Below are 69,442 nucleotides of genomic sequence, written 5' to 3' on the forward strand. Positions count from 1 at the left end.
TGGACCAGAGAGAGGAAGCTCTATGGGGTAGTGCTTACGTAGCTGGGCTGGAATTACACTGCAAAGATGCAGATCCTGGTTCTACCATTTACTAACTGCATGACTTTGGGCAATTTACTTAACCCTTATGATCTTCAGTCTTCTCATCTATAAAATGAGGATACTGGTAATATCTACCTCCTAGGCCCACTGTGAAGATTTATAAAAATAAGCACTGCCTGATACATTGTACTTGCTCCATAAATACTGGCTACATGTCTTTATTCATATCGCTACCATCTACTGGAATGACCCTCTTCCTCCTCCCATCTATTCAAATTCTATGCAGGCTCAAAGGCCAAGTTATTCTTCCATAAAATCTCCACCAGTTACTCCCTTCATTATCTCCCTCTTCTACAGTACACTAGTTCTCAACCTTGTAGGGGAGGGGTAGAGAGTCACAGAGGTCTTAGAGAATCTAATCGTGAAAAAAGAAGATCTTCTTAAGAGTTTTTCACAAACGCGTGTTTGAATAACTTATCTCCCACTCATAGAACTCTAAAACTGAGAAATAATGTTAGCCCATTTTTCAGATGAGATGATGATCCCTTGGGGAATCTGTCCCCAGGTAATCAGGCCAGAAATCACCAAGACTCATTCTCAGAATGATAATTACTAGACATGCCAGCAATGTTATTATATTTTATTCTATAGGAATACCTTGTTTTATTGTGTTTTGCTCTATCGTGCTTTGCAGATTCTGTTTTTCACCAATTGAAAGGTTTGCAGCAAACCTGAGTTATCAGATGATGGCTAGCATTTTTTAGCAAGAAAGTGTTTTTAATTAAGGTATGCACACTGTTTTTTAGACATAATGCTATTGCACATTTAATAGACTAAAGTATTATCTAAACATAACTTTTATATGCATTGGGAAGCCAAAAAAATTCATGTGACTTGATTTATTGCAGTATTCACTTTATTGCAGTGGTCTAGAACCAAACCCGCAGTCTCTCCGAGGTATGCCTGTACTTTACCTTCCTTGTATTGAAATTTTCTGACTAGTTTTCTCTGAAGCAACACCAAACTATGAAACACAAAATTGCCCCAATTTTATTATTTGAGGGAGTTAACTTTGAAGCTTTCTTTAAAACTTTTCTGTAATTATAATAAACAAAGAACATCATCAGTTCTAGGTCTCAGGCCAGAAAAGATACAAATAAAGCCAATCCACCATAATCTTTCATTCCCAGACATGACTTCATAAATATTTTAAAATATAGCTTCTATTGGGGCTTCCCTGGTGGCACAGTGGTTGAGAGTCTGCCTGATGATGCAGGGGACACGGGTTCGTGCCCCGGTCCGGGAGGATCCCACATGCCGCGGAGCGGCTAGGCCCGTGAGCCATGGCCGCTGAGCCTACGCGTCTGGAGCCTGTGCTCCGCAACGGGAGAGGCCACAACAGTGAGAGGCCCGCGTACCGCAAAAAAAAAAAAAAAAAAAAGCTTCTATCTTCTTACCTACAAGAATTTTTCCACAACAACTAACAAATAGTAAAATAATCTATACTCTGCTCATTCTCTACCCTTTCTTCCAATTCTCAAAGAAGTTTAATGGTAAGCAAGAAAAAAAGAAAAAGGAAAAGCATCATGAATAACCTACAAAACACAATAATCAACCTCCACGTTATTAAAAACTGATTAGCACATCTGTAGTCACAGTCTCCTTGTGCACACAGGAAGCTGTTTCACTATGTGGAGTCATACAACCAGCCTAGGAAATGAGATAAATGACTCAGGAAGAGGGGGAGGTCTGTACATGGATACATCAGTCAAAAGCTTTAATCAAAAACCAGGAGAGAAATCACTTTATAAGAAAGTAATATTGGAGTATCTGAAGAGCATAACTTTTTAACAAAAGAAAAGGATCATACAGATGAATCGTAAAGGCCACCTAGTCAAAATCCTTCATTTTCCAGATGAAAAAACTGAAGCCTGAGACCTGAACCATGGATTCCTTTGAAATCCACAGGCCTTCCAGAGAAGGGAATCTAGGAACCACCATAAGAAGAAAGCTTCCTCCCCAGCTGAAATTCACACTATCTTGTATAATGAGGCAATTGAAATAAATACTGGAAAATGCCAGGAACATTATTTATACATTCTAAATAATAACTCCTACTTAGGCCTTAGGGGAGAGTACACACACCACAAGCAACTGGATCTTCTGGATTACCAAATGCCCAGGGAGCTGGCTTAGACGGCAGTGCACTCTTGGGATGCTGACAAGGATGCAGTCACACACCTACCTGCCACTCAGAGATCGTTTCCTTTGCTCTCTTCCTTTGGCAAGTAAAAAGACCTAGAAAAAGAAAAGTGTATGCTACAGAATTTACCATATATAGGGTCATGCTTTTTAGGTTTTCCACCTGTTGTTTTCATTTTTCACAGACATGTTCTAAAAAAGAATGGGTTAATGTTTAGAAACAATTTTTGGTTAAGAGGGCCAAGAATTAATGTTTATTTGGCATAGGGGTAACTTCCCTGCACATTCTTTTCTTAAAAATAAATTTATTTATTTATGGCTGCGTTGGGTCTTCGCGGCTTTCTCTAGTTGCAGAGAGCGGGGGCTACCCTACATTGCGGTGCGCCGGCTTCTCATTGCCGTGGCTTCTCTTGTTACAGAGCATGGGCTCTAGGCATGCGGGCTTCAGTAGCGCGCAGGCTCAGTAGTTGTGGCGCACAGGCTTAGCTGCTCTGTGGCATGTAAGATCTTCCCGGACCAGGGCTCGAACCTGTGTCCCCTGCCTTGGCAGGCAGATTCTCAACCACTGAGCCACCAGGAGAGCCCCCTGCTCATTCCTGATATTGCTCATGTGGGAAATTTAGAAGAACATTTTTTTTTTTTAGAAGAACATTTTGATTGGCAGATCGGTATATGTTCACACATGGTCTATAACTGCGAAGACAAATTGAAGGCCGTGTGGTGATGCAGTTGCTTTCTTTAGGGGAAAGGCATTCAGGACTCGGTTGCCTAATTGGGAGTAAATCTACTTTCAAGCCATTTACAAAAACTGTTCAGATTTTATCGACTTAAGAAAAACACAAAAAAAGATTTCTTACTCATTGCAATTTTACTTTTGTAAGTTAAAACAGAATAGAAAATGATCATTTAATAAATGGATCTAAATTTTTCTGTTATTGGACTCTAAGTACAAATATCCGTAAAATTCTGGACCTTCGGCTCTCCTTTGTATATCACTCTTTCATTTTTATATTGAACTCTAAATCTAAAGCCAATTTCATTCCCTTGGGATTTGGTGATGAAGTCTCAGGAATGAAAACCATCAGCCAGTGCCGCTTGCTCAACTCACAGGTGATTAAGATTTTGGCAAGGGCTTCCCTGGTGGCACAATGGTTGAGAGTCTGCCTGCCAATGCAGGGGACACGGGTTCGTGCCCTGGTCCGGGAAGATCTCACATGCTGCAGAGCGGAGTGCTCCGCAACGGGAGAGGCCACCGCAGGGAGAGGCCCGTGTACCGCAAAAAAAAAAAAAAAAAAAAGATTTTGGCAAACGCCATTTTCTGAAGTGCAACCATTGTGTGTTTTACAGAGAACAAAACAACTTACGTCAGTTCTAAAATGCTACCATCATTTTTTTTGCCCTCAAATCCAAAGCTCCTTCTAGGCAAATGTACAATGTTCAATCTGCTTCTCCACTAACCGCACAAAACCTTAGCGCTGCATCTTTTTCCTTTTTAAAACGAAATAATAGATTTTGTGTATGGGTTTCTGACTAAAACTGAAGCACATGAATACACAGATTTTTATCTATGATTAAGAAATTTTCAAAATTAAATTTTCACTTCAAGTACTTCCAAGTTAAATTATAAATCAGTTAAAAATGAACCATGTGGAAATAATGTAAGTGTTTTAAGGGTCCTTTTCTATTATTTTATCAAATTACTGGAACATTGGATTTCCTAGACAAAAATACTCTATGTTCACAGCAGGATTAAAGAATGGTCGAATCAACCCTAATGATTTCCTTTACCAAAAAGGGGCAACTGAGAAATGTTTAGAAAGTAAATCTAAGTTAATCAAAAGAATGAAGAAAGAAAGTGCTTACAAAAATGTTTAACTGACCAAACTAGTTGTGTTTTGAGGGAACCTGAAAGGTAGTACTTTCACATGTTTAACCTTCTTGCCCACAGTTGGGGGGAGGGGAATCTCCCTATAGGTTACATTGCTACAAAAACATAAGTGTTGCTTCTTCTGTCCTGTCCCTCATTTTTACCTTTCTTGAGAAAAGTTCCTAAGGCTCTAGAAAATAGCTAAGATGGAAAATAGGAGTGGGTAAGAAATATCTGGAAAAGAAGCATAAGGAGAAGTGTCATCCCACGTGAGTAGTTTGGGGCCAGATCGCAAATGTCCAAGCCCAAGAACAAGGTAGAGAAGGGAGTTCTTGAGGAGAAGAGTGATTTGGCCAGATCTGTGGAAGATAAATCCTCTAGACTAGCTCAAAGAGAGAACGAAGTAAGGAAACTCTTAGGATGCTCCAGGGATAGGTCCCCAGGTATCAGTCAAGGTCCTGGCAGAAAACAGGTAGCAGTCAGGCTGGGTAATTTAAGATCAACAAAGGCAATACTACAAGGATGTAGACATGGCTTAAGGAAATTCACAAAGGATAGGACTACCATGGCAAAAGCCATAACCACTCCGAGGCCTGCAAGAACCAGGGGAATAATTAGAGTAGCTGGGAGAGGGTGGCTGCATGGAGAGAGCTGCCTGATTGGAGCTATGGCCTTTCAGAGGAACCAGCCAACCCACAGTAATAACCACAGAGGGCTAGGGACAAACATGCCCTCACCTCTCCCTCTTCACATCCTCTGATCTTCTGTCACTGCCTCCTCTGGCTGCACGAGGCTGGAAGCCAGGGGCAGGAGCAGAGTGGAGAGAGTACCGGGAGAAGTAGACAGAAGAGTCCCAGTCTAGGGGTGAGGTCACAGTAGTGGGAATGAGAAAGGAACAATACAGAGACAAATTTAATAGGACTTTTAGACCAACTGAATTTAGAGATGGGAAGAGAAAAGCCAAGGATGACATCATAGGTTCAAGCCTTGCTAGACTAGAATGGATGATTACATCAACTGAGAACCGTTGTATTCCCAACGCCCAGCACAGTGCCTTGGCCATGAAAAACCGTCTATAAACATTTGTTGGAGGGGAAAAAAGGTGGATGGATGATGGAAGAAGCAAATTTTCAGGAAGATGATGTGTTATGTAGTCTTAGACACATTGAGTTTAGAGTATGGTAGAAGAGCCCAGCAGGTGGTTGGAGATTTGAGTCCAGTGCTCTGAAAAGGAAAGGGAGAAAGATGTACCTCTAAGAATCATCTGCACAGAAGTGGCAGCTGACACAATGAGAGTGGATGAAATGGCATAGAGAGCAGGTATAAAGAGAAAAGAAGTGGGGTCTGATGACCAAACTGGGGATCTATCTGCAATATGGGACAAAGGAAGAAACACAAAGGGAAAAACCAACGAAAGGAAACGACAATATTTACAACCCTTTGCCGTACTGTTATAGTATATTCACATATATCTGCACATCCCTGGTAAGCTCTCTTTTTCTTAACACTGCACAATCTTGCCCAGCATAAAGATGATACAAATGCAAGCTGGAGACTACCACATACCTATCTGCCTCAGTAAGGTATTTTTTAAAGCCCCAATCCTGGTCTTACTAGTTTTGCTCACCTTGAATCTAACAGCCAACATTAATCCCTTTTTAATTTAGAAATTAGGCTTATTCTTTCAAGTAATCATGTACTGAATACCTATTATGTATCCAGCACTATACTCAGCAAAGTGGAAGTAAAAATCAGTCTCTGGTCATCAAGGAAATTAAAATCGACTTGGATTATAAAGAAACACTTGAGCATAAAACAATTAAAGTTCGGTTAAGAGCTGACCTATATGATTTGAACCAAATAGTATTTCATCCAGTGAGAATACCATTCAACGCCTATCGACATCTGCTCTTTCTTTTCCCTACCTCAAAAGATTGAGAAAGGAGCTAAATTCTACACAGCTGTACTTCCTATTTAAGGCCCAACCATGCCATATTGTAAATTTCTCTTAACCTTTCTTTCTTCCCCACTGTTCCATAAGGTCTGGTTAATCTTTGTATCTAGTGTCTCAAACACGGTAGTCATTCAAATGTTTGTTAAATGAATGAATGGATCAGAAGCTCAGCCAAGCCCAGAACAGCCATATCAGTGTCCTTAACACTCTCCTATGGCAAATCCCAAACGCTTTAAGGGTCAAGGAAGTTACCTAACATGACCTTTGACCTGGCCTTGGCCCCATGGTATTAAAAACTTGGTGTTGAGCATTAAGACAAAGGCTCAGAAAAACCCCAGCAAATCTTAAAATGCTTTTAGAAAAGAGGAAGAAAGAATATTAGAGCCCGATTCCTGAGGCATAAAATGTGCTCACTAAATGTTTGATGAGTGAATGAACAAAGGAGAGCTGAGGAAAGCCAATGAGCTCAAGAAGAGACCAAACTCAGGGGGGCAGGTGTGATAGGTGGGGCTGTATCTAAAGCCCTCTCTAGCTGACACTCAACTGAATGTACTTCCTAACTAACGGCTATTATATCCATTTCTATGGATTAATTCTCCAGCTAACCCCTTCTTCACTAATCCCAACTTCCCATTAAAGGTAAAACAAATCCTATAAACCACACAATCATCAGTGCCTCCTACACTGGACTGTACATATTCATCACCTTGATATTTTGTTAAAATGAAGGTTTTGAATCATTACATCTGAGGCCAGATGTAATGAGGCCAGAGATTCTGCATCTCTAACGAGTTCCCAGGTGATGCTATACTGCTGGTCAACAGACCACACTTTTCCAGCATGAAGAGCCTAGAAGACATTGCAGATAATATGTACGTAGTCTTAAAATCACAGTTAAGATAACTCCTGCTCCCACACTTCCTAGTTGTAAAATCTTAGACAAGTCATTTTACTGAGCCTGCCTTTGGAATATGGTGCTTACTAGGTACCAGGAACTAAGGCTTCAAATTTATCAACTTATGAATAGGACTTAAGTTAAACAACCTGTCCAATGTGGATACAATAAACCCAGATCTTATTCTAGGAGTTTGATTCAAGAACCTGGTGCTTAATCACTGTATAAGACTGCCTTTTCAGCACAGCTCCCAGAGCCATTATGAAGATTAAATAATAATTGGTACTTAGCTCACATTTACTGAGCACTCATAGGCTCCAGACCTCTGTGTAAGCTCCCTTGGGAGCATATTAACTCATTTATCTTCATGCCAGCCCTAAGAGGCAGGTACTATTAGTATCTCCATCGTACAGGTTTTAAAATAGGCCCAAAGAAGTTAAACAGCTTAAGGTCAAACACTAGTGCAGTCAAGGTCGGAATCCAGGCAGTCTCGCGGCAGAGCCCGGCGCTCTTTTGCCACAAGCCAGCAGAGGATGCGGCCCAGGGTTCCGGGGACCAGATATCAGCTCACCCACTCAGGGCGGTCTAACTGCCAGGTCCGCTCACTCCCAAAACAAACCAAGCCCTCGTCTACGCGTAGCTTTACGTACATCTGTGGGAAGTGTCTTTCTCGGCCCACAACCCGGACCCCCATGAACAAGTCAGGGCTCTAGAGAAAAATAATTTGTCAGGTCCTAAGAAGAGCTGATTGGCTAAACATCTTGAGAACTGACTTACACTTAAACTGTAACACAGTTGCTCCGGGACCCCCTTAATCTGCGGCCCCCAAAACATGCACCGCAGGCTGGGCTCCGCGCGCCTACTCCGCCTACATCCGGTCTCGAGCCCGAGGGCCGCCTCTAATCCCATTTGCTCTCCAACACCGCCCTCTGCCGGCCTTCCCTTGGGTCGCCGGCATTGTGAGTCCCTTCCGGGTGTCCCGGAAGCGGAGTTTTCTCTTCCGGGACGAGCGTCTGGGCGACCGCACGTGGTAGTAGCGCCGGGGCTTGAACCTAGCTGGCAGAGAAGTGATTGCAGCTGTCTCCTAGAGAGAGGGAGCCGCGCCGGAGCCATGGAGGGTCAGAGCGTGGAGGAGCTGCTGGCAAAGGCGGAGCGGGACGAGGCAGAGAAGCTGCAGCGCATCACGGTGCACAAGGAACTGGAGCTGGAGTTCGACCTGGGTAACCTGCTGGCCTCGGACCGGAACCCTCCGACCGGGCTGCGGCACGCGGGACCCACGCAGGAGGCCGAGCTGCGGGCCCTGGCGCGGGACAACACGCAGCTGCTCATCAACCAGCTGTGGCAGCTGCCCACCGATCGTGTGGAGGAGGCGCTGGTGGCGCGGCTGCCGGAGCCCACCACTCGTCTGCCGCGCGAGAAGCCTGTGCCCCGGCCGCGGCCGCTTACACGCTGGCAGCAGTTTGCGCGCCTCAAGGGCATCCGTCCCAAGAAGAAGACCAATCTGGTGTGGGACGAGGGGAGCGGCCAGTGGCGCCGCCGCTGGGGCTACCAGCGGGCCCGCGACGACACCAAGGAATGGTTGATCGAGGTGCCCGGGAATGCCGACCCCATGGAGGACCAGTTCGCCAAGCGGATTCAGGCTAAGAAGGAACGGGTGGCCAAGAACGAGCTGAACCGGCTGCGTAACCTGGCCCGCGCGCACAAGTTGCGGCTGCCTAGCGCGGCCGGCATGCACCCTACCGGACACCAGAGTAAGGAGGAGCTTGGCCGCGCCGTGCAGGTGGCCAGGGTCTCCACCGCCTCTGTGGGGCGCTTCCAGGAGCGCCTGCCCAAGGAGAAGGCGCCCCGGGGCTCTGGAAAGAAGAGGAAGTTTCAGCCTCTTTTCGGGGACTTTGCAGCCGAGAAAAACAGCCAGTTGGAGATGCTGCGAATAATGAACAGCAAGAAGCCTCAGTTGGACGTTACGAGGGCCACCAATAAGCAGATGAGGGAGGAGGACCAGGAAGAGGCGGCTAAGAGGAGGAAAATGAGTCAGAAGGGCAAGAGAAAGGGGGGCCGACAGGGTCCCGGGGGTAAGAGGAAAGGGGGCCCGCCCAGCCGAGGAGGGAAGAGGAAAGGGGGCTTGGGAGGCAAGATGAATTCCGGGCGGCCTGGCTTGAGTGGCAAGAGAAAAGGAGGGCAACACCAAGGAGGAAAGAGGAGGAAGTAAATTTCACCCTCGGACCTGCTTGTAAACCAAGAACTGTACTTAATGTTAAGTTCTAGGTACAGTAGGGGGATACAGAAGATGGGGCCGCTGCCTGCATCGAGCTTCAGGTTAAAGGGCTAGGCTTGCCCTCCTCTGAAGATGGTTGTAAATGTTTGATTCGACAAATTAATGCATTTCCCACAGCCAAAACTTTTGCTGGAGATTAAAGGATGTATTTAAGGACATACGAATTGTAAAGAATTTGTGGAAACTAGGAGTGAGTTCTGTTTTTAAACAGCCATTTTTTTTCTCTCTCTCTTTAAACTTTGGATGGGGTGTAAGGGAGAGAGCTGGTCATATTTCAGAGACTTTTAATAGATTGGTATCTGCATTATTTTGATAACAAGCTTGTGTATTTATCAAAGGAGAGGGACAGAAAGGTTACATTTTCAGAATGGTTGTAAAGGTTATTTAATAAAAGTGTCTTATGTAATGTTGCTTTTAACTTTTTGGCTACTGGTACAAATCTTAAGTAAAGCTTGTGACCTGGATACCTGGCACAGATTACTTTCATTTACTTTCTAGAAAACATAGCTAAATTATGATTTCAGTGAGACCACTTTTATTAGAAAAGCTCATACTTCTTTTGGTATCAGATATAATATTGAAAGTGTAGTACAACTGGTGCCTCTTTCAACACTGAAAACATTAATTTGCTGTAAATGATAAATTGGGGCTTCACTAAATAATAGTAATAATCCTCATTAATCCTAATTTTATACTTAAATCTTTATCAACGTTTATGTCCCCAGTTTTTTTAAAGCTTCAAGTAGGTCTGTTTGGGGAAGAGAGAAAGAAACTCACAAAGTCCTTACTTGGAACATTATCTTTTGATTCATTTGTCAAATTTAACCTGAGCTGGTTTGATTAGGAGGTGAAATGTTTACAGCTATTCTGGGTCTCTTTCCCTAATTGATATCAGTAACTCATCTTCGTAAAAATACATATCTCCTGAAAAGGATTCATAGTACATCTAGAATGGGGGGGGTGGTGCTTTTTTGCTGCTGTTATAGGTCTGAGGAGCCACTCTACTCTTGCTTTTTGGTCTGACAATTGATAGGAAATTAAAATTGAGATCGTTTGTCTCTCATTTTTTCACTGTTGTCTCATCTTTGTTACTTTTAGAAATTGCCATGAAAGAAAAGATTAATTCAGATTTCATAATAGGTTACTAAAACACAGATGTTCAGTTGTTACTGTCTTAAAATACTTTGTGATAAAGTTAACTCTGCCATCATTGATCATTGTTTCCACTGGGACCTGGAAACTTGGAGCTGCTAAACCCTGGCCCTCCCTTCCCACATAACCGTGGAAACTTAACTACTGATAAAACCATTTAATGGTATCCCGAACAACTTCATCAAAAGCCAAACCATTCATAGACCATTTAACACCTTTTAAATTCTTCTCAACTGTCCGGGATTTTTTGTTTTTGTTACTGTTTTGTTTGGGAATTTTTCTGGCTTTTGTTTTGTGACTTGATCTAGCAGTTGGACACAATACTGGCCTTGTAAAAAAAAAAAAAAGACCCTAGGGCTTTTTGCAAAGTTCTTGTTTACCGTTAAATTTAAATGCAGTGTCTTAATTTATTCTGAAAATACTCTGAGAAGCCAAAATAGCAGTCAGAGTGGAAAAAGAATGCCCTTGTTTCTCCCTTTCCCCTCGTCCCCAACTTGTGACATAGTTTACATAGAGACATAGGAAAGTACCCCAAATCCCTACGGAGCAGTTACCTGTGTGGCAATTTCAAAGGTGGATGGTGAGACTTTGCAGCTGGGGCAGTCGTAGTTCCGACTGGTGGGAAAATGGTCCTCTGCCAAGGGCTGTCGCTGGGGCCGGAGACCGCGGCGCGGGTGGGCGGAGGAGAGGCGGCGGCCGGGATTGGCCGGCGGAGGAGGGGGCGGGGCCGCGGAGAGAAGCACTCCGCACAGCCATGGCCGCTCCTCGCGACAGGGTAGCGCACTTGCTGAGGCAACTGCAACGCGCAGCGTGAGTGCGGGCGGCGCGGGCTGGCGGGCAGGGGATCGGAGGGTGCGGCCGAGCCCACGCAGCCCCCGGGGAGCAACTCGCCCGGGCCGGCACGTTCTTCCTCGTGTCACTTTCGAGAATTTGGGGACCGGGTACCGCAGTGCGCGGCGGCCTGGACGGCGCTGTCTGCCAAGCAGCTAAGCAGCCAGACGGCCAAGCGCGGCGCGATAGGCTGCTTTTCCTCTGCCTGATCTGCGGTTTAGGAAAGTAAGGCCCAGAGAGGAGAGCGCCTGGTCCCAGATCTGCGCAGGCAGCGGAGAGCTTGGAACAGTGACCCAGAGAAATGCATGTATCCAATCAACACATATGTATCGGGTGTATGTAATGTGCCCAAAACTATTCTAGGTGCCGGGGATACAAAGACGAAAGACTGCAGCAAAGTCTAGCAGGGAATTGCATGAGCGGACAGGAGTGAAACGGGCCTCTGCAGAATGCAGCGGACAGAGGGCGTAGAAGAGAGAGGGATGAGAGAAATCACCAGGAGCTTAACTCCCTGGCATGTACAGGGCAGTCAGGGTATTAAACGTTATGACACGTCTGACTCGCCCTCCAGAAATGCCGGGTACATAGTAGCTGCCTGATAAATACTTGTTGAATGTGCAGGTGCACAAGTCCGCCTGGGAACACAGGGGGAAAAAATGAGCTAACAGGTGGAGATAAATAGGGGGAAAGGAGGGGACTAGAGAGGAATTTCAGGCAAAGGGAAGAACAACACCAGAGACAAAAGCCGTAGTTCCAGGATCTAAAAGTAGCTAAAGACTGGACCTACCATGATAGGAGGACGTGAGGAAAGAAAAAACAGATGGCGAAAGACCATGAATTAGAAAATAGCCAAATTTACTGGGCGCTTACCAAGCACAGGGCGCTGTCCTACACACTTTACATGCACTACTACTAATAACTCTAATCCTTACAACAACGCTATGCCAAGCTGTATTATTATCCTTCTATTACAGATAAAGAAATAAAGGCATGGAGAAAAATAATTTGCCCAGTGTCATACACTAAGCAAGTGGCACAACCATAATCTGGACCCAGGTGTTCTGGCTTCACTATCCTTGTTCTCAGTCCTATGCTAAGGAATTTTAATTGTGTCCTGTAGATAACAGAAAGCTGTTGAAGCAATAGTCCTCACTGTGAAACATACTCTTTGAGATGCCCCATGAAAAAAGAATCCCATGGCCAGATAAGTTTGCAAAACTAACCAACTGCTGCATCACCCTAGGGAGAGTCAGGATATATGTCAGCACACGAAGGACACTGAGAGCTCCTGCAGGGAAGAAAAGAAACAAAAAGTTTAGCTGTATTTAAACTCTTTGTTCTAAACCTGTGTCATCACAGAACTCTTTATCAAGCAACCCCATTCATATCCCTTGGAACCAGTGTCACGCAGAACGTGTTTTTGGAATAGCTGCATGCAAAGGAGGGTGGCATGATTAGAATTAAGCTGAAGCTTTCTGGCGGCAGTGGAGAGGAAAGACTGGAGGTAATTGTCAGGCTCCAGCTAAAAGGCACCAAGGAGCGGCAGTTGGTACAAGAGGGTAGATGTAAGAGATATGGAGATATAAGAAAAATTGGTTAGAATCAGCAGGATTTTGTGTCTGATTAGTGAGACAAGAGAAGCGGAGGTTTCTGGCTGGGGCATCGGTCAACAGTGGGGCCATTTACCAACGTAGGGACTGTAAACTTTAGGAGGAAGATGATAATCATTTTGAGTTGGACATGCCTCACGTACATCCAGGTGAAGACCCCGAGCAGGTAATTGAATACATTGTTCTGGAGCTCGGGAGCGAGTTGGAAACACACCCATATAGAGAGCAGTTGACACCATGGATGTAGAAGCAAAGGCCTTGACAAACTGTATTCCTAGAAGAAAAGGGCTGAGGATGAAGTCCTGCGGAGCAGCACTGTGTGGTGCTTTGTTCTTTGCATTTTTTTTTTTAATCCCATGTAGAGAGTGAGAGATTGCAGGTAAAAATCTTGGAAAATTGGGAAATGGTATCATTGGGCCCACGTTTTGCCCGGGGAAAGTCTGCCAGAGCTGAGGTGAAGCTGTGCCCACCGGCTTCGGACAGGGCAGCACTCCAGCTTCCTGAGAGACAAGTCCCTCCACCCCAGGGCAGCCCACCACTCAGTCCACACACACAGCAGCTGTGCTGACAGCCAGCTGCTCTGGCCTCATTTCCATTACCTGCTGGCCTCTTTAGGCACTTGGATTTGCACATGCTTTGCACTCTGACTGCTGGAAAAGGAACCAGCATTAAAGGATAGGAGGGGTGACCAAAGAGGTGAGAGGAAGGAAGGGAAGGAGGGAAGGACAGTTTGCAGTGCTCTCATCCCCAGGGTACCACAGGGAACCAAGCAGCCTAACATCCATGGGACTTAAGTGTGTGTGTGGTGGTGGGGGGGGGGGTCGGTGGGGTCAGGCAGGGCAGATAATAAACAATAAACTAGTAAGTAAAACTTAGAGTATATTTGATGCAGCTAGGTACTAAAAAGAAAGAGAAAGCAAAGGGGGATGGGGTGTTGGAGGAGAGGATGCAATTTTAAAGACAGAGAAAACCTCAACTACTTACAGTTTCCTGTGGCTGCTGTAACCAATTACCATGAACTTAGTGGCTTAAAACAACACACATTTATTATCTTACAGTTCTCAAGTTCAGAAGTCCAAAATCAGTTTTCCTGGGCCCAAATCAAGGTGTCGGCAGGGCCACATTCCCTTCAGAGGCTCTAGGGCAGAGTCCATTACCTTGCTTTTAACAACTTCTAGAGCTACAACGCCTGCATTCCTTTGCTGGTGGCCCCTTCCTCCATCTTCATAGCCAGCAACGTAGCATCTCGCTTCAGCGGTCACATTGCCGCCTTCTGTGTCAAATCTCCCTCTGCCTCTTTCTTAGAAGGACACTGTGATTACCTTTAGGGCCCACTCAGATGATCCAGGATAATCTCTCCATCTCAAGATCCTTAACACATCTGCAGAGTCCCTCTTGCCACACAAAGTAATATTGACAGGGTCCAGGGATTAGGACCGGAACAGCTTTGGGGCTCAGCTCAGCACACTCACCGGGGAAGTAACTGTTGCAAACCACGTGGCTCTCTGGGGACGTATCTGGAGTTGGAGCATGCCTGGCATGGTTTCAGAACAAGGTGTCTGGATCAGACTGAGCGAGAAGGAGATGAGGCCAGAGACACGGTGGGCATGTCGGGGTGGCCAAGGATGACCCTAAGGTTTTTGGCCTAAACAACCAAAGTTGAAGTTGTCATTAAGCTGGGATAAGGAAGAGGCTTTGAGGGGAAGACCAGGAGCTGAGTCTTAGGGACAATGTGAGACGCCTAATAGACATTCAAGTGACGATGTCGAGTAGGAAGTTGATTCTGGAGTTCAGGAGAGAAGTCTAAACAGAAAGAGTAAAGTGGGAGTCATCAACATAGAAGGTGATCAAGGCCATGAGACCAGGTGAGGTCACTCAGGGAGTGAGTGAGTGTGGTAAGAAAAGAGAAGGATCTACGGGCTGAACGCTGGGACCCTCCAGCATTTAGAGTCAAGAGCATGAAAAGAAACTAGGCCAGGAGCAGGCAGTGCAGTAAGAAGAAAACCAGGGAACTGTGTCCTGGAAACCAAGGGAAGGAAGTATTTCCAGGGAGGAGGGAGTGAACGGGAGGATGCAAATGACAGGTCTGAACTGAGAACTGAGTGGTGTATTAGCACCGAGAGGAGGGCCTTAGCGACCTGGTAAGTTTGTCAGTGGAGACATGGGGCAAAGGCTCATTGGAAGATATTCCAGAGAGAATGGGAGAAGAGAAATTGGAGAGAGCAGGTGTAGTTGGCTGAAGGGAAGGGGGGAGGCGGGGGCAACAGTGGGAAAGGGAAGGGGGACAAGAGGAAGTTGTTGGATGATGGTTGATATAATGTGCGGTAGTCAACATTTTCCTACTGATGGATCAGATTTGGGGGCAGGGAGATTTTGATGACGCAGGAGAGGAAAGGAAGAACTGCTGGTAGTGATGCTTGACGTTTAGTGCACAGGGGAGAGGTTGGCCTTTGCTAAGAGCGTGGCCAGTTTATTAATAATTCCAGGAGGGAAGCCAGAATAATGGTGCCAGAGCCAGATGGTGGGTAGATAAGAGCCTCGCTCTAACCCTGCGGATTTCAGGGGCCCAAGGATGCGTGGGAGAAAAGGAAATGGAGTCAGTGGATGTAGGCGAGGAGGAGAGAACCAGCCGGAGGGGTTAAGAAGTTGAGAGTTTTAAGCATGAAACTCTTAAATATGATGACAAGGATCAAGTAAGGGGGAAGAGGCTAGGACGTACAGAACAGATGGAGGTCCCAAGACAGCAAGAGGGGGTGGGATTCAGACCACAACTAAGGAGTAAGAATGATGAATTGAGTGAGGTAGCCTGAAAACTTGAAATACATATAATAAAAAGAGAAGGGGGGATGGGTGCTCCCACAGTCCTTCGTGTTGGATAGCTTCAAGTTTGGATTTTTCCTTCCCTTTGAGTCTCTTTTTTTGTCCTGGAGGGGCGTAAAGCAGGGAAAGACCTCGAAAGTAGTGCCTTGTGAAGGACAACGCCAGGGCCTTGCCTAATGCCGGTGTTCCTGCGGGAGCTGGCAAATGGCTCAGACCCGCCAGGATGCTCTTGGGAAACAATTCCACGTGGCGTTCTCAGCCGTGCCCACCAGATGGCAGCCTCGGCTCATGGTGGCGCTCACACCCGCCCACGCCCGTTTTCACTTAATTCAGTTTTTGAGATCTTGACCGTCAGTGAGTTTAACCCTTTTCCTTCCTTCCCCCTGTCCCCTCTCAGATGTGTTCATTCTAAGTTTGCAGGCCGGGGGCAGGGGGGTGGTATGCACGCAGGTACCTACTGGACTCACCGGGACAGGGTCCCCTGGGCAATAGAGAGAAACATAAACCCTTTTGCGAGGCTCAGTCGGATGGCGAACAGCAGGAAGAGAAGCCGGAGAAGAGACCGTCCAAGAAATCGGAGGCGACCAGGACAGGAAGGGATACGGAGGTCACGGGAGGTAAAGTCTCGAAAGAGGAGGGCGTGGGAAATCCGTAGAGGAGCGGACTGAGAACTGAGCCGGGGTGAGGGATTCGGCGAGAAGGTGACAGATGTGACAGTAGGTGTGACAGTAATTTATGCGGACCCGGAGGGTGGGGCCGGGGAGGGGCCGAGCAGGCGGAGCCGAGAAGGGACGGAGGCGCGAGGTGATGACCAGGGTGGCCTGCAGGCCCACTGAGGGCTTCCGGAGGAAACGGCCCAAAGCCTGCTGGAAGAAAGACGAAACACCCTGAAGACAACGGGAAAATAACACGGAAAGTTCCGCGGGAGAAGGATGGGGAGATGAGGTGCGAGTAGTTAACACTGGGTCAATTTGGCCAAAGCTCCTAACCTAGGAAGAGCTAAGACCCCATCTTTCTGGGGGGGCTTAAACAATAGAAATTTATTTTTCCACAAATCCGGAGGCTAGAAGTCTGAGATCAAGGTGTCAGCGGGGTTGGTTTCTTCTGAGGTCTCTCTCCTTGGCTTGTAGACGGCCGTCTTCTCTCTGTGCCTTCACGTGATCTTCCTCTGTGTGCGCCTTGCGTTATATGAGATTCCACCTTGCTAGCAAGTTCGCTCTGGAGACTCTCCTTGCTGACCTGATGAAGTAAGTGGCCTTGCTGGCCCAGGAATTCCAGGTGCCGTCTAGGAACTGAGGGCAGTCTCCAGTGGACAGCCAGCAAAGAGCCAAGGCCTCAGTCCTATAGCTCTCCGCGCCGGTTCCTCACGTCCCCCGGAGTCGCCAGAATGGGTTTGCGAGTTGCTGCGTCCATGTAGGTCCCGAGGCGGCAGCGGCCGCCGGGAATCAACCCGATAAAGCCAGGAAGCGGACAGAAGTCTTTTGGGAGAGCGCGCAGCGAGGCCTCGGGTGCCCGGCCGGAGAGGCCCTCAGGCGATGCCGGAGGGAGTCCAGCGCCTGTCCCGGGTCTTAACCTGGCCTGCCGGTGGGGACGGGGACGGGGCACCCTCCCTTACACCTTCCTGTAGCCCCAGAGCGCTCATCCCAGCTCCCCGCATTTAACTATAGCTTGAGAAATAAGTGGAAGAACGATCCTACAATGCTAGAAAGACTCCGAGTCAACTTTTTGTCCATGGTGATTTCTGGCTTTTTCTGTCGTGGGGTGTTTGCTGTAGCTACTACTCTGATAGCCTCTTAAGACCAGAATGCAATGTGTGTTACTTTAAGGCTTCTTATATTCTGGTTTTCTGGTTTCACACTACTTTTTCTTTTCGTTTCCCTAGATGCCAGTGCCCAAGTCATTCTCATACTTACTCCCAAGGTAATAATACATTTTGTGTTTAGCCACAATTTCAGTTTCCACTGTTGGCAACACATTTGGGCAAAGTGTAAAGTAAGAGAATCAAGGCATGTGATAGGAAGATTGGTGAAAATTTTCACTTGAAATCGGTAGTATGAAGTTCTAATTATACTATCTCAGCTGAATGTATGCTACTGATTATGTTTTTGGCTCAAATATATATTTAATGCTATTTACAATGTCTTTCTATTTTAAACAGAATTATTTGCCAAAGCTAAAAGTGGTGACACAAATAGGATTTTAGGGTTGTCTGAGCTCATCAAACAGAATTAATCAAGATGAAATCTCTGAAAGGTTCTAATACATCCCCAAAGAAGAGTCCGAAGAACAATGTGGTTCCCAGAAGGAAAAAAATTGCTTGGATCAATTTTTAAAATAACACTCTATTTCTTAATAATTAAAAATGACAAAAGTTTTCAGTTCCTACAAACATCTTCATTCTTACCAACTCCATTGTCCACAGAGCAGTGGGCAGCTCATTGTAGCTTCAACGTGTCCTCAGAATGTCACATGAATTATACTGACACAAAAACAGATCTCACCTCTTAGGAGAAAAGGTCAAATCTAAACAGTGGTAAGGGATGGAAGGGAGGGGCCTGCCCACACAGGATCCTAAGCAGAAACTCACAAAGAAGCCTGTTGGGATTAGAACAGATAGAGTAACTAACTGAGGGCTTTTTCCTGCCTAGAGAGTGACTCATCCTTCAGGACCAGCCAAGGGACCTCCCCCCACAAGTCATTAACAGCCATCCACTAAGCAGAAGCGTGCCGTGCCTTCCAGGCCCTCATGGACACATGCAGAATTTTGTCTTCAGCTGATTTTCTGCAATTCTTAATTGGTTTCAACAAAGAATCAGTAATTTTCCTATTTGGGGCTATAAAATTAGTAATTTAGAGAAAGATAATCTCAGTGTTTTCTAGGATCCAATTTATGTCTTTTCCTAAATTTTAGTAACAGGAGTAATAGATTATTTCTTTAAAGCCTGTTGAGATCAAAGAAATTTGGATTATGATTAAGGATACCCTTGCCAAAGGTAGATTTTTGTCCCGTTGTGATCTGTCTTGTAAAAAAAAAAAAAAAAGGTAGTAAAAATTGTTCTGTAGACTTTTTTCAATCTTATGACTGGTCAAGACTGATAAAAATAAGTAGATGAAAACAAAGATAAAACCCACTAAGTAGAGGCCTCTTATTGTTCCAGTATAACAGAAAATCATTTTTGCCATAACGAAACCTGATATTTTGTAAAGAAATATCAGTTTATAAAAATTTTTAAATTTCCCAAAGAAAACTAAATAGCTTACATGTATAAGCTTGAGAAATATAAATATCTCACTGTGATAAGTACCCCCCATAGAGAAAATCTTAATTTAAACAAATTATCACAGTTGCTATAAGGAGTGTAAGCAGGACTCCAATTAATGAATTTACTAAGAGTTGTTCCCTAATAATAATTGAACTCTAGAGTCTAGAGGATTTTTTTCTAGTGGATTTTTACACATTATGTTTTCAAAAGTATATTTTAATTTCAACGGAGAAAAGATTTTAAGTAACTTTATTTTCACACACTCTGCATCAAGCTAGCGTTACATTCTCTTAAAATGCAGGTTTTAATTTTAATCTAATAGGCAACAATGAAACCTGAAAAATGTATTTTAGGTAAGGCTTCAAGGGAAACGTTTATATTCACGGCTGAAAATCCAATTCACTATCAAATGACAGTATTTTTGCTCTGTTTTTGAGGCTACTCTGATGCTAATTTTTACATTTCTAGCTCCTGGACTTTCACCTTCTGGGAAAACAACAGATTATGCCTTTGAGGTAGATTTAATCATTCTTTCTTTCTTTTATGAATGACTTGAAAGAAATACAGTCAGAGTATTTTGCTAATGCATTATTATCTCATTTGAAGTCTGTTATTAATAGATGTTCCCTAACATTATTTTATCAGCACCTATTTATCAAAGTACTTTGTCAGGATAATGGAATATAAATCTTCTGATAACACAAGTAATGTGTAGAATACTGTTTTCTGTACAGCCATTAAAATAGAGCAAATTCCCAGTTCTACGAACTCTCCAACTTGTATGATAAATCTTCTTTAGTTTCGTAATTATAACAACCCCAAAAGAGGTGCAAGTAATCGGTTGAAGCAAGAATAACGGAACAGTTAATTCCGATGAATTTTTATCATACTGTAATTACATAATTGTTTGTATAAATCCCTGTCTCCTCCTAGTTCAGGGGTCATAAATTAAAATGTGACCAGAGGCCTGACAGTTAGTCATTCCAGGAGCAGGCTGGGGGAGGATGGTGCTGAGTTTGCTGAGAGCACAGGCCCATCTCAAGGGTGCAGCCTGCCCTCAGCCCCCTGTGATTGCAGCCACACTGGAATGCAGCCCGGTGCTGCCCGATTATTCAAGAGAGATAGAAACCCAGATGGTCACATTGCTTTTTATTTTTAATTAGATAATAAGAGTCATTATCGAAACCAAGAAAAAAAAAGAGAAGAAGAAATTTAAACATAACATCGATCAAACAAAACATGTCTTCAGGCCAAAAGCGACCCATCATGCATTGGTATAAAAGCTCTTCTCTCAGCTGTAAACTTTATGAGGCCGTGTTTCTCTTGTTCGTAGTTGTGTTACCAGAGCCTAGCACATGCCTGGAATATAGCAGACACTCAGTAGTGTTGGTTGGATGGGAGGATGGATGGATGGATGGATACACGCATGCAAGGGTGGTTGGATAGATGAATGGTTGGAGGAGTGAATGAAGGCACTAAAAATACACAAAGATAACAACATTTACCTTGGAAAATAAGAAGATATTTGTTCATTTAAGTGTGGAGGCAAGAAGAGGCAAGCATTTCAAGTTGAGGGAACAATTGAGAGATTATGATATATTTGGGAAAAAATACATAATTCCAGTGTGACTGGAGCCAACGTTTGCTTAAAGAAGTACGATGAGTATGAGGCCAGATGCGATGACCTAGAATGCCATGCTGGGGAATATATACTTTATTCTCTAGACAATGGGGAACCATTTCAGGGTTTTAGAAGTGAAATGACCAACTCTCTAAACACCCATCCCCTAAATCTCTTTTTATTTCCAGATGGCTGTTTCAAACATTAGATACGGAGCAGGAGTTACAAAGGAAGTGGGCATGGCAAGTATTTAAGATTTCTACAGTCTTCTACTATAAACGTTACACTGATTTGATTTTATTTAGGCTTTTTTAAAAACATTTATTTATTTATTTGGTTGCACCGGGTTACAGCATAGGGGCTCCTTAGTTGTGGCATGCAAACTCTTAGTTGCAGCACGCATGTGGGATCTAGTACCCTGACCAGGGATCAAACCCAGGCCCCCTGCATTGGGAGTGCGGAGCCTTATCCACTGCACCACCAGGGAAGTCCCTGTATATTTTAAAACAAGTACAAATTGACAGCAGTTGAGTCTTTTGTTTTGGACTCAATGTTAAGTTTGCCAGAAGTATCTAGTGTAATCAAACCTAACTTATACATTATTTTTGTTATTGTAGGACCTACAAAACATGGGTGCTAAAAATGTTTGTTTGATGACAGACAAGAACCTCTCCCAACTCCCTCCTGTACAAACAGTGATGGATTCCTTGGTGAAGAATGGCATAAACTTTAAGGTTTATGATAATGTGAGGGTGGAACCAACCGATAGAAGGTATTCTTTGATTGTCCTTAAATTTACTTTAAGCAGAAGTCAGCACATACCAATGTTGATTGAAACTTGCCCCAGGCCTTATTTAATGGCTCAGCAATTTATTTCTGAAAAACCCGACATATGGCCTTTATTTTCCCTTCTCCAAGCTTCATGGAAGCTATTGAATTTGCCAGAAGGGGAGCTTTTGATGCCTACGTGGCCATGGGTGGCGGCTCCACCATAGACACCTGCAAAGCCGCTAATCTGTATGCATCCAGCCCTGACTCTGATTTCCTGGACTACGTCAATGCTCCCATTGGGAAGGGAAAGCCTGTGACTGTGCCTCTTAAGCCTCTGATTGCAGGTAAAGACTGTTTGTCTCTTTTATTTTGCAACTGGCAAAAGGCCTCAGGAAAGACACAAGCCAGTAATTTTTGGGTGTATGTTTTCCAAAGTTTCCTGATTTCTTCATTTCCATATAGTACCTTGTTTGGAGATTGAAACAGAGAGCCATTCATTCATGTTTAAAATTCTGATTTTCATTATTGCACAGACAGAGAAAATTTGGGTCACTAGTAGGAAAGTTTGCAGAGTTAAGCTATGAAGTCACTATGTGGAAGAGAAGGGAAGCTCATCGTCTATAGATTATTAGATCCTCCTGTGGGCAGGTTTGTCTTCTGAGCCCCTCTCGGTTTTGTCCCACTTTGCCAGCCACTGTGAAGTTTAAGGGGAACGTTCCCTTTTATTTTTCTGATGTTGACTCAACCCTTTCTTCCACCTAATGGCTCCTCAGCTGACCTGGGGCTTTGTCTCTGCCCTGGGACATGTGGCCAGCGTGGCCTCGTCACTCTGGGCGACACCTGCTCTGTGGCTGCCAGGGCACAGACACGCACATCCAAATTAGAATCGCTTGTCTGTTCCACATAGACCTTGGGACGTTTCTGTCTTGTCTTCCCTCCCATTTTATGGCTGTCAGCATATCACTGTCTAAAGTCTTACATCTAAAATGTACTAGCTGGACAATATCAGGGTTTTTTTAAATTTAATTAATTTATTTTTATACTGCAGGTTCTTATTAGTTATCTATTTTATACATATTAATGTATACATGTCAATCTCAACCTCCCAATTCATCCCACCACACCCACCCCCAGGAAAATATCAGTGTAAAGTCTTGTCCTCTCTCTCCTCCCGCTCTCCTACTCCCACTGTGAACGGGCCCTGTAATGGGGCAGGAGTGAGTTGACAGCGGATGAACTGCTTTGACGTGAATGAGTGATCAGCAGGGGGCAGCATAATTGATGTCTGGCAAATGGAACCCTCTGGTGAAACTGTGTCAGCATCACACAGAGGGGTGATTAGTGAAGTTTAGAAACTTGACAGAACTACAAAACCGCAGAGTCCAGCAAAGGCAGAGTGTTACTGTTCTTGCTGCCAAGAGGGAATAAAGATGTCTTTTAGAGACGGCAAATACGAGTTTTCTTCCCAGAGATGCCGAGAGGCCTGCTTTTGAATTCCCAACTGCAGCTGCTTAAGCTCTGACGCTAGAGGAGCCCGAGGCTCCCAGAACTCCTCCCTGTTAATACAGAAACAGACATCACACATACACGTTAAACACACATGCGTGTAATACAGACATGGACATCATGCATACATATTAGGCATACATACATGTTAGTGTCAATACGGACATCAAACATACATGCTAACACAGATACAGGCATCATGCATACATATGAACTGCACGTACGTTAGGTTTACATGCATGTTAATGCAGACATAGACACCATACATGCCAAACATGCATGTGTATTGATGCAGACACTGCCATCACACACATATGTTAAACACGGATGCTGGCATGTTAATGCCAACACAGGCATCAGACCTGTTACTCACATGTTAATGTAGACACAGTCATACACATTAAGCATACATGCATGTTAATACAAATACAGACATCAGGTGAGCAAACAAGGGCAGCAAAGCTTTCTCCTCTAACCTTGCTCCTTATTTCCTAAGACTTAATTATCTCCACTGACCTTTATTTAGATGCTTTATTAAAACTGACATTTTTTTTGTTCAAGTCCCAACTACCTCAGGAACTGGGAGTGAAACTACTGGAGTTGCCATTTTTGACTATGAACGCTTGAAAGTAAAGACTGGTAAGAACTTTTGCCCATAAAAAATTTTTTTTAATTCTCTCTCTTACCTTTCAACCAACTCCACCCCCTTTTCTTTAACCCTAATATTTAAAATTCAAGGAGTTACAGAGTTAAGGAAAGGGTATGTACATAGACACATTTTCTTTCTTTTCCCACATACATATAAAAAATATGAAGCAGTCTAATAAACACGTTTTTGAGAATTAACTACAAAAGCTTATTGAAATGCCATGAATCTTAATTGGCCATTTTTCTGCCCAAGTTAGTGACTATAGATCAGTGATAAGTGGTTATTCCCTTTCTCAGACATCTTTTTTACATTCTAACTCAATTTCATTGAGGTGTAATTTTTATATAATAAAATGTATACATTTTAAGAGTCTAGTTTGATGAGTTTTGACAAATATATACCACAAGTACCCACCACCCCAGTCAAGATACAAAACATTCCCACTTCTCCAGAAAGTTCCCTCATGCTCCTTCCCAGTCAATCCCTCCAGCCCCATTCCCAAGTAACCACCATTCTGCTTTCTACCTTCTTTGTCATCTTTATCCTGTCTTCTTCTCTGACTCTCAGCTAATGTAGGGGAAATGTCCCTCACCTTGAGTCTGGTTCAATATCCTTCTTCCAGGCCTTCGTAGTGGAATAGATTGACATTGAACTGCACATATATGGTAACTTCTCTTTTTAAATTACATTATCCTTTGACATTGTTAAAGATAATAATAACAGAAACCAACACTTAAATACTACCTTAAATTTTTTTAAAGACTTTCCCATCGTATTATCTACTGTGATCCTTACAACAGCTCCAGGAGGGATGGAAGCCCTGTGTTATTAGAGTCTAATCTTACAGAGAACTCAGAAAGGCCCAGACACGTACCAAAGACGTGCAGCAAATCACAGAGCAAGGACCCAAACCAGTGGTCTGCTAGTAAACCAGCTCTCCAGAGTTTAATGAGTAAATAAGCCCTGAGAGCTTATTTACTTCCCTGGAGCTGGGAAGACACGGGTATAGTGGCTCGTGTAAACTGCAAGGGGCTTCGGCCGCTGAAAAACCTGGTTTCTGACCCCAAATCTCTTCCCGCTAATCCTTGCTGCCTCCCTATATGAGAATGAATCTTATCTCATATTTTAATTTTTTTTAAAGGCTAATGAGATCTGGAGACTTATGGTATATTTTTTTAATTAATTAATTAATTAATTTATATTTGGCTGTGTTGGGTCTTCGTTTCTGTGTGAGGGCTTTCTCTAGTTGCGGCAAGCAGGGGCCACTCTTCATCACAGTGCGCAGGCCTCTCACTATCGCGGCCTCTCTTGTTGCGGAGCACAGGCTCCAGACGCGCAGGCTCAGTAGTTGTGGCTCACGGGCCCAGCTGCTTTGCGGCATGTGGGATCCTCCCAGACCAGGGCTCGAACCCATGTCCCCTGCATTAGCAGGCAGATTCTCAACCACTGCGCCACCAGGGAAACCCTCATATTTTATTTTTTTTAGGATAATTTGTTACCCTAAAGTTATTTAAATTTTTAAGAATTGTGTACGTACCTATAGCCTCTGTTGAAAATCCCTGCCTTAGGTATTGCTTCGCGAGCCATCAAACCTACACTGGGCCTGATCGATCCTCTGCACACCCTGTACATGCCTGAGCGGGTGATCGCCAACAGCGGCTTCGATGTGCTTTGGTAGGTACCCATGCCACCTGCAGGGGCTCTGCCGGTACTCGGTTGACGGACAGTATTTTACTGCTGAAAGCCCTTGTTAAGCACTCACTGATTGTGTGCCACAACAGCGCTGGCTTTGGCTGTCATTATCCCCTTTCCCGAGTGACAAAGCTAAGCTGTAAAGATGAGGTGAGGTCCTAGGTGAGCCACAAACCTGCTGTTTGGGATGGACCGGCCCAGCCACAGCTGCAGCCGCGGGGACACAGGGAGGGGAGCAGCGGCAGCTGGCAGGCAGCATCTCAGACCCACAGCACTGCCTCTGCTGCAGTAACCAGGGGATGCCAGGGCTGCAGCCTCAGGCACACAGCAGGGGCAGCAGCGCCCACCGCCGGAGCTGGAAGGGCTCGCTGTCGGCACTTCACACGCATCATCACTTCACCACGGCTCTGTGCCACACAGAAAAGAAAACTGGGCTGGAGGTGTTGAGCAGCTTGCCCAGGGTCACACCACGTGCTCCCCGGGCTTCATCTGCCATGTGCTGATGGCTCCCTCATCAGTGTTTCTGCCACAGGCCTCGCTCCCGAGCTCTGGGCCCTGCGTTCCAGCGGCATCACGGGGACCCACGGGTGCTCCACATTCACCTGGTCCAAAAGACCCTATTCCACCCACTTGCACATGCACATTTCTTCTCATTTTAACATCTCTGAAATCAAGGCATATCTGTATATCTGTGGCATGGCAGTATGGTTTTCTTCCTCAGTGGTACTTTTTTTTTTTAACGGTGCATCTTATAAAGCATGGCATCTTGAAGTTGATGAAATCTTACATTCTCTCAATCCCCCCACCCCTCACAGCTTCCCCTCCTGGGTCCCTGACCTTAGCGAGCAGCAGGACCCAGTATGGACTTCTCCCTCGCCGCGTGCCCACACTGAGCCACAGAGCCCCTCTCTTGTCCAACTCAATCTCTCCCATCTGCTCCCGCCTCAGCTCAGGCCTGCCCCAGCTCTTGCCGGGACAGTATCCAATCTCCTTATCAGTCTCCCTGCTTCCATCCCACAGTCCTTCTGTCTGTCCTCCATACTGGCCTCAACAAGCTTCCAGAATGCAATATGACCACCGTGCATACACATGGGCATTTATACACACACACAAACACACACACACACACACACACACACACACACACACACACACACCCCTCTACCTTACAAGTCTGTCATTGCCTTTCCACACCTACTGTCTGAAAGCCAAAGTCCCTGGAATGTCCCCAGTGCTGAGCACTTTATCTGCTTGGAGAACTCTTCTTTCACTTTGCACTGGAGCATTCTGTCATTGATGGAGCCTTTCTGACCCTCCCCTCCCCTCCCCTCTCCTTAAGAACCACTCTGTCCTTTGCTCTTACCCACTGGGGGCCTGTGCATTGCTTCGGAGACACCACTCTTCACACCCCAGTCTCCCTCACTGCACCGCGGGCTTGGCAAGGACAGGACCATCTCATGCGCTTCTCCATCCCTACTCCTTGGCACAGGGACCGTCACGTCATTGGTACTCAATTAACAACTGTCGAGTGAAGTTCACAGAAGCAGGAGGCAGCAGAGTTAGGATTCACATCCAGGTCTACCCAAGTCCATGGTCTGCTTTTCTTACTGCATTACACTGCCCGCCAAGAGACTGGAGAAAACTGTGTCCAACTCCATTCTGGTCAATGTTGTCAGTACTCTGAAGAGTTGTCCTCTAATAACTTGGAAACAAGATTACGCTCCCTAGCTGTGAACTGCATAATAAACATATAACAGACTAAAGCAGTCATGTTTAAATGAATGACTCACAGACCCAAAGACTTTGCTGTCAGTAAAAGCGGGGAGTGGGCTCAGAAGAAAGGGGAGTGATGGCAGTGGCCCCTCCAAGGACTGACCACGGGAGAGCGCACGTGTCCCGAGGAGTCTGCCCCTGAGGCCCAGCAGCCTGTTCTGAAGATGGACACACCCTTGTATTCAACCTTAGAGGCAGTTCCCCTCGTGAGGGCTCCATGGGCTTTCTGACCAGAATTGGGCATCCATAGACTTGCCAATAGGGAGAATGGATACCTAGAAGACTCAGGTGTCTGTCCCCCTCAGCAGTTATATTTCTGGTTATAAATCAATAATCAGACTTCCAGGTTTTACACATAGTTTCTGTGAGCTCAGCTCAGTGAATCTGCCCTTAAAGACAGATCTGATCTTGTGCCCAGAATCAAGATGCACAGCAGGGCAGAGGTTTAACTCTGCACCTTGGTGGACTCATCAGCACCCCGTCCACCCCACGTGGACACCTCCTTCTTGCCTTGCCCAGATTTTCTGTCTAGAACCACAAACCCATAGCTTTTGTCCACCAACTAATTCTTTTTGAAGTTCTAATACTTTTTCAAAAGATGTTATCTGCTTCACACATGTAGAAGTAAATTCTCCATTCTAAGACTAAAAACTATAACTCATGCACAAAGTAGTTCATGTTATACTGTGTTCCCAACAAATCGCTGATCTAGATGATTGTGTTTATTCTCATCTTCTGCAGTCGATTAGCTAGAATTCATGGCAGGCCAGTAGGTAAAGGAAGCTCTGATGCTTTATTCTTAAAACAGCCAACCCTGAATTTAGAGCATGTAAGAAGAAAGAATTAGATTTTTTGTTCAGGCCAAGAATTAATAACAATGGTGAATGATAAGTTTTACAAAGTGCTGGTACTTTACATATGTGAACTTAATTTTCACAGCAGCACCATGAAGAAAGACATACAATGATTCATCCTCATCTTAGGATCACAGGGAGGATGGTGACTCCCCTCGGGCCCACAGTGGGAAAGTCTGGCGCCAGAATTTACATCAGGGGGGCCGACCCACTGCACTGCACTCTCACAGGAGGCTAGTGAAACTATGACCCTTCTTGGATGGGTAATATGGTGTCTGATCAATGCAAGGTATAAAATGGTAAATATACTTTAGAAGGAAGTCATTTTTCAGATTCAGTGCTTTTCTTGATGACTTAAATGTTTAAAAATTCAACCTCGTAAAGATATACTGGCACTAGAAAGGAACCATATGTAATCTTATACATACTGGTCAAAACCACTGTAGTGCTGTTAATGTCAACTTCCCTGTGTTAATTGCTATAATAAGCAATGACTGTCGTGGACAAGAGGCTGATTAGTGAGATGAGTTGTGCTTATCAGCACTACAGAGCATATCCACAGGGGAGTGAGTCCCGAGCATTCTGAGACGGTTTGGGATCTGAATGGAGGAAAGGAGGAAAAGGATGCTTTCAACTGTGTGTTTTAAATATTCCTTGTTAGTCACGCCCTGGAGTCCTACACTGCCCTCCCGTACCACATGCGGAGCCCCTGCCCTGCAAATCCCATCACTCGGCCAGCCTACCAGGGCAGCAACCCCATCAGTGACATTTGGGCAGTCCACGCGCTGAGGATCGTTGCTAAGTACCTGAAGAGGTATGTCGCCCGGAGGGGACGGAAACAGAACAGAAAAGCCACTTTCCACCTTCCCGTGAAATGTGGCGCACCAGATCCTGAAATGTCCTGAGCAAGCCCGTTCACCAAAACAATCAGTCACTGTACGTACAGAAGCACCAGAGACCAGCAACCTCTGGAGGGAGCCCCATGAGGACAGATGAAAACTGGATCCTTTGATCTGAAAAGGCAAAGATGATGAGGGGACAACATAGGAGCCCCTAATTTATGAAGGATGCAGGTAGAAGGTTTATCAAAGCCTCAAAACCAAACCGGGGGGAAGGGAGATGTCCTTTGAGGTCTGGCTACCAAGGGCAGAAATGAGAACCACAGATGAGACAGGTGTTGGCCCTGCCCCACCAGGCCCTGTCCAGAGGCACACGGGGTGGACCCATGAGCAAACGCACATGAACTCAATTTAAGAAATAAATGTGTAGAGATGTCTGCCCTCGGAGATATGAAAGCCTTCCTGAAAAGATTCCTAAAAGGTTTGGAAAGATTTATGCATGAAATAGCCATAATAGACCCTTGAGAGAGAGCACAGATATACTTAGAGATGAAAACTGATCCCTGAGACATTAAGACTCGTGCAAAGTCGAACTCCCCTTTGTATTTATACACAGCGGAGGGCAAGAACGGGCAGGTTAGGACTAGATGTGAGCGCGGTGCCTCCTCGGCCTGGAGGGGGAGGGGCCTAGGACAGCATTTTGTAGTAGAGGCAGGGGAGGGACACAGAACTGTCTCCAGCTCGGAGCCCAGCAGGGAGGATTTGTCTGGGTAGAAGCAGATGCAGATGATGGCCAGCCAGGTGTCTGACGGGGACACAAGGCTTGGCATGGCCGCTGTGGGAGGTGAGGGGGCGAAATGGACAGAAGAGAGGCTGAAGCTCCCTCACCTGCTGTCTCACCTTGTTATCTGGGAAAAAGGAACGAACACTGGGTTTGGGAAAGAGACACACGTGCCTAACTACTCCAGATGAAAGGAGGAAAAGGGCTGTGGCACTTTTATTTCATAGCAAGAGCCCTTACTCCAGGCAGGATCACAAAAAACCATGCAGGAAGGGGTGCCCTTGGCTGTCTTAGGGTTCCTCCCTGGGGCAGGGTTTCCAAGCCCCAGAGCAGGAAGGCTGAGCTGCATCTGAAAGGGGCCTTTGAGAATTTGCTTTTCCAAAGTGGCACTGAGGAGGGATGGAGCAAGTGAAGGCTTGTCCTACAACAACATCCCACGTCCACAGTAATAAGTATTAAAATAACATGTGCAATTTCCACAGATACCAAAAGAGGTCTCCAGTGGGTCCGATTTGGGGTGGTATCACAGAGAGAAAGATGTCTGGGCGGCTCATTTGGCCAGTAAGTAGCCCCAGGCGACAGGGACTCACTTCAGCAAACCAGCCTGGGCCCTGGGCCTTCTGAGTATGTGTTTACTCTGAGTCCACTCACAGCCGCGATCAAGGTCATTGACAAGTGAAGAAGAAGAATGAGTCTCAGGGCGCTTTTCTTGAGCAGCTTTCATAGTCCAAGGGTCAGTGCTTTCTTCCCCTGGCACTTTTATCCCATGAGCAGCCTGACAGCATATTTATTATGCCTTTGCTCAAACTGTTGATGAGAAAATATGTTTCCCTTTGGTTTTCGTCTAGAAGACAAGGTGTCATTTGAATAACTTGCCTAATTTTTCTTCCTATCGGGTAGCATTTCTTTTTTTTTCCAGATCTTTCCCTAAGGCGGCTCTTTATTCACTAGGAAATGCCAATGTAGATGTGTTATTGTTAGGTATTGATGTCATCCACAGGGCTGTCAGAAATCCTGACGATCTTGAAGCAAGGTCTAATATGCACTTGGCAAGTGCTTTTGCTGGCATTGGCTTTGGAAATGCTGGTGTTCATCTGTGGTGAGCAAATTTGAGATTTTATTTCTTCACCTAAAGCTACTGCCCTTAAATTTTTTTAATGTTTATAATTTAGGACATGTGGTCAGATTTTAAATATGCTATAGAAAGAAGATATTTAACTTTGTGTCCCATAATATTTTCTTAATTCAAATGCAGTTTATCGGGTCATAGATTTTTTTTCTTTTTGGTAACAGCTTTTTTGAGCTATTAATTATTCACATACTATGTAATTCACCCATTTAAAACTTTCAGTGGTTTTTAGTCTATTCACAAAGTTGTGCTACCATTACCACAATAAATTTAGAACATTTTATCACCTTGAAAAGAAATCCTGTACCCCTTAGCTGTCGCCCACCAATCCTCCTATGCCCCCAGGTCTTAAACAACTACTAATCTACTTTCTGTCTCTATGGATTTGCAAATTCCAGACATTTCACATAACTGGAATCATATAATATGTGATCTTTTGTGCCTGGCTTCTTTCACTTAGCATCATGTTTCCATGGTTCATCCCATGCACATATTAGTACTTCTTTCCTTTTTACTGCCAAGCAATTTTCCATTGCACCGATATACCACATTTTATTTATTCATTCATCACATGATGGACATTTGTGTTGTGTCCACTTTTTTGGCTACTATGAATATTGCTGCTTGAATAGTCATGTACAAGTTTACCTGGTGGACATATGTTTTTATTTCTCTTGAGTATATACCTAGGAGTGGAATTGCTGGGTCATATGGTAACTCTGTTTAAATTCTGAGGCACTGCCAGGCTGTTTTCCACAGTGGCTGTACCATTTTACATTCCCACCAACAGTGGATGAGGGTTCTGATTTCTCCACATCTTCATCATGTGTCATGGGTTTTTAAAACGTCAAACACAGGATTTTTTTCTCCTAATCTCTCTCAAAAAGAAGGGGATTAGAATATTTGTCAATAGCCAGAATTAGTCTTTTGATCAGAACTTTATTGGTATGTTGCCTTAAACTTGAAAACCAGTGAACACGGAGAATTAAGAATTGGCCTTTGCTAGGAGAGCACAATGAAATGTTCACCCTCAAACTCTGCTGCTGAGAGGAGCATAGATGGGTACCACCTTTCTAAGAAGCAGATGAACAAAATCTGCCCAGAGCTTGGAAAATGTTTATACCCTTTGCCCCACTGATGTTACTTGTAGAAATGTAGCCTAAAGAAATAATCATGGTATGGTCAAAGAATATCCTTATAAGGATATTCACCTAAAAGTTATTTATAACTGAAACTTTTAGGAACAACCTAAATTCGCAACAGTTTGGGAATGGTTAACTGAAGTTTAGTACTCAAAGAATAAAATAGCTATTAAAATATTATTTTAGAAGAATAGAAAATGATATGGGGAAATGTTTATAAAGAATAGTAAGTAACAAAAACAATGTCAAAAACAGTGCACAATACGATCATAAACATATGTGTAAGAAGACTACAAGGAAATATTCTATAATGGCTATCTTGAGGAAATAGGGTTATGGATCATTTTTCTTTTTTACAAAGAATATATATAACTGTTAAAATAAAAGAAATCAAACTAAAATATTGGCTATTGTTAAAAAGGTACTTTGAAAGTTACATGAACCCTTTCACATCACGGAAGCATGGCTAAGCGATATTTTTCTGAATACTATGAAGCCCGAAAACAGTAAAGCACGTCCCTAAGTATCCACAACTCAGAGAACCGATAGCTTCTGATCTGCCTCATGAGAGATGTCAGGCATGGGGCACCTTTTTTTGGATAATCATACAATTCACCAAAATACTTCATCTGTCTATGAAATGTAAATCTTTTAGCAAATAAAAACAAAGTCATCCAATAACCCACATTAATAGACTTACAGACCATTTTACTATTGTAAAACATTTCATTTTCAATATATTAACTGTAAATATATTAACTTGTCACAATGTGTATCTTCTGGGTCATCTAGTAAATTATCATATTGTCCTATTTGTTCACTAACAATTCGAGAGGATAAAGAGTTTTCCCATTAAAACCAACCAAAAAATCCCCACAAATAAAAACGAAAATGCCTTTTCTGGATAGCCTTTCAGGCTGAAACAATCACGTATGATTCAACTCCCATTAGTACGTAGCATTTAAAAGAAGGTATCAATCATTGGCAAGACAGATCACTGGCGGAACAAGCTTGCATGTCTAGTGCAGTACATCTTGGCTCATAAAATTCCCACCGACATCTTCAGTTTGTGAAGGAACACACTGCCAAGGCAGTGCAGAGCAAGATAGGAAATGCATACCCTGAAGATTATTAAAGAAACTTCAAAGTGAATTCTTGATTTCTTCAAGATCATAAGCTTAACCAATGTGCTTGGCCAGCAACTTAAGCATCAATACTTTTTAACGGCATACAATTCTGTGAGCATTTGAATTTTAACATTTCAGAAGTTTTGTGAATGAAAGCACCAAATATCAACTGCATAATAATGTATCCCCATAGGAATCAAAGAAAACAGAATGTCTAACTTTGTGGGTTAATAATATTGTCAAGAGACTGTGAAGGCTCTCCCATAGAGTATTGTTAACTTGAATTTCTGATATCTGTATGTCAACATATGGACTTTCTTTCTTTTCTAGCCATGGAATGTCTTACCCAATTTCAGGCTTAGTGAAGACATATAAAGCAAAGGATTATAATGTGGATCACCCACTGGTGGTAAAATCATAATCAATTCTTTAATTTCGTCTTAGACTCCTCTCAATTGACATAAACGTATCTGTCAATTCTTGATTGCTTGGAGTACAAGGTAAAGTAATTTAATATCTAGAATACGCATGTTGAAGACTGGCTCTGCCACGTCGGTCACCATGTTTCCTTTCTCCCCAGCCTCATGGCCTTTCTGTGGTACTCACCTCCCCAGCAGTGTTCACTTTCACGGCACAGATGTCTCCCGAGCACCACCTGGAGATGGCAGAAATATTGGGTATGAACCATGAATCATAAATCTGTGACCCACATATGTGGAGCATTTCCTAGGATGCTTCTGAAGATAAACCGTAAAGAATAATACCAAAAAATATTGCTTGGGATAATTTAATAATAAAATGTCAGTGACCTGCTCAAATTCCTATCTAGCACTAAAATTCTGTAATTTTGTGTTTCTAAGAGTCTATCAGCAATGAAATGGAACCAAGTGCTGCTTACATTAAGTTTACAGTAATAATATTTCCACTGTTTTCGTCCCCCAGGAAAGTGAAACTGTTTATATACTATTCATGTTATATATGGTTTTTGTTTTGTTTAATAGGAACTAAAAATGAATCTAAATCAGGAAGTAACAGTAAGTTCCTAGTTATAGAGAACCTAAACAACTAGAAACTTTATAAAAAGTTCCCCAAAGAAGAATTTGTTTGCTTCTTTTTAGGATAAATAATGTCTATAATAATATACTCACAGTGCCTTTTAAATCTTACAAGAAATACAGTTATATTTAGGGTCGCTTTAGTGTTAAGTAAAATATTGTTATTTTTCTAATACAAGAATTCTTTTAAGGAAACTTAAGTATTCAATTAACTTTTAAAACATCTCTTCCCCTACTTGTTTTAGAAAGGGAAAAGCTAAAAAGAAAACTGCATTATGCTCCTCTAGCTCGAGCCGTTGGAGAGAGTAGTTCCAAGAAGGTAGGAATGACACAGATATCCTTCCGAATGTGTTGCTTCACCTCCACCTCCCACTGCTAGGTTTCCCGGCATGTACGGCCAGAAACATGGTGCCTACTTTTCCAAGGATCTTGTATCCCTTTTCCCTTTTGGACTGGGGATATTGTTCAGCTCTATGTTGGGACTCAGACCCTTTGTAAATACGTAAACAGGCAGGAGCCCAAATAGTAGGCTAGATGTATGGTAAACGGGAAAACTTTAGAGAGCCTAAACCTAACATTCCAGGCCACCAACAAAACTACTGAGAAAGCAAGGCCTCTATTAGACAAAACCCAGGCCAGAGGAACTACCGGTACTTTCCTCTTGCATAGGAATCTTTGGTTAATATTATTCCATATTTAGCCATTAAATATTTTTGTTGTTTTAATTTTTACTGAAGTATAGTTGATTTACAATGTTGTGTTAGTTTCAGGTGTACAGCAAAGTGAATCAGTTATACATATACATATATCCACTCTTTTTTAGATTCTTTTCTCATTTAGGTCATTACAGAGTATTGAGTACAGCTCCCTGTGCTATATAGTAGGTCCTTATTAGTTATCCATTTTATATATAGTAGTGTGTATATGTCAGTCCCAATCTCCCAATTTATCCCTCCCCCCACTTCCCACTTGGTAACCATAAGTTTGTTTTCTACATCTGTAACTCTATTTCTGTTTTGTAGTTCATTTGTGCCCTTTTTTTATATTCCACATATAAATGATATAATATGACATTTGTCTTTCTCTATCTGACTTACTTCACTCAGTATGACAATCTCTAGGTCCATCCAAGTTGTTGCAAATGGCATTAAATATTTTGATTCCCTATGTAATCTTAGATTGTCTTAGCTTTATACCAATGTATTCTCTTTCCTACCTTCTCTTTTTTTCTAAAACACTTCATAGGAAAACCTGGAGCTTTGGATGGCAGCAATCCCGGGAACATAAGAACCTCATAAACCCCGTATCATGTGTCACCCTCCATTTAATCCATATTTGAGCTGCCGCTGTGTAATACAGACTGGCCTTGTCGGGCAAGTTTTACCTTCCATCCAGCTGCTCTCCCAACTAGCTCTGTATCTGGTTCTATTTATACCTTTTCCTGGATAACATAAACAGGTCTCTGTCAGAGAACAGAAAGGCTAAAACTGATTTAATAAGATACTTCAGTATGGAGTGAACCATACCTTCTAGTCTCTTTTTGACCTATACAGAGAAAGTGGACTTGGACTACAGCATGAGGCATTTTGGATAATAAATAAATAATGCTACCTTCTGATTGCGGCACGTCCCGGCGATGACTGTGTCCAACCAGAATAGATGGGGGCGTGCGTGCTAAGGGTTTAGGGTTGATTCCCTTCATCTGGGAACTTTCACTGCCACCCTACCTGAGGGCAGAACCCCCTGGCTCTTCCAGATTGACATCTCTATGCTTTTGTGTATTAATTAGTAATTATGTTTAAATTCTGCCCTTACGAATCTCCAATCCCTGGCAACCTTCTTCCTCATTCACCGATATCATTATTATCTACATGTTAAATACTGCTTTCTAAGAGTCTCCTTATTCTTAATTCTGCCTGACAGGTTGCATAATATATATTTAGAGGGACCTGCCCTTTGGCAACAGAGTCCAAAAAAGTTTTCTAGCTAGAGAGAGGAAATATACTCCTTCCCTGGCCACACCTAATCCATTTTTTGTCATTTTCCTCCTTTTTGGCAGTTAATGTTGGAGTTTTTTGAACTTCTGTAGATCCTTGTCTCACAAGGTGTTTGCAAAGGGTTTTTCTTCTCCTCCTAAGCTGTCACCTTGAGAAAGGACATTGAATGTGTAGACCTCTAGATGTCAGCAAATTCCAAGCCTTGAAAGTTACATAAGCTGTGTTTTCTCCTACAGATGCTCATTCCTCCTCATCCAAACACAAGCCTTCTTTCTTGGTCTCCTTCCTGTGCCTCTTTTCTGGGCCGTTTCTCTTCTTCCCACCACACAGAGGGCGAGCAGCCCACTGGAAATGTGAGAGCCAAGTTAGCGCCCCCTCCTCCCCGCTCTCCGACTTCTCTATGGAGGCTCTGGGGGCTCCCAGGATGGCCTGTCTTCTGCGGGGCTGACAGCTGAGCCGGCCTCCCGGCTGGGGGCACAGCGGTGCCCTTGTCCTCAGTGTGAGGGGCCGGCAGCAGGTTATGAATTCAGCTATCCTTGTGACTGAATCACACCCAGGGCCAGCTTCCTCCCCTCTACAGTCAGTGCTTTGTGTCTTCCAGGAGCCGACACCCGCACTGCCAGGATCCCAGATGCTGGGCCTGTTTTGGCAGACACGCTGCGGAAATTCTTATTCGATCTGGATGTGGATGATGGCCTAGCTGCCATTGGCTACTCCAAGGCTGACATCCCCGCATTAGTGAAAGGAACACTGCCCCAGGTAAGAGACGCAGCCCATCCTCACTGCCTTCTAAGAAGCACCAGGCTCCAGGGGAGACACGGTCCATTTGGGGCATCTTAGGGAAGAAGATGACAACCCAGGTCTCTCCCCACCAGGCAGCAGCTCACCCCTTCCCCAGGGGGAAGGGGCCAAGGCTCCCTCGCCTTTATATTCTTCCATTAAACTGTGGCTTACGTGAAGCTTTGACGATGTAATGAAAGGATCCTTTATAAAAATTTAAGGCAAAAACAACCAAGTTTATCTTGAGTATAGCAGAATTTCCCTTTTCTCCATTTCTGCTCTTTTAAGAGTCCCCTATAAAACTATGTGAAGCTATTCCAAAAGGGCCACTAATATTATTTTCCATTATAAAGAGTTACAAATTCTACTATTTTGTGAAGAATAGACATGGCTTTTAAATTAAGATGATTACAAAATCACTTTTTAAACATATTTGGGAGATTATATATTTTATACATATATATATGTATACTTAATTTGTGTCACTTTGAGTCTTATTTCATTTATTTATATGCTCCTAAAGAATTTAAACTGAAAAAAAAAAGAATTTAAAATGAGCAGCTATCATTTATATGGTAGAATTATAATAGATGTAAAGTTTCCCCTCTCAAGGTTCTCATGAAAAGAGTTTATCCCCCATTGGACCTCTCTTCCATTTAGGATCAGATACCCTTGTGTTATAGCACCAGAGCCTAACAGGCCAAGACCCTGTTTGTTGTAATTCACCATAAAATAGAGAGCTCAGAGCCAGGAGATGACACCATGCTCACCAGGCCCAGAGCACTCACTAAGTCCTCCTGTCCAAAATGCGAAAGGCGGGCTTCCCTGGTGGCGCAGTGGTTGGGAGTCCGCCTGCCGATGCAGGGGACACGGGTTCGTGCCCTGGTCCGGGAGGATCCCGCGTGCCACATAGCAGCTGGGCCCGTGGGCCATGGCCGCTGGGCCTGCACGTCCGGAGCCCGTGCTCCGCAGCGGGAGAGGCCACAACAGTGAGAGGCCCATGTACCGCAAAAAAAAAAAAAAAAATGCGAAAGGCAAGGGTCACTTAAACACCATGAGGATATTCGGAAAAGACAAAAATTCTAATTTGAAAAGATATGTGCAATGCTTATAGCAGCATTATTCACAATAGCCAAGACATGGAAGCAACCCAAGTGCCCATCAACAGATGATTGGCTTAAGAAGATGTGGTATATATACAATGGAATATTACTCAGCCATAAAAAAGAATGAAATATTGTATTTGCAGCAATGTAGATGGACCTAGAGAATATCATACTAAGTGAAGTAAGACAAAGACAGACAGATATATGATATCACTTATATGTGGAATCTAGAAAACATTACAAATGGGTCTATATACAAAACAGAAAGAGACTCAGACATAGAAAACAAACTTATGGTTACCAAAGGGGAAAGGGAAAGGGGGAGGGATAAATTAGGAGTTTGGGATTAAGAGATACTAACTACTCTATATAAAACAGATAAGCAACAGGGATTTACTGTATAGCACAGGAAACTATATTCAATATCTTGTAATAACCTATAATGGAAAATTATCTGAAAAAAGTACATATATATAACTGAATCACTGCTATACACCTGAAACTAACACAATATTGTAAATCAACTATACTTTTTAAAAATTTATTTATTTGGCCACGTTGGGTCTTTGTTGCTGCGCGTGGGCTTTCTCTAGTTGCGGCAAATGGGGGCTACTCTTCATTGCGGTGCACAGGCTTCTCATTGTGGTGGCCTCTCTTGTTGCAGAGCACGGGCTCTAGAGCGCAGGCTCAGTAGTTGTGGTGCATGGGCTCAGTAGTCGTGGGGCACAGGCTTAGTTGCTCCACGGCACGTGGGATCTTCCCGGACCAGGGCTCGATCCCGTGTGCCCTGCACTGGCAGGCAGATTCTTAACCACTACTCCACCAGGGAAGCCCTATACTTCTATTTTAAAAACAACAACAACAAACAAACACTATGAGGATAAGGCAGTTCTCCCCAAAATTAAGGCATTCATGTATCTATCCCTGACGTTGGAACAGAGTTAACAGCTAGAATATCCACTCACACAGCATCCTGCTTACCACAAGTGGCAGTGCTTTTCCCTCAGCCCACTTCGGTTAAGCAAAGGCCTCAAACTGGCTTCTTCCCTACTTAGCAAGTACTTAGAATGTTGAAAACCTCACCACTCACATAAGATAATATTTGTGTGGATTGGATTCACAGACTTATCTGTCCATAGGAGCAAGGTAAATAATAGCAATGAACACAGTAATTTAAGGCACTAGGGAATGGTGGGGACTTTGGTGAACTGGAAAGCACACGACCCATCTCATTGGGTGAGCAGCTTTTCAGCTACAGTTTATTATCACCAACCATAAATTCAGTTCCCAGTGTCGGTAGAACTTGCATTTTTAAGAAAAATCAGCAGTTGGGATGTTTGTGTTGAATTCCTTGATTTCCCAATGTACAAACAAAACATGGCCCACGGGCCATGAGTTTCCCTGATTTAGGGTCAGGCCCAGTGGGCTCAGTTGCATCCAAAAACATAAATGAATGAGAAAAAGAGGAGTCTCACAGTATACCAGAGACACCAGTTCTAACCCACAGTCCTAACCTGTAAGTCGAAGGGACTAAATAAAAACTATGACCATCACCATCATTTTTTCAAAACCTATTAAAGTTCCATGAAGGTAGGAGCCTGTCTGTTTTGCTCATCTATCTTCTATAGCACCTAACCCGGGCTAGTGAACATTTAAAGGAGCACATTCCTGCAACCCTCTCCTCTTAAATCTTCTGTCCTTGTTTCTGAGCAATTTCCTTAGACTTAATAGGACTCAGCCAATGAAAAGGAGCCATGAAAGCCTGTCCAGGAATACCAGAGACCAAGCGGCCACCACGATTTTGATGTAGCCTTTGGCTCTTAGAGCATAGTCCCAGCAAGAGTGTCCGCTCTTCAGGGGGTCCTCTGAAAGGTTCTGCTTGTGTATCCCAGGAAAATGTTCAGGCAGATGTGTTTATCAGCCTCCAAGAATGGTATTCATGAGTTTCAGATCAAACTGGATGATATTCTTGGCCATTTAATTGCTGTGGCAATGCATCTTCCAGCCATCAGCACACACTGGCAGGTGTGGACGGTTTTAATTCTACTGTACCCAGGCTTCCACTTTCAAAAGCTGCTCCAAACAGCACCAGATCCAGACTAACACTTGAGACCATCCTCTAAAATAGCAAGTTAATTAGGTATCATTCTGAATGCCTCAGTGCACATGTCATACTGGGAAATCACAGATAGCAGAACCTTAATTAGACAAAACTAATTTCTTAGTTTCACAAAGGATGCAAGGTAAATTGAATCTTTCTAATACAAGTCATGTCTATAAAGTAGGAAACCAGGATTTCCTCAAGCTATGTTCATAAAGCAGCCCCAAGGTGGATGCTGCCTTTTTTTCCTTTGATCATGTTTTCACGATTAGGAGAAACACAGTTAATTTTAATTCACTGGCACTAGTTCAGTTTTGAAGTCAATATGACAGATTTATATGCAGGTATGGGGAAGGGGGGAATATTCATAGGACTTTAGAAGGCATATTGGAAATAAGCTTGTCTGTTTTGCAGTTGAACTACTGTTGGGTTTTTGTTTCGTTTTTTTTTAGTGAACATTTTACAGGAATGCTATGGCAACTTCAGAATTTCACACATGCAGCAGACAAATCTTCACTTATTAGTATTACAGGATTTAAGGTGGTGAGAGGGATAGACTCTTCCTACAAAGAACATCACCAGAAAGGATATTTCATGCAGTCAACATCTGATAAAGCTTCTTTTATGTTCAGCAAAGAGGGATCGGTTTTCTCTGGAACAACCAGGCCAGTATTCTTAACCAAACACCACAGCCCATACTGGTGGCAGCAAATAGCAGCCCTGTGTACAGAGGTTTCCAACTGCCATAGCCGGGCTGCTCGGGGAGCAGGCACGAATAAATTAATCTTCCAAGCTGGATTTCTGAAACCTCTGGAAAGAAACATTTACATTTCCCATCAAAACATTTCATTACTGAGGAGAGCTGTCTACCGAAATGAGCACTTCCACTCCCTGGCAGACAGGCCTGCTAAAATGTTATTTTATGAATGTGCTAAAAGTAGTAGTCTGAATTTATTTCACTGCCCATGTTAATCAGTTGTCCTTCGGTCTTACGTGTCTATAAATAATAGCAGTGCGGAACACATCTGAATCCTGAGAGGCTGGCTTTTATATGGCACAAGTGATACGTGCAAGTATATATCACAAACTTTACGTCCTTGCCCCTGTTGAACCAATCGTTGGGGGGTTAGAAATGTGAAAGAGAAACTCAGCTCAGCTTGGCCTGAGCTGAGAGTCCTGGACTACTTCATGCAAGATGAACGGGGTTGTTTTAAGGGTGCTTGAGCTCATCAGATAAGACGCTCTGCCATTATCAACAGAATAATGTGGCAACTTGGGCCATAGCAAATACCGAACTTCCGTTCTGCACCCTGCCACAAACGTGCGCATAAGTCACCGTGAACAAGTCTCTGCCTTGCTATGGATTTTCAGAATTCTTTAGGGTCTGTGCTGGGATATGAAGCTTTACCTTGGCTTCGCCCATCCTCTTCAGCATTGCCCCCCATCCTTCTCCCATCTGTCCATCCATTCTTTTTTTTTAAATTGTGGTAAAACATACCTGACATAAAATTTACTATTTTAATCATTTTTAAGTGTACAACTCAGTGCCATTAAGTACATTTTACAGGGTTGTGCAACCATAATCACTATTCATTTTCGGAACTTTTAAATCATCCCCAAAAGCAGCCCTGCTCTATTGCTAAATGGTAAACAGCAACTCCCCACTCTCCTCTTCCCCCAGCCTCTGGTAACCTCTGTTCTACTTTCTATCACTGTGACTTTGCCTGTTCTAGGTACTTCATGTAAGTGGAATCATATAGTATTTGTCCTTTTGTGTCTTCACTTAGCATAATGTCCTAAATGTGTCAGAATTTCATTCCTTATTATGGCTGAATAACATTGCATTGTATGGAAAGGCCACATTTTGTTCATCCATTCATCTGCAGATGGACACTTGGGTTGGTTCCACCCTTTGGCTATTGTGAATAGTGCTGCTGTGAACATCAATGAACAAGTATCTGTTTTAGTCCTTGCTTTCATTTCATTGGGGTTTATACCTAAGGAATAGAATTGTTGGATCACAGGGTAGTTCTGTGTTTAACTTTTTGACAAACTATCAAACTATTCTCCATAGTGGCTGCATCATTTTACATTCCCACCAACAATGCACGAGGGTTCCAATTTCTCCACATCTTCACCAACACTTGTTATTTTCCATTTTTTGGACAGCCATTCTAATAGGTATGAAGTGGTAACTCGTGGTTTTAACTTGCACTTTCCTAATGACTAATGACATTGAGCATCTTTTCACATGCTTATTAGCTATTTATATATATTTTTTGAAGAAACATCTATTCACGTCCTTTGCCTATTTTTGAGTTGAGTTGCTTGGGGTTTTTTGTTATTTAGTTGTAGCAATTATATGTATATTTTGGATATTAATCCCTTATCAGATATATGATTTGCAAATATTTTCTCCCATTCTGAGTTGTCTTTTCACTCTCTTAGTAGTGAAAAGACAACTTTTCACTACTATTCCTTGATGCATAAAAGTTTTTAATTTTGAGGTAGTCCAGTTTATCTATTTTTTCTTTTGTTGCCTGTGTTATGATGTCATATCCAAGAAATCATTGCCAAACCCAAAGTCATGAATATTTCCCCATTTTCTTCTAAGAGTTTTAAGGTTTTAGCTCTTACATTTAGGTGCGTTTAAAGTTAATTTTTGTATACATCCTTCCTTCTTTTTATTCTTCCTTTTACCTGACAAATACTTACTGATGTCTTACTATATACCATGAATTGTATGTGATACAGTTTAGAAAATAAAGTCCCTTCCCTCCCTTGTGGAGCTTACGTTCTAGTGAGGAAGACAGACAATGGTCATCTAATCAAATCTACAAAAAAGATACAAATGAAATCATTTCAGATAATGATTAGTGGTCTGAAGGAAACCTGGGTAATGGGATAGTGATTTCACATGGGACAGTGTGGTGGGAAATCCAGCGAATGTGGTCAGAGAAGGCCTCTGATTGGAGGTGGAGTCAGCCAGGTGAAGATCTGGGAGAAGCATTCCAAGCAGAGAGGAAAGGCCCTGAGATAGGGTGAAGATTCACATTTTCATGGGACTGAAGGGGGACCAGGGGTCTAAGTGAGATGAGCGGGTGGGAGAAGAGTCAGAGCTGGGGTTAGAGGACATGGTTTTGTTCTAATTGCAGTGGGACGTCATCAGAGGGTGTTAAGCAAGGGAATGGTGTGATCAAACTTGCAATGCAGAAAAATCACTCTGGCTGCTATGGGGAGAATGATGGGGGAGTCGGAGTCCTATCTCGTATGTGTGAATCTTGAGATGCCAATATCCCCCCTCCCATCATCTTTATTAATCCAACCAGTAACTACTGAGCACCTGTTTGCCACGTGGGGCGCTGGGCACAGCCCTGCCCCATGGAGCTTCGCTCTCCTACCAAGTGTTGTCCCACACAGGTGCTCATCACAGATAACGGACCCAGAGACCCACAAACATGCAACCAAAACACTGGTACGTTTCTTAATTTCATTTAGGCCTGGAAATTTGGGGATTAAGGAGCCACTGATGGGAGTGTCAATAGCAGTAGGAGGTGCTGGTGTCTTTGCTGACTTGACTCAATAATCGCTGGAGAAAGTAAGGAAATCACTGAATTCATTTGGGAAGGTAGAGATAAAACCTTAATTTTTTTTTTTTAAAAGAGTCACTTGCTGCCCATAGCCTGAAAGTTAACGTCCTAGTGAAGTCCTTTGTAATATACATGAAGTCCAAGTTGCAAAATATACGGTCTTTGAAGCCAAGGATGACCCCGTTCTGTCTTCCCTGGCTGCACACGTGCCTGGGACAGTGCCCTCCACACAGGGAGAGCCTGGCAGGGGCACCAGACTGGCGTGGTTTGGTCATTGTAGGAGGTGTTTTTCCTGAGGTTGGTTTGGTTCTGTACATTTGAGCAGAAGGCTATTCTCAGGACCTCAGGCAAGAGTAATGGCTTTGAAAACTTCGCAGGAAAGAGGCATCACTTGATAAACTTCTGAGCTGGGAATCAGCTAGTAAGAAGCAAACAAGAAATATGATTTTTAAAGCTATGACTATTGTCAAGTCACTGTTTCTCATGACTGAGTTAATTTACATACCTCGTAGCTTTTACAAACTGTCTTTGCAAAGCCCTGAGTAATTCTTTTCGTTTACTGTTTCAGGAAAGGGTCACCAAGCTTGCACCACGCCCTCAGTCAGAAGAGGATCTGTCTGCTCTGTTTGAAGCGTCAATGAAACTGTATTAATTTTCATTTTCACTGAAAGAATTACCATTGGCCATCGTAATTCTGAAAACAGAAGTTGATCTAGCAAGAGCGTTGTCTTTTCACCTCCACAGATAACATCCCTGTTACCAGCTTGAATGTGATATAATTTTATCCTGTAGAAGATTCCTTGATGCTCCAAGTCCAGCTACTTCCATAGAACACACTGGACAAATGCCCACCATGCTGGACCCTCAGCCAGACTTTAGAGGTCCATGTTCCTGCCCCAAACCCTGCAGACTACCCCTGCTCCATGTATCAAAAGGGCAAACACTCAGTATCTACCAAAAATATTAATGTGTGTTATCCTATGCCCAGTAATCAACCCCACATCTAGAAATTTATCCTATAAAATACTACCACAAGTGTGTAAAGAAATATGGCAAGGATGTTTCTGGCAGCGCATTTTCTAACAATAAAAAATTTGAAAGAACTTAAGTATTCATTAATATATGGATAAATAAATCATAGTATATTAAATAATGGAATGCTTTTGTGCTACTAATGAGAATAACTCTACTAGAAATACGTCCATGATAAACTGCTAAGTGAAAAAGAGTAAGTTGCAGGACAGTTATATATTAATATGGTCTGATTTTTACTTTTTAAATTATATATAAATATATGTCTATATATATATATATCTAGAAAGAACGTTACACATCAAACTTAAAAGGGATCACTGAAGAAATGGAATTTGGAGGATAGAAAATTAAGAGAAAATGTTTACTCTACATTTTATACTTTCACTTTTTATTTTACAAACATCTGTATTGTTTGCATTTGTTAAAATAAGCACATATTTTCTAATTCTAAAAGAGGAAGAGAAAAGAAAGAAAAATATCACTTTGCTGTTTTAGGTCAGACTCATAAAACTACTAGTAACTAATATTTAAAAGGTAAAAACAAATCCAAAGGGGTAAGATATTAGAGATGGATCCTCTGGTGGAGCAATTGTTCTTTTGAGAAAAACACAAACAACCTACATGGTAATTCCCTCTTTGGAAAATGGTTCTGGTGCTCAGAATAAATTAATTCAAAAGCAAGCCGTTTTGCGGTTTACAGACTTCAGGATGCAAGTCGAATCCTGGTAGCTGGGTCATCTGCCTCCTGTTATTCCCAGCCTGCTGAAACGTCTATGGCTCGTTTTTCCTCCCAGTGGTGAGTGCACTGCTTTGGCAGTCTAGATCTCAGTGTACTTGCAGATTTATCCATATTTTAAACTGGATTAAAGTTTTCATCAGAAAGTATATCAAGTAGAGTATATAATTACATATATAATTATATGTAATTACTGGGCATAGGATGTATGCATATATAGTACATAATTACATAGTATAGTATATAATTATATAAAGTATATAATTACATCAGGATTTTAAAAAACATGAGAAGGGCATTACTGTGCCATTAAACCTGCCTGGCCCTACTTTATCTCTGTGAACATCTTTGTTTACTTGGGATTTTAAAAATAACATTTAAATATTGTTTATTGGGAGTCTTTCTAATTACACACATAAGATATGTTCAGTACCAAAAACCGGTAGTACAAAGAGACACACAGAAGAAAATATTTGTTCACATTGCACCATCCAGAAGAGAGCCACTGTTAAAAAGTAACAAAACTTAAAAATATATGTTCTCCCCATAATTTTATACACATATATAGATACATTATAGATAACTATGTGTGTGTGTATATATATATATATATATATATATATTTTTTTTTTACTTAGGAACAGTATCATTAAGGTATAGTTTTAGTTCCTACAGAGCATTCAGATTCTTTATGCCAAGTGCCCAAAAGGCAAGCACAAGAGAGTCCCGACAGAATTTCATCTCTACCATCAGACTGTATCTAGCTAAAATTCCCTCCAGCTTTTCAGGAGAATTATGGATTCTGAGAGCAGAAGCTTTGTGAATAAGGCAGAGAACAGTGAAACTGCCAATCTGAGATCCTTCAGGAAACTTTAGTAAAAGTTGTTGATCAGTGTCTCAAAATACATTTGGCGTAGCAAAAATATATATGTGCCCCACCCCCTCAAAGAAAGTCCAGGTAAATTCGAGACCTCTTGTAATATATTTTGCAAGGTGATGTGGCATCATTAGAACAGCATAAGACTAGGGAGTCCAGGGGTCCAGGGCCCTGGATTCCACTCCAGCCCCTTGGTCTGTCTGAGTCTTACTTTATTCAACCAATTCCTCTCCAAGCCTGAAAATACCATAACTAGATTTTATGTACTACCTTGTCCTTACTGTGAGATTTTGAGTTTGGGAAATTTAATGTAAAATCAATTTAGATAGGAAAATGCATTCTTTATCTCTCTGAAATATTTGATGCCATTTCCACCAGTAACCAGATGTCTCACTGTGACTCACCAGGAGGAGTGTTTGGCATTCATACTGATGATGACTTTGTAAAGGAAGGATTTAAAGGTCAAGCATGAAGAAACAGATTTAGGAAGTCTTCATGTTTTTTATCCTAATACCCATCATTTTGGCCCTTATAATTTGAGAATATACAAAAGATGTGTTTCTTGACTTTACCAGCTATTAAAAGAGTGTGAGAGATTATGTCCATTTCTGTAGCAAAAATATATAATTGTTTTCTGAGAAAACAAGTACATTTTTCTAAGTCAAATCCTATTTATCTACTGATTTCCTTAAAAGCTCAAACAGTCCTTAGGGGTCACAGCTTCATTTGTATGGATTAATGTACTTGCTAAGGAAAGGAAAATTAAAGGAATAGTATTCAAAAGTTTATATAATATTACTTTCATAAAATTATCATATATGGTGGCATTTTCACTTAAAATACATCATCCCTAATTTATTTCTTGATACAAAATTACTAATTTGTTTCAAGCAGGTCATGTTTCTCTGATTTTTGCCAAGTGCCATAATAAATAGCTGGCGTGTTGCACTCCTGTCCCTCCCCTGTGCACAGGGAGGGTTGTGCTGGGTTTGGCATTGTTAGTGTAGCTGTGGACACAGCTGTAGGGTATTTTCCAGTGGTCAGTGAGGTAAGTCTGCTCTTGTAAAACAGAGACAAAGTACAGTATCAAAATAGAGAGAGAGCAAAAATTGCTTTTCTGGCCTTTTAACCCTGAGAAAGATTAATGGTTGTTTGCATTAGAAACTACCCTAATCAGGGACTGTTGCCTCCAGGGAGTGGGTATGAGAAAGGGGGCTATTCACGTCAGGGTCAACATTGCACAGGTTGCTGGGTCTCTGATGAGCAGCAACCCCGAGCTGAGACAGCTGCCCGGGCTCTTCCATTAAATGCCTTGTCCTCTGGGAGCTGTTGAGGAGGCCAGGCCACATCCCGCCATCACCATCACAATGGCCTGCGGGAGGCAGTCTCCAGGGACAAGTCGCACTTTGAATGCGCAGAAATTGGCTCTTGAAGCCCTAGGTTGAATTACTGGCAGCTGGGGGTGGGAGGGTCTAGTTTCTCATGTTATTATGCTTTCCAACCACCCCAACTCTCAGAATAAATGCATACCCTCCACAAATTGCAATAACTGTTTGCAGTTTTGGCCCATGTGAAATCCCTCATGAAATTATGTGCAGGACAGCTAACTTTGTGTGTGTGTGTGTGTGTGTGTGTGTGTGTGTGTGTGAGTGTGTTTCCCAGCTCCCCACTTTTTCTTTTTTGAATTTTATTTTATTTTATTTATTTATACCGCAGGTTCTTATTAGTCATCCATTTTATACACATCAGTGTATACATGTCAATCCCAATCTCCCAGTTCATCCCACCACCACCACCACCCTGGTTTCCCCCCTTGGTGCCCATACGTTTGTTCTCTACATCTAGGACAGCTAACTTTAAAGTAACTCCATTTCATTCTTTCTGGCTTTAAAATTGGCTTTTTTATTTGAGTGCTTTTAAATGGTTTTCTAACTGATTAAAATAATCATGAGCAAAAAGGAAAAAAAAAAACTACCATCATGCCATTACCCAAACACAGCTGTTATCATCTGCTATATTTCTAACTTTTTCATTTGGGTGGTGTAATCTCTAGGTCTTTTCCCCTAAGGAATGCCATTTTAAGTATTTTCTATGTTGCCACATAATCTTCATAACCATTACTTTAAAAGGCAGACAACAGTTTATTGAATAGGAATTTAATAATTTATTTATTCTTATTATAGGGCACCAAAATTGCTTTCAAATTTTTACTCCTACCAATGCCACAGCAATGAATAAATGAAAAGTTGTATGTGGCTTTTCTCATATTCTAAATTAACTTCTTAGGTTAATTAATCCCCGAATGGAATTTTTAAAGTATGGACATTTTTAGGGCTTCCCTGGTGGCGCAGTGGTTGAGAGTCCGCCTGCCGATGCAGGGGACACGGGTTCGTGCCCCAGTCTGGGAAGATGCCACATGCCGTGGAGTGGCTGGGCCCGTGAGCCATGGCCGCTGAGCCTGCGCGTCCGGAGCCTGTGCTCCGCAACGGGAGAGGCCACAACAGTGAGAGGCCCGCGTACCGCAAAGAAAAAAAAAAAAAAGTATGGACATTTTTATGGCTCTTCACTCACATTATCAGATTATAAATACCTCACTATTGTTTTATGATGGTATATCTTAACAGTGCACATGGGCAGATTCAAATTCTCAAAATTATGAAACTTACTTGTGTTATATTTTTGCATCTTAAGTGAAACTGTAAACCAGCAAGTCTACTTCTTTGTGTCACTTATATTTTCTTCCCCTTCCAAGCCTATGGGCCTGTGTTATTACATTCATGGTCCTCAGTTTTGCTGGCCAAGGAAAAGAAAACCAAAAGAGCAACATATAAATGTCCTTTTCTATAATGGTGTTCTAGAATCGCCTGGGGCTCTGAGTGAAAAGACTGCTACATGGGGAGGGAGGTAAGCAATGCCAAGGAATCACCCACCAACATCTCTTCCAAGGCTCTAAGTTGCTCCTCTAATCAGAAACCTCCCAGACCTGCGCAGGTGTGCGCAGTGGTCCCACCGTGACTTTGGCAACATTACTGCGGACCACGGTGAGCTTTATCTCAAACAGGGCGTAAGAGAAAAGAATGTATGTAGAGCAACAGATACATTAATGAGACGTCAAAATAGTACCAACAAGCTGAGTGGCCACCTGAGTAAGGACACGCTAATTTTCTTTCATTTTTTTACATCTCGTTTAACCACTGCATACTCAGCACATAACTCAGTACCTTGACGAAGCAAGTTCCCAAAGGAGAACAAAGGGGAACATGGATTTGGGGGAGAGGGGGAGGCAGGGATGGGGTTTGTTTGGGGAGTGGGGGTGAGCTGGGGAATGATTACAAAAACATGACATTTAATTGTATTTTTTAAGCAAACTATTGATAACTTACAAATAAAAATATCAAATCTTATGAAACACAGTGGCCTATTTGCTAGGGCATCTTCCACAGCTGGCAACCATAATAAACTAAAGACAATAATAAGTTTATTTATTGGGTAATTTATTGAGCCTTTAGCCTGGTCCAGACTCTTTGTCAAGGAGTTGCCTACTACGAGAAGCAATGCTATTATCGTTTTTGTACAAATGAGGAAATTAAGACTCAGGTTAATAAAACCAAACAGCCTAACTTCACACAGCTGATAAGTGGCAGAGCCAGCTCTCAGTCCCAAGGTTCTCCTGACCCTACCTTCCCACCACCAAGTTCACTGCCTGTCGAATGCCTTCTGTTGTCAGAGACTTCCCTGAATCCCATTTACACACTGTAGATGCTTGTGTACGACACAGTACCTTGAACACAGTAGGGACGCCATAAGTATTTGTGGAATAGAGGACTGTATTTCATTAAAAGAGGGAGAAGGAGAAGAGAAAAGGAGATTCTGCAAGCCTTTGACATGTCAGAGGGGAGTCAAGCTGGCCGAGCTGGTGGCCACACGGATGGGTGTTAGAGGTAACAGAGCCGCCTTGGGGTGAAGCCAGCCCTGATCGCCACTGACTGAGTAACCTGGGTGATTCACTCAGATTCTCTGAGCACAGTCTTCACCTTACAGGGTTGTTATAAATGTCTACAGGGAGTCACGTGTGGTAAGTGCCTAGAACAGTGCTCGGCCTACAGTCTTTGCCCAGCACTTGTGAGTTCTCCTCCCTCCCGGAACACTAAGCTGGCATCAGATCTCTACACGATGTCAGCTGTGCACCAAGGGCTTCCAAACTTCCCTCAGGACAAGAATGACCTGGGATGCTAGTTAAAGACAGAGGTCACCAGGCTCTTCCCCCATCCCCCAGAAATTCAGATCCTGTCAACCCAGGTTGGAACCCATGGATCTATTATCGGTTGGGTAAGTTTCACTTCGGAAAATTAAACTGCACTTGGACCAGTTGGGCAGCCTCTCAGCATAGGTGGTGACAGAAACAGAGCATCAGTCCCAACCTTCAGTATGCACAGAAACTTCCAGAGGGCTTGCTAAAACATGGGTTGCTGGGCCTGGTCCCCAGAGTTTCTGATTCAATAGGTCTGGCTGGGGAGCAGGAATCTGCATTCTGAACTAGTTCCCAGGTGACGCTGCCACTCTGACACCACACTTTAAGAACCACTGGACCCATGGATTGCAATTTTCTCATGTTTCAAATTTAGGAAATTCCAGCTGGAATTAGTTCTACCCAGCGTGTAGCAGGACCATGGGTCCATGGTGAGGGTCAGGACAGGACCAGGACACTGACCACAGGACATACCTCTCCACCAAACCAGGGCCCCCAGCCCCAGGCGCTGGGCCCCCTCTTCCCCGCCATGACAGCCTTGCCAAGAAGCCCCTGTCTCCCTTGTTTCCACTTTCTTTTCAGGCTGAGGCCTTTCCAGGGTGTGAGGACGTTCTGCTTGTCAAAGCCCAAGCAGAAAGTAAACACTCACGAGTGACTGTAGCGCTTTGGAAGGCCACGGTATTGGCAGCAACCACGATGGGACTATTAAAAAATACACTATGTACCAGAGCTCTGAGTTTCATTTCAGTATAATTGGTATAAAGAATATAAAACTCCCAACTACGATGTTAACAGACTGGTAAGACCACTATGTCTTATCTCTGTTTAAAAAAGGAAACAAAAACTCTCCTCGTTACGCTCCTGTTTAAAAAGTTATTCTGGGAAAAGTTTCCATTTTACCTGGAAAGTGGATATAGAAGGAGTAAATACATATAGAGTTGTGCATGTAATTATTGGTAAAGAATCCTTGGATATGAATGAGAATAAAATGAGCTGTGCTTCAAGGGACCAAGAGAAGGACGGCTACTCACATCCAGTTAGGAAAAGACAAGCCAGGCGTCCTGAGCTCACTCAGAGGCACCCCAGGCTTCTCTGCTCTTCCTCCTGACCTCCTTGAACTATCATGTGCCCGCAAGCAAGGGTGTCGGATGCTCTCCTCAGAAACAGGCAGAGGCTGGGAGGGCTGGTTCCCTGTCATGCTACCGAACCACCAAAGTCTATGGATTTAAGAATTTGACTTGACAGTTGAAATCGAGTACAAAGAAAAGGATATTCCCTAAGTGTGTGGAGGGGTAGAGACGGAACAGCTCTCAAGCTTCGCCTGAATGCCCACTATGCCCCTGCACTGGGATGGGAACTGCTGCATAAACGAGACCCAGCCTCCCCACTCAAGGGACTGGAACACGGAAAGTTCCGTGGGAGCAGAAACACCGTGAGTGGGTGAGCACTCATAGCCTCTACCTATTCTGGCTCCTACAAGGAATTTTGGCTTTGCTAGCTTGGGCCCCCAGCCTTCTCTGGGGGAAACTGGGATACCCAGCATGATGGACTGGATTGTTTTTCCCCCAAATCATGTGCTGAAGCCCCAACCCCCAGTACTTCACATGTGACTGTATTTGGAGACAGGGCCTGTAAAGAGGTGTGTGGTTAAATGCAGTCCAAAGGGTGGACCCTAATCCAATCTGACTGGTGTCCTTTTACGAAGAGGAAGTTTGGACACAAAAGCAGCACCAGATATGCACACAGAGGAAAGAACATGTGAGGACACAGCAAGAAGGCACCATCTGCAGGTCAAGGAGAGAGGCCTCAGGAGAAACCAAAGCTGCCAGCGCCTTGATCTTGGACTCCCAGCCTCCAGAGCTTCCATTTGTTTAAACCCTGTGGTGTTTTGTTTGGGTAACCCTAACAACTAGGGTTTGCTAGCAAAAGAGGGGGAGCCTTGAGGATTTTACATCAGAAAGGGCTAAAAGCCACTGGCAGAAAAAAGATACTTGTAAATCAGAAGGCAAGAAGGAAAGGACTGGAGGCCCCAAGTTGTTTAGAGAGAGTCTTGCGGGAGTTTAGGAGAGAGGAAGAGATTAGGGGCAGCTGCAAGCCAGGCGTTAGAAGATAAATAGGGAAGAGAGGTTTGGTTTGGTTTTTAAAGGTTGGTTCTGTGTTATGAATAGAACTCCCTTTGGAGCTTCTTAGTAGATGGTGATGATGAAACAGATTGTTTTAAAATTTTGCGGTGATGGTTTTGCTAAATTGCAACACCAAACCAAGACCAGGTCCAAGTTAAGGGGTGTTGCGTTATAATTTTAAAACAATGTAGTAAGCATAGTGATTAAAAAAAAAAAAAACCAAGTCAGGGAAGGTTTCATGAAAGAGAGGACTCCTGGGTTGAATTCTGAAGGAAAGCAGAGTTAGATGGGAGATAGGAAGTTGGAAAGATGGTCCAGGTAGAATGAACAGCATAAACTATAGCATGGAGTAAAAACACGGGGTGTGCAAAGAGTGTAACAGTTTGGTATTGCCAGAGTGTCATGTGCAAGTCAAGAGGTGGTAAGTTGAGGCTGGAGAAGTCAACATGGTGCCCAGTGGAACTTGGAACGAATCCAGTAAGGTGCTAAAAAAAAAAAAATCATTAGGGACCAGCTGGAGTGCCAGAGACAGATGTGTGTTGGAGATCGGGCACTCAAGACAAGAAGCTAGATTAAGAAGTGACTGATACTAATTACAGAATAACGAAAAAATCATGATAAATAAGCTAACATTTCTTTCATCTTTCTCTAGATCTTCTTTTAAATTTTCATTTTGAAATAATTGTAGATTCACATTCAGTTGAAAGCAATAACACATAGAGATCCCACATACCCTTTACCCAATTTCCCCCAACGTAACATCTTGCACAACTGTAGTATAATAGCACAACCAGGAAACTGACGGTGATACAATCCATCCACCTTATTCAGACTTCACCATTTTTACATGCACTCACTATGAAATGTTATCACATGTGCAGATTATGTGACCACCACCACAGTCCACATACAGAGCATTTCCATCACAAGGATGCCCTGAGCTACCTTTCAGAGCCATAGCCACTTCCTTCCCTCCCCCATCCCTGACAACTGCTAATCTATTCCCTTTATCTATAATTTTGTATAATTTAAGCTAGGACTCTTCGAGATGGACTATTTTTCCACTCAGCATAATTCTTTAGTGATTCATCCAGGTTGCTGTGTATACCAGTAGCTCCTTCCTTTTTATTACTGAGCAGTATCTCATTGTGTGGATGGGCCACGGTTTGTTTAACCACTCCTGAAGGACATTTTGGTTGATTCCAGTTTTTGGCTATTATGAATCAAGCTGCTCTGAACAGTTGTGTACAGGTTTCTGCATGAACACAAGTCTTCATTTCTCTGGAATAAATGGCCGAGAGTGCCATGTGGTATGACTTGGTTAGTTATGTAAAGAACTGACAAACTGTTTCAGGGGGCTACACCATTTTACATTCCCACCAGAAATGTTTGAGTTTCTCCACATTCTCATCATCATTTGGTGTTACCATTATTTATTTATTTATTTATTTTTGCGGTACGCGGGCCTCTCACTGTTGTGGCCTCTCCCGTTGTGGAGCTCAGGCTCTGGACGCTCAGGCTCAGCGGCCATGGCTAACGGGCCCAGCCGCTCCGCGGCACGTGGGATCTTCCCGGATCGGGGCACGAACCCAGGTCCCCTGCATTGGCAGGCGGACTCTCAACCACTGTGCCACCAGGGAAGCCCCCACTATTTTTTTATTTTAGCTGTCCTGGTGGGTAGGTAGTGAGCTTTCATTGTGATTTTAATTTCCATTCCTCTAATGGCTAATGATGTAGAACATCTTTTCATGCACTGATTTGCCATCTGTACATCCTCTTTGGTGAAATGTCTGTTCATGTATTTTGCCTGTTTTCTAATTGGATTGTTTACTTTCTTACTGTTGAGTTTTGAAAGTTCTTTATATATTCTACATGTAAGTCCTTTGTCAGATAGGTGGTTTGCAAATATTTTTTCCCAGTCGATTGCTTGTCTTCTCATCTTCTTACAGGGTCTTTCACAGAGCAAAAGTTTCAATATATTTTCTTTTTTTATTGAAGTATAGTTGATGTACAATATTATATAAGTTATAGGTGTACAATACAGTGATCCACAATTTTTAAAGGTTATACTCCATTTGTAGTTATTACAAAATATTGCAAAAGTCCTTAATTTAATGAGATCCAATTTATCACATTTTCCTTTTATGCATCATGCTTTTTGTGTAAAGTCTAAGAACACTGACTAGCCACAGACCTCTAAGATTTCATCCTAAGTTTTTTCCTAGAAGTTTTAGTTTTATATCTAAGTCTGTAATCCATTTTGAGTTAATTTTTGTATAAATTATGAAACTTAGGTTGAGGTTCTTTTTTTCCCTATGCCTGTCCACGTGCTCCAGCACCATTTATTGAAAAAGCAATCTCTCCTCCATTGATTTTTTTTACCTTTGTCAAAAATCAGTTGGGCTTATTCATGTGGGTCTACTTTTGGTTTCTCTAACCTGTTCCATTGATCTATCTATCTACCTCTCCATCAATACCACACTGTTTTCGTTACTGTAGCTATCTAGTGGGCCTTAACACTGGATAAAATGATTCCTCCTATTTTATCCTTCTTTTTCAAATGTGTTGTAGCTATTCTAGATTCTGCACCTTTCAGTATAAATTTTATAATAAACTTGTCTATGTCAACAAAAAAATCTTTCTGAGATTTGATAGGAATTGCATTAAACCTATTGATAATTTGGGGAGAACTGACATCTTTAGTATGTTGAGTTTCCAATCCACAAACACAATATGTCTCTCCATTTATCTAAATCTTTGAATTCTTTCATGAGCATTTGTAATTTTCAGGACACATATCCTGAACATGTTTTGTCGTATTTATAGCTATATACTTCATTTTCTTTGAAGCAACTATAAATGGTATTGTGTTTTTAATTTCCATTTCCACGTGTTTATTGGTAGTATGCAGAAATGTGATTGATTTTTGCATACTTACCTTGTATTCTGCAACCTTGCTGAGCTCACTTATTAATTCTATAAGTTTTTTGTAGATTCCTTGCGATTTTCTATGTAGACAATTATGGCATCTGCAAATAGGGACAGTTTTATTTCTTCATTTCCAATATGTATACCTTTTATTTCATTTTCTTGCCTTATTGCATTGCTAGAACTTCCAGTACTACGTTAAATGGGGGTGGTGAGAGCAGACATCCTTCCCTTGTGCCTGATCCTAGGGAGAAAGCATTGAGTCTTTCATATTAACTATGATGTTGGCTGTAGAGTTTCTGTAGATGCTTTTTATCAAGTTAAAGAATCTGTGTCATCTTTTTAAAATATTATAACATAGTAGCTTTTCTTACTTCCTGGTGTTCATGCTTAGATAATTTATTGGAGTTAGGTTATTTTTGTAATCAAAGGACAAAGTGATCTTCTCCATTTCCATTATAATCCTGTTAACGTACCCACGCAGGTATTACAATTTCCATTTGTCACATAAGCTTTTTAAAAATAGAGACTCCAAGAGGTAAACTGATTTGCCCAATTTACATGTAAATTAGTAGAGTCAGACTGGGTCCTAGGGCATTAGTTCAATAACATTTACTGTAAGCCTAATATTGATAATATGGTTGAACTCTTATGTGCCAGGCACTATAAGTGCTTTACATGCATTATGCCATTTAATGCTCAAAACAGCCTGACGAGGCAGATATTACTATCACCCCCATTTTACCGATGATAATACAAAGCCTTAGAGAGGTTGGATAATTGAACAAGGTCACACCACTAGCAAGAAGCAGCAAGTGATTTGGACATAGACACAGATCTTGGTCTTGAAAACCACCCAGTGCCAACTCCTGTGCCAGGTTTTAGGGATACAAAGCTGGATGAGAGACAGTCCCTTGCCTGAAGGAGCTCACAGTTGAGAAGGGGAAACAGATCAGCATATTTGCAGCTTGGGCCCTGAAGAAGCCATAGCCCCAGTTAGTGAGATATCTTTCCAATGTTAGAGGAGCTCAATAATATTTGTTGAGTGAATGGCCAAGCAGAAGGGAGGGAGGGAGAGAGGGAGGGAGGGAGGAAGGTATTATTCTGGTTTCTTGGACAGATCTAATGTTGGTCATATTTTATGTAGAAGGTAGTTCTTTCTAGTACTTTATACTTTCTAGAAGTAGAAAGAATTCCTTAAACCTAAATATCTACCTGCCTCTAGCCAGCCTGGTCAATTTGCATAATTGTGCTGGGTAACAATCACTGAAAACTATCAAATATAAAGAAAGGGACTGAAGCATCATGGAATATCAGAACCAAAAAGTAGCAGGATCTGGTCATCCAGAAAGAAGAGCAAATCCTTCACACACAGCTCTGTGGAATACCCAGGTTAAGCCACAACTGCTGCCCAGGACAGGTTTTACTTTCCAAGTAACTTTGACCTCAGTGTTCCCAAAACTCCACCATCCCACAAGACCACCAACACCAAGCTCACCTCTCCTTCTTCAGAGTCTCATCAGCAGGTAAGCTTTCCTACAGGGCAGAGACTCGAGGAGACACTGTGGAGGATGCTCTCCCCTCCCCACTGTGTCCTTTCTCCCCTCCCATCCCCTAATTATCCCCCTCCTTTTACTCCTCTTCCTGTTTTTCCTCTGTGCTATTCTATGACCACTGGGAATTATTCATTCCCAAAGAGGAAAAAGAGAAACACGAGTTAACACTGATTGAGTGTCGATTCTGTAACAACTTCTAAGCACTTTACTTATTTTACAGTTTTGACATTTCAACAACCTTATGAGTTATTACATCTTCCTCTTCACCCCAAACGCAGACACAGACACACACACACACCTCGTTCAAGCCCACCATCTCTCACCTGGATCACTCTAGTCGCCTTTTTGTTTTTTAATTAATTAGTTAATATATTTATTTTTGGCTGTGTTGGGTCGTCGCTCTGCACACGGGCTTTCTCTAGTTGCGGTGAGCGGGGGCTACTCTTCGTTGCAGTGCGCGGGCTTCTCATTGCGGTAGCTTCTCTTGTTGTGGAGCACGGGATCTAGGCGTGGGCTGCAGCAGTTGTGGCTCACGGGCTCTAGAGCGCAGGCTCAGTAGTTGTGGCGCACGGGCTTAGTTGCTCCGTGGCATGTGGGATCTTCCAGGACCAGGGCTCGAACCCATGTCCCCTGCGTCGGCAGGCAGATTCTCAACCACTGCGCCACCTGGGATGCCCTCTAGTCGCCTTTTAATGGTTTCCCAGCCTCCACTTCTTAACCCCCTGAAATCCATTCTCCATCCTGCCCTCAGGATGGTTTTGATAAAACACAGATTGTCTGAAAGCCAATGGCTTTCCCTTAAAGTCTTTCAGTGGCTTCCCGTGGCCTTTACGAGGAGGCACACACCCTGCAGCAGACAGGCAGGACTGTCATGATCTTGCCGCTGCCTCCCTGCCCACGCTCCTGTCTCCCCATGGATCCTTCACTGTGGTCACACCCTTCTCCCTGGGGGAGTCAAAGAACCCTCCTCTGAGGTCTCCTCTGAACTCCCATAACATCCTCTGCATGCCTGTACTATGCTGCAAAAACGTCTTACTCTGTGCACATTTATTTTCTTGTCCATCTTCCCCTCTAATCTGGTAACAGAGGATAAAATTATGTCTTAATTATCTCTAGAGCCTTACTGCCTAGCAGAATAGTGTGCATGTACAGCAGTAAGTTTCCAGTAAGTATTTGCACAACAGAATGGAAAGGAGAGAACAAAATTCTCATTAGCCAAATTCTCCAACTTGTTTTTTTTTTACTTTTCTTTTTTTACTTTTTTTTTATTGGAGCATAATTGCTTTACAACGTTGTGTTAGTTTCTGCTGTACAATGAAGTGAATCATCTCTATGCATATATATTTCCCCTCCTTCTTGGACCTCCCTCCCACCCACCCCCATCTAGGTCGTCACAGAGCACCGAGCTGAGCTTCCCGTGCTTTATAGCAGCTTCCCACTAGCTATCTATTTTACACATGGTAGTGTATATATGTCAATCCTGATCTCCCTCCAACTTTTCAAGTGAATTAATACAAAGCCTGTGAGCCCCAGATCCTCTGCAATAACCAGTGAGTGCTGGAACTAACATCTTTTGCCCAATATATCCTGATATAAAAAAACCTGACAAAAAGCAAAAAGTGTTCTAGGGCCCACTTTTTAAAGTCCTGGTGCATTGAGAATGTTGGGAGGGCAGCTTGGGGGGTCCACAGAACTTAGGAGCCTCCTCTTACAGATCAATGGAGAGAACCCCCCAGCTGAGCCAATAAGGAACAACTTTATAAAGAACAGACAGTTATTTAGCCATACAAAAGAAAATCTTCCTACCGGTAGTAACGCCATTAACATCTTAGCAGCTTTTGCATTATGAATCTGACACTGCTTTCTTCTTCAAAGCCCAATCTGAGTGCTTTTGATTTTTTTTAATGAAGTAATAAAGCCATCAACACACAATAAAAGCTATGCAATATTTATAATCAGTTGTCTCTAGAGTATATTTTCTGTTGAAGAAAAGATTGAGTTACTAGGCCTTCCCTTTCAAATCCCTTAAAACCTCAGCTTTAGAATGAGAGACTCAAACTCTTCTCTTGGGTCTTAATTTTTATATGGCTTATTACTAATTTATCCGCTCTAAAACTCTAAATCTCCTCAACATAGCTTCAGCTCCTTCCACAGCTGAACTGGCAGCCGGCTGATCTTTTTATTGGTGGGTAATGGATTTAGTTTGCTGACACGGGAACAATGAGAGGATAAACAATTCCATTTGTGGCCATGAAATTCCCCATCTGTTGAGGGCGTTCAGGCCTGGAGAGGGCTGGGCAGAGCAAGCCGCCACGCCTGATTTTAATGGCATCCGTCACACAGGCTGAACCTGTGGCTTCATAAATCAAGAGCTAACAGCATCTCTGGTTGCCCTTGTCATTAACTCGCCAGCCGTTGAAATACCCAAGAATTTACCGTAACGTTGAGCCTAAAGACCTGATTTGCGATTCTGATCTCACCGAGAGACCAGAGGTAACAAGGGAAGCCAGAAATCATTTTCCTAAGTCAAAGAAAAAGAAAAAGAAAAAACTTTCAGATGCACATTCAAATATTTGTGAATGAAATATATAATACTTGGAATGGGTTTCAAGATACAACCCATTGGTTGGGGGAGTGGGAACATGTATAGGTGCAAAAAGATTGGCCATGAGCTGATCACTGGTAAAGCTGAGTGATGGGAACCCGGGGGTTCATTATACTATATTCTTTACTTTTATGTTTGTTTACAATTATTCATAATATTAAATGTTAAATTATCAGAAGTTAAAAGAAATACTTGAAGATAACTGGAAAATGGAAGCTTCCATTGTTTAGCATAAGCATGTTTGCCTAATTCTTCTTTTCTTAAAGTGAAAGAAAAGAATTGTGCTCACACAATAGCTGGAGCATTTCACAAGGCAGATCGGCCATGGCCACCAAGCAGGAAAGCCACACACCTCGGAGGGAGAAGATGGCGCAGCACCTACCGCGGTTTTTAAGGAAGCCACGCCTCCCACAGCCCAAGCGCTAAGGCCGGGAGTCCACGGTGCTTGGGAAGCCTTAGCAGTCCCCCCACCGCTCCCTCTCTCTTTTCATTTTCCTCTGCTGCGAGTTACCTACTGTCACCATCACTTCTGCGTTTGGAGGCCTCTTTCCACGGATGTTCAGTCTTAGGTGCTTTAATTCAGCGGCAATTTTTTGTCAAAGAAATAGAAAAGGAAAGAACAATGGGAAGGGAAACAACCAAAGGAAAGTGACGGCGCCTTGTGCAAAGGACCCATTCAGTTCATTTCTGCTAAGCAAGTTCCTCTTAATCCCACCCCGGGCACACTACCTCAAATTCAGCTGGATTCCCCAGAGGAAGCTCTAGGTGTGTCCCCATTAATCCTGAAATTGTTGGAAGGCCGGAAGGGGAGAAAGAGAAAAATGCACATACCTATTAGCCTCCCCACCTCTAAATCCTATGCAAATAGAACGTTGTTCTAACTTACTCAAGCAAGATATAATCACTGAATACCTACTCTGTGCCCAGTACTACACTGGGCACTGGGGTTACCGTATTGAACAGGGCACGTGGCCTTCTGGGGGCAGGCAAACCAATTAACAAGCAACCACTACTCAGTACAGTGCTGCAGTGGAGTTCAGACCCCTGACCTGCCTTGGGAATCTTCCAGTAGAAGTGATGCTGAAACTGAGCATGTCAAGGGCAGAGCCCAAGAGTCAGTAGCGGGATTTGGCTGGTGGAGAACCTCTAGAACCATGGCTACAGAGCCTTTGAAATGTGACTAGTCCAAATTGAAATGTGCTGTAATATAACTAAAATACACAGAGATTTGGAACACTTAGCATTTTTAAAAGTCAATATGATTAGAATATAATATTTTAGATCTATTAGGTAAATAAAATATATTATTAAAGTTAATTTCCCTTATTTCTCTGAACTTTTTAAGTGTGACTACTACAACATTTTTAATTAGATATGTGGCTGCATTTTATTTCTATGGGACGGTGCTGCTGTAGTGGCTCAACGTGAGCTGGGGAACAGTATGGGTGAGAGGCACCTTGAAGGAACTGAGAAAATGTACAGGCCCCTGGTGTCAGCAGAAAAGGGACAAGAGTCAGTTAACGTCTCCCCTTGAATATCAAACTTCACAGGGCCAAAACTTAGCTTCCGATCCACAGCGAATGCTAGAGTCACCACACTGATTCTCCAGGACCAAGACACTCCTCTCCCCTTCCCAGTGCTGGTGACTGACAGCTCACAGCTGAGGCCCCCCCAGAGCTTGCCCTCCACCGGAGAGGGCTGCCTCACCCGAGATCACACCCCTTCCCAAGGCGGCCTCCATCCAGTGTTAGTCGAGTAGGAGGCCACTTAGGAGGCCTGCCCAACCACCTTGCCTCAGTTCGGGTAACTCTGGAGGCTCCTTCCTGCGGCTGGCTGAGTCCCTTGTTGGGATCACAGAGCAGCTCAGCAACTCCCTCTGCTCCATCTCACTTCCTTCACTGCCACCCCAGGGGCTGATCCTGCGACCACTGGCCAGCGAACTTCCTGCACACACATCTCAGCTGAGTCGGCTTCCTGGGAACTTGACCTGCAATGGGACCCCCTCACCCCCCAAATCTCTTCCTCTTTCACTCTTCCCCTGGTGCCATTATTAACTCCTCTCTTTCTCTCGTACCCACAGCCTACTGGTCAGAAATCCTAGTGGTTTTACCTTAAATTATATCCAGAATTTGACCAGTTCTCACCACCCCTCCCACCACCGCCCTGGTCTAAGCCCCCATCAACACTGGCCTCCCCTTCCACCACCGCCCTGGTCCAAGCCCCCATCAACTCTGGCCTCCCCTTCCACCACCGCCCTGGTCCAAGCCCCCATCAACTCTGGTCTCCCCTTCCACCACTGCCCTGGTCCAAGCCCCCATCATCTCTCACCTGTGGTACTGCAGTGACCTCCCAACTCCTCTCCTGCTCCTGCCCTTGCCACCTTTCAGCACCTCTCAACAGAATGAAGCTCTCAAGTCAGGTTATGGAGCAGCTCTGCTCAAAGCCCACCGGTGACTTCCCATCCCACTCAGAGTAAAGGCTAAATCCTTGCTCCTTGCTATGACCCAGCGTGGCTAGGACAATCTCAGTTTATACCTAATGTCCCAGCAAAATTTTAATAGCTATTGCTTTCACTTTCAAAATTAGCCTAGTTTGGGGCTTCCCTGGTGGCGCAGTGGTTGAGAATCTGCCTGCCGATGCAGGGGACACGGGTTCGTGCCCCGGTCTGGGAAGATCCCACATGCCGCGGAGCGGCTGGGCCTGTGAGCCATGGCCGCTAAGCCTGCGCGTCCGGAGCCTGTGCTCCGCAACGGGAGAGGCCACAACAGTGAGAGGCCCACATACCACACACACACAAAAAAAAATTAGCCTAGTTTGGATCATCAATTATATGGTACCTACTATAAGGCTCTTCATGAAGGAGCCTCCTGCTACCTCTTGGACCTTATCTCCTACTATCCTCCCCTTGTTCACTCTATTCCAGTGACTCTAGAATATTCTGCAAACAAGCAAACTCCTGCCTCAGGGTATTTGCACTTGCTGTTCCCTTGCCTGAGATGTTCTTCCCCCAGTTACTTGTAGCCTAACTTCCTCACGTCCCTCGGGCTTTGCTCAACATCACCTTTCTGATGAGGTCTTCTCTGGCCACCTCATTTAAAATTTTAAATCTCTACCTCAATCCTTCCTATCTTTCTTCCTTACTATATTTTTTTCTCCTTTTTTACCCTATCACTGTTTAATACATTGTATATTTTACTTATTCATCATGGTGTCTTAGTCCATTCAGGTTGCTATATACCACAAACTGGGTACCTTATAAACAATAGAAATTTATTTCTTACAGTTCTGGAGACTGGGAAGGCCAAGATCAAGGCCCCAGCATAGCCATGTTCTGGTGAAAGCCCTCTTCCTGCTTCATAGCTGGTGCCTTCTTGCTGTGTCCTCGCTGGTGGAAGGGGCTAAGGAGCTCTCTGGAGTCTCTTTTACAAAGGCACTAATCCCACTCATGGGAGCTCCACCCTCATGACCTAAGAGCCTCCCAAAGGCCCCACCTCCTCATACCATCATACTGGGTATTAAGATTTCTACATATGCATTTTGGCGAGGCAGAAACATTCAGACTATAGCATCTGATTATCATCTGTCTCCCTCAATAGGAGATAAGCTCCATGAATTTACACTTAATCAACCCCAGTGCTTGACGCATAGTAATTGTTCAATAAATATCTGTTGAAAAAAAATGAATGAATGAAACATGGATGAACTTCAAAAAGAGTATGCTAAACAAAAGAAGCCAGACACAAAAGGTCATATATTGTATGATTCCATTTATATGAAAAAACCAGAATAGGTAAATCCGTAGAGACAGAATGCAGATTAGTGGTTGCTAGAGTCTGAGGGAAGGGAGAATGGGGAGTGATGACTTACCGGATACAGGGTTTCCTTTTGTTTTTGCTTTTTTTAAAATAGAGGTAAAATTCACATTACATAAAATTAACCATTTTAAAGTGTACATTCCAGTGGCATTTAGCACATTCACAATGCTGTGCTACCATCACCACTGCCACCACTACCTAGCTGCCAAACAGAGGAAATCAAGCTGCAATAATAGGTCAAGCAAAAGGTCTGTCATTTTCGGGACTTCTCTGGTGATCCAGTGGTTAAGAATCCGCCTTCCAATGCAGATGACACGGGTTCGATCCCTGGTCAAGGAACTAAGATCCCACATGCCACAGGGCAACTAAGCCCGTGTGCTGCAACTACTGAGCCCACGCGTGCCCTGGAGCCTGCGCACCACAGGTTCTCTAGAGAGAACCCTGCACGCCACAATGAAGAGCCCGTGCAAAGCACCGAAAGATCCCGCATGCCGCTGCAAAAGATCCCGCATGCTGCTGCAAAAGATCCTGCGTGCCGCAACTAAGACCCAACACAGCCAAATAAATAAATATTAAAAAAAAAAGTTCTGTCATTTTCAAATGATTTTCTTCCAAATATATGTGATATGATAGATTCCTCTTCCTTCCTGAACTTTTCGCTGGATAAAACCATTGCAGTGTCTAAAAGCACACGCTTTGGGGCAGTCTGCTTGGCTCTGATCCTGACTCAGCATCTAACAGTTACAAAACCTTACATCAGTGGTTCTCAACCAGGGGCAAATTTGTACCTCAGGTGACACCTGGTTATGTCTGGAGACAAGTTTGGTTACAACTGATGGAATGCTACCAGCAGCTAATCTGTAAAGGCCAGGGAGGCCACTAAACATCCTATAATGTACAGGACAGTCCCCACAACAAAGAATTATTGGGCCCCAGATGTTGAGAACACTGCAGTTGAGAAACTCTGCTTTCAACCAATCTCTGAGCTGTTTTCTCAATCAACTGTTTTTTCAACCAATCTCTGAGCCTCAGTTTTCTCATCTGTAAAATGGGGATATTAGTTCTGGGCCAACTTACAGGGTTGTGAGGATTAAATAAAATAGTGAGCAAAGGTCTCATAGCATAGTGCTTGGCACATAAGTGCTATTTTTAAAATATTATTAGGTCAAGCCTGTATCTGATTATCTTGATTATTGCAGAACCAGGAATTAGGTGAACCTTATTCACCTAATAAGACCAGGTGAAATTTGCCTTCTTCCCCAACTCAAGGCCTAGATGCAAGCTTCTAACATGGAAGCATCACAAGGAGATGGAGCACACCAACAGGCTTGCCTGATTTAGCAAATAAAAATACAGGACACACAGTTAGATCTGGATTTCAGTAATTCAAATAAATTTTTAATTTCAGTAAAAACAAATCAGTTTAAGTATGCCCCATGCAATGTTTGGCACATACTTATACTAGAGAAACTATTTGTTATTTCTCTTAAATTAAAACTTAACAGGGTAACCTGTATTTTATCTGACCACCTACACCCCAAAGCACACGCCCTCCGATACGGAGAGTCTTCTTCACGCACAAAGAGCCTCACTTTGCATAAGTTAGAGATCGAAACCACCTCTCTCTCTCTCTGAGGAACTGAAAGGAGAATGTGCTATACCTGCTATAATTACAAATGTATCCCCAATTTCACAAAACAAGCCACTGAAGATGAAACACAGAGGTTTCTCAGAGGCCCACAGCCTGATGCCCCCGTCTGCAAAGACTGGTGCTGGGTGCGGTGGTGGGGAGTCCAGGTTTTAGAGCCATGACTGACCCGGGTTAGGGGCTTTCTTCTGTAAAATGGCAGTAGGCCCACCTCCCAGGGCTATAGTAGGCCCACCTCCCAGGGGTACAGTAGGCTAACGTGTAAAATGCCTGGTACACAACGGGTGATCGACAGTGATGCCACTTGCATGGTGTCTGGCTCATGATGGGGTGGTAAACATGAAGTGAGCGAATGACTGCTGTATGGGGCCAGCCAGGAGGCCAGAGGCCACCATTCCTGTTGGAGGTCCGCCCCACCTCTGCTCAGCCACTAAATCTGCATCCCTCAAGTGCTTTTAAAACCACATACTCCTGGGCACCATTCTGGATCTTTGGAATCAGAAAGAATGGGCCTGGGGCCCAGGAATGAGGATGTTTATCAAGCTGCTTAGCAAGTCTCGGTTAAGAACAACCAGGATGAAGAACCATGGATCCAAGTCTTGGAGGAGGGCTCTGACAAGAACCCTCTTCTTTCTTCTGCTCATCAGAGGTTCTTAGACTTCAGCGAGATCAGAAGCCCTGGAAGAGCTTGTAAAACACAGATTGCTGGGCTGTACCCCAGCGTTTCTGATTTAGCAGGCAGGGTGGGCCTGAGAATTTGCGTGTCTAACAAGCGTGATGCTGATGCTGCGGTCTGTGGACAACTTGAGAACTACGTCGCTCCATCCAAACCCCAGCTGCATATCATCATCACCAGGGGTATGTATAAGTACCTATGTCTGGGCCCTAGAGAATCATATTTAAGTAGTCTGGTGGGGGACCTGAGCTCCTCAAAATTCTAATGCATCCGGGTCAAGGATATCTGCCCTCCTTAAATGAACTCCATGCGTGAACCCCAAAGTGCACCTTGGAGCCAGCGCGGAGGGCCTCTCAGGAGCTCCTCGAAACTCAGTCTCTTAGGCCTCGCCCCCAGTATGCGGAATCAGAGTCTGCATTTTAACAAGACCCCCTGGCAAACCCATCACAGTAAAGTCTCAGAAGCAGTGCTTAGGCTCCGGCCTAAATGGAATGTCTTCAGAGAGGGCTTCCTCTAGCATCTCCGCCAGGGTAGGTCTCCAGAGCCCTCAGGTTGGAGAGAGAAACACAGAGGTAACACCACTCAGCCTCTCCCGTTAGCCAGCCAAGCAGGTAGCCAAGCATGCAAGAAAGTCTTCCACTAACGTTGACTGACTGCTGCTGAGTAAGTGTAGAAGCAAAATTTTAAAACAGAAGTAAGTGGGCATCCACACACTAACAGTGCAGAACCCTCCGCAGTGAATCCCCCTAACCTGGGAGAAGAGGACCCCTAGGGCAGGAAAGACTCTGTTAACCTAGGCTTAGCCTGGTCCTGGACAGGGGTGGCGACCAGTACTCAGAGGTGTGGTGTATACTTACTACTGCGCACAGATTATAGAGTTTGTATTCCAGCATGAGGGCTCAGCCACCCACCCCTCCATGGATTGTACAGTACCTGAGCTAGGAGGACCCTAACTGTCGATCGCAGTCAATATTCTGGGCTCAGAATACAAAAACCAAACAGGATCATTCTGGCAAAAAATTAATAATGTCAAATTTCACCAAGGGTGTAGGGAATAAGTCTCTCATATCCTATTGGTGAAAGTGTCAACTGATGAGAATTTTTGGAAGGCACTTTGAAAAAATCCCTCAAATTTTTAAATATGCATAAGCTGTGACCCACACTCCCACAACTAGAAATGTAACCTACAAAAATATTAGAAGAAGACATATATAAAGATACATATATAAGGATGCTCTTTGCAGCACTGTTTCTAATTTTAAAAAATTGAAATAAGCTCTGGGTCTATCAAGAAAGGAGTGGATAAATTCTTACAATGTAGTAGTCTCCTGCACATTTAAAGAATGGAAACTATGTATGTCCCCACATGAATGAGGGCGTGCATGTACGTGCGTACGTGTAGTAGAGTTCCATTTCTATTTTTTTAATTATACATATATATACATGAAAAAAAGTCTGCAAATACACCCACCAATCTGTAAACAATGATTGCTTTTAGGAAGTGAGGTTGGAATGGGGGAAGTGGATTTCACTTTTTCCGTATACCTATCTACAATTTTTGAATTTGTTGTAATAAGCAGGTATTATTTTTATTATTTAAAATATATTTCCAACAGGTAAAAATGATTTCTTAAGAACTGTTTATCTCTGGATGTGTTTCCTAACATAAACTCATTTAGTTACATGTTTCAGTCTTATTCATTAGACATAGTACAATATACTCTAATTAAGTTTAGGCTTTCTTAGGAAAAAACCTAATCCAGCATGGACCCCTTGAGATTAATTCCAGGTAATCCTGACTGGATTCTGGGTGCCCTAGAGGGTTCTTAATTTCAATTTCGTATCAGGTCCTTGAAACTACATTTGTATCTTTTAGCCTCTGCCCTTTAATATTGCCTCTTATTAAGCATGTGTTAACCCAAAGCCAGGATTTCTTTTTAATAAATTGCTGTTAAACCAGGTCACCCCAATTCTGTACTTCACTTTTTTAATGTAAAGGGAGATGTTTTCATTTAGTTTTGTTAAGTTTCATCTTGTAGTTTTTATTACCTAGAGTCTGTTACATAATTTCTGTCTTCAACATAATTTTGGATCTTACTTTCTATTATACTAGGTACTCCTCTAAACTTTATATTATCTAAAAATGTAATCACTGTGGAGGTTACAAAACTTATAGACATATCTTTTAGACACGACTCTGCTTAGCTGAAAATGACCAAAACCTACTTAAACTTAAGCACAAAGGAAATCTATCAGATGGAGATGGAGGTATCTTATTGACCACGAGACAGGAAGACCACGGGGCCTGAGAGAGACAAGGCAGAAAATGGGAAACTATCAAGCCTGGGCAATTCTCCCTCCCTCCCTCCCTCCCCTCTGTCTTTTTCACTCTCTACACACCCACCCCTCGCTCTCCCAACACTCCCCTCACCCCCCACCCCTCCCACTGGCCCTTACCTGAGTGCAAACAGAGCCACAGACACACCTGGTATAGGCCAGGGTGAAAGGATCTGCTCCCCTCCCCCAGCTAAAACTCTTTACCCTGAGTTTCCATCTGGGCCTCGGGCCCCTTCCAGAGCAACAGTTCCATTTCTGTCCACTGGCTTGCCCTTAACTCTGCCCCCACTGGCCTTGAAAGCCACCTCAGATGTTAAAAGTCAGTACCTTCCCTCTGGCCTCAGGCCAAGGCCCAAATTTTGTTTCCAGGAAGCAGCAGTTTGGGCTATATGTTCGCTCTGGTTCAATCAAATGTGGCCAAGGGGACAAATTCAGGTGGAACAAACATGGCTCCCCAGAGCCATCCTCTGTGGCTGGGTGCAATTCTCAGAGACACAGGTGTAATGTTGACAACCACCCAATGAGTAAATGCCCCAGATTTGTCTATAGCAGAAATATCAGTGGTCACCAAATCCAAGTCTAAGAGAGTATGGCTCAGGTTCCCCCTGGTTCAAAGTAGGGGGGATGGCTTTGGAGGTAAAGAATGGACTACAATTTAGTGGTTAATTACATTGCCTTTGGAGTCAAGTTACGGTTTAAATTCTAATTCTGCCATGAACTACATATTTTAATCTTGGGCAAATTATTCAATCTCTTTATGCCTCAGTTTCCTTACCTATAAAATGGCAAAAATAGCTAGTCTCATTGAGTGGTTGTAGACATTAAATGATATTATGTATCAGGCTTCCAGGCTCTTAGCAAGCATTTAATAAATGCCAACTATCATTATTAGTATTACATCACCATCTGGCCGACAGACACATGAAAAGGTGCTCAACATCACTAATTATTAGAGAAATGCAAATCAAAACTACAATGAGGTATCACCTCACATCAGTTACAACAGCCATCATTAAAAATTCTACAAATAGCATATGCTGGAGAGGGTGTGGAGAAACCCTCTTACATTCTTGGTGGGAATATAAATTGGTGCAGCCATATGGAAAACAGTATGGAGGTTCCTCAAAAAACTAAAAATAGAGTTGCCATATGATCCAGCAATCCCACTCCTGGGCATATATCCAGACAAAACTATAATTCAAAAAGATACATGCACCCCAGTGTTCACAGCAGCACTATTCACAATAGCCAAGACATGGAAACAACCTGAATGTCCACTGATAGATGAATGGATAAAGATGTGGATGGAATACAATGGAATACTACTCAGTCATGAAAAAGAATGAAATATTGCAATTTGCAGCAGCATGGATGGACGTAGAGATTATCATATAAAGTGAAGTAAGAAAGAGAAAGACAAATACCATATCACT

At 43.3% G+C, this 69,442-nt stretch overlaps 2 protein-coding genes across 15 annotated transcripts; both read left to right on the top strand.

The window, feature by feature from the left end:
* Positions 1–7,972: 7,972 nt before the first annotated feature.
* RRS1 (ribosome biogenesis regulator 1 homolog) lies at positions 7,973–10,262 on the top strand. The gene has a single exon (XM_060127473.1). It carries the CDS (start codon positions 8,072–8,074, stop codon positions 9,167–9,169), a length of 1,098 nt encoding a protein of 365 aa, XP_059983456.1. The 5' UTR covers positions 7,973–8,071; the 3' UTR covers positions 9,170–10,262.
* An 857-nt stretch (positions 10,263–11,119) lies between these two features.
* On the top strand, positions 11,120–44,527 carry ADHFE1 (alcohol dehydrogenase iron containing 1). 14 transcript variants are annotated; one of them, XR_009536389.1, is made up of 17 exons: positions 11,120–11,197; positions 17,531–17,568; positions 19,380–19,426; positions 20,721–20,774; positions 21,150–21,304; positions 21,451–21,647; positions 23,371–23,448; positions 25,027–25,132; positions 28,439–28,591; positions 30,317–30,496; positions 33,126–33,204; positions 33,376–33,472; positions 33,797–33,829; positions 34,096–34,169; positions 35,096–35,955; positions 36,084–36,200; positions 36,449–36,586. XR_009536389.1 is itself a non-coding variant. In XM_060127799.1 (15 exons), the coding sequence occupies exons 1-15, from the start codon at positions 11,142–11,144 to the stop codon at positions 44,170–44,172; spliced, it is 1,479 nt and encodes a 492-aa protein (XP_059983782.1). In that variant the 5' UTR covers positions 11,120–11,141; the 3' UTR covers positions 44,173–44,527. The 14 variants fall into 14 exon arrangements, 8 of the variants coding, with proteins under 8 accessions (XP_059983782.1, XP_059983785.1, XP_059983780.1 ...); XR_009536385.1 differs by lacking the exons at positions 35,096–35,955; positions 36,084–36,200 and adding an exon at positions 43,993–44,527 and having other exon boundaries at positions 36,449–36,606; XR_009536387.1 differs by having other exon boundaries at positions 36,084–36,592.
* The last annotated feature ends 24,915 nt before the right edge of the window (positions 44,528–69,442 follow it).

Source organism: Lagenorhynchus albirostris, chromosome 17, assembly GCF_949774975.1.
Source record: "Lagenorhynchus albirostris chromosome 17, mLagAlb1.1, whole genome shotgun sequence".
NCBI lineage: Eukaryota > Metazoa > Chordata > Mammalia > Artiodactyla > Delphinidae > Lagenorhynchus > Lagenorhynchus albirostris.

Coding starts and splice junctions, on each gene's coding strand:
- RRS1 (XM_060127473.1), top strand. CDS start 8,072: ATGGAGGGTCAGAGCGTGGAGGAGCTGCTGGCAAAGGCGGAGCGGGAC.
- ADHFE1 (XM_060127797.1), top strand. CDS start 11,142: ATGGCCGCTCCTCGCGACAGGGTAGCGCACTTGCTGAGGCAACTGCAA. Junction 21,305..21,450: donor GTGGAACCAACCGATAGAAG/GTATTCTTTGAT, acceptor CCCTTCTCCAAG/CTTCATGGAAGCTATTGAAT. Junction 33,473..36,448: donor GGAGATGGCAGAAATATTGG/GTATGAACCATG, acceptor TGTGTCTTCCAG/GAGCCGACACCCGCACTGCC.